The 69737-nt window shown below is 47.3% G+C and overlaps 1 protein-coding gene across 1 annotated transcript; it reads left to right on the plus strand.

The window, feature by feature from the left end:
• Positions 1-892: 892 nt before the first annotated feature.
• LOC137538540 (fatty acyl-CoA hydrolase precursor, medium chain-like) lies at positions 893-60555 on the plus strand. Its single transcript, XM_068260776.1, has 13 exons — positions 893-1085; positions 19098-19302; positions 20197-20335; positions 22592-22725; positions 26405-26558; positions 28290-28403; positions 31482-31577; positions 32867-33007; positions 46732-46809; positions 46887-47034; positions 49763-49912; positions 56124-56196; positions 60287-60555. Exons 1-13 carry the CDS (start codon positions 1022-1024, stop codon positions 60471-60473), a joined length of 1683 nt encoding a protein of 560 aa, XP_068116877.1. The 5' UTR covers positions 893-1021; the 3' UTR covers positions 60474-60555.
• Positions 60556-69737: the final 9182 nt, after the last annotated feature.

Here is a 69737-nt window from a genome sequence, read left to right on the forward strand (position 1 = left end):
GGTAGGATTAGACTGTAAGCGCCTCTGAGGACAGTCAGTGACATGACTATGTACTCTGTAAAGTGCTGCAGAAGATGTCAGTGCTATATAAATACATAATAATAATATGGTAGGACATTAGACTATGACTATGGAAGGATTAGATTGTGAGCTCCTCTGAGGACAGTAAGTGACATGACTATGTACTGTGCTGCAGAAGATGTCAGTGCTATATAAACACATAATAATAATATGGTAGGACATTAGACTATGACTATGGTAGGATTAGATTGTGAGCTCCTCTGAGGACACTCAGTGACATGACTATGTACTCTGTAATGTGCTGCAGAAGATGTCAGTGACATATAAATGCATAATAATAATATGGTAGGACATTAGACTATGACTATGGTAGGGATTAGATTGTGAGCTCCTCTGAGGACAGTCAGTGACATGACTATGTACTCAGGGCTGGTTCAAGTAACAATTGGGCCCTAGAGCAAAATTTGCCTGGGGGCCCCCCAACAGACACCTCCCGACCAAAAAGCGTCATTAGAGGCCCTTTGTTGCAGCCACATTTCCCTCCTGGGCCCCTGACCTGGCTTCTGACCCTCCCCCAATCACCTCCCAAGTCTGCAGAGTCCCTGGGGAGCAACAGTTAAGATGGGGAGGGACACCTTGGCGGCCCCTACAGGCTCTGGGGCCCTGGGGCAATTGCCCATTTTTTCCTATGGTAGCTCCGGCCCTGTATGTACTCTGTAAAGTGCTGCAGAAGATGTCAGTGCTATATAAATACATAATAATAATATGGTAGGGCATTAGACTATGACGATGTACAGGTGACAGGCCAGTAACATTTTAGCCCCCGTGTCAGTCCTCCTTATCACCAGCTCATCATCCAGCACTCCTTTGTAAAGCTGTGGGCAGTGTGATTGCAGCAAAACAGTACAAAGTGCCCGGCTGTCTCCTCTCACCCAGTCCTGCAGGAACAACCTCTGCTGGAGGAACTCATCTGCCACCTCCGTCCTCAGCACTGACGCTCATGGCCTCATTGCTCCACGTTCTCCTCCTGTGGCCCCTCGTCTTGGGCTCCCTGGTGGCAGCAGGTAACTTACCCCTCTTTATATTGAATAGATTGTGTCTGAATGTAACTGGTAGCTAGCTCTGATTTTACAAAAACCAGTTACACCGCTGATCAATTGCAAATGTTGAAAGTTAAATTTTACTACTACAGTATACCTAAAGTCTGCTGAGAATTCAAAGGATGTACAGAGTGCTACATAAACAGTGCAGGTGGTCATCAGATAGTAACGTACATGTGGGCTTTGACCACTGTAATGCGTGAGCAGGGCCTAAGTCCGTACAAACATCAGTGTCCGCCGGTCTCAGGTGTGTATACCAATCACAGGGAGTCCTACTGGTATGGGAGGTCCATCAAACAACTCACATAACAATGTATGGGCTTCATGCACTAAGTTAAATAGCATGCCTTATCAGAGTTAACACACCTTATCAGAGTAAATATGCCTTAACATGCCTTATCAGAGTCACTTGACAGGAAACTTGCCTATTTGGCAGGGATAATGTCCTTAGAAGTGATTGGACCAGCAGAAGCTGAGGGCAGGACGAGTGGAGCTCTTGTCATTGCCAATTAGCAGGCATAAGTTGTAGCACTCGCTATGCTACTCTGATAAGGCACGTTAACTCTGATAAGGCGTGTTAACCCTGACAAGACGTGTTAACTCTGATAAGGCATGCTATTTGTATTACTGAATCGAGTCCTATATGAAGTCAAAGTTTCCCATACAGGACTTGACCCTTCAAGGATAAATATCCAACTTATTTATTGCATTTGTTAGTGTGAGTACAGCATACAAACAGCACAACGCTTCGGGCAAAAGCCCTTTATCAAGTGCTTGAAGCTTCTGGATCAAAAGTGACACACTTAAAGACAATACAAATTACGCCCCACCCAGACTATAGGGGGGGGGGGGGGCAGGTTAATTACATCATTAACCCTTTCTAAGGTAGCGAGCAGCAATAACAAAGTTTCCCCCTGCATACACTTGAAACTGTACTTAGGCGTTGTTCACATCTAAAATCGAAATCACTGACAGCAGCAATTTTTTTATTTTTTTACGTGTTTTTTTCTCTCCTCCCGCTTAGCTGCGCGCTGCAAACAAATCGCGTTGCAAAAGTGCTTTGAAAGGCGCTTTACAAAAAATTGCAGCCCCTAAGGCAACACATTGAAAGACCATAACTTGGACGTTATAGTAGATTCTTTAGCCCGGCGTTTAGTGCGCCGTTTTCGTCACACAGTGATGGAACGAAAACGGCGCATGCATTACATTAAAAAAACATTACTGAGCATGTGCAACACACACAACGCAGCAGATTTATTGCTAAACGCACAGCATGCATCACTTTCTATTCTAATATTTCTACACGTTACACACAACGCAACGTGGGCACTGTGAATGTCGCACTTACTTACGTTGCGTTAGTCTGCGTTAAAACATTTTCTAATGTGAAAGAGGCCTAAAAGAGCAATAGGAACTCCACTAAAAACTGCAAAATGCACACAAATTGACTTTACCTCCAGATACAGGCAGGTCTTAAACTGGTAAATTATGTGCTAACATGCCTCCTAATTTCCTTCAAGAATAGCTATTTTCGGTAAATTAATGCAAATAACCTCAAAAAATGACTCCATAATTTACCACATGAGGTAAAACATGACTAAGGGCTGGTGCACACCGAGCGGCTTTTTGGGCGTTTTCAGATCCGCTTGCGGCTGCGGATCTGCTTGGTCAATGTATCTCAATGGGGTGGTGCACACCAGAGCGGCAGGCGTTTTGCAGAAACGAAAAATGCCTGGGTGAGGCATTTTTTGGATTTCGGATGCGTTTCTGCCTCAATGTTAAGTATAGGAAAAACGCAAACCGCTCTGAAAAACGGCACTTCAGAGCGGTTTTGCAGGCGTTTTTGTTACAGAAGCTGTTCAGTAACAGCTTTACTGTAACAATATATGAAATCTACTATACTGAAAACCGCAGCAGCAATCCGCAAAACGCTAGCAAACCGCCTCATAAAAATAAAAAAAAGCGTTTAAAAATCTGCTAGCGTTTTGCGGATCTGCTAGCGGGTTTTGGTGTGCACCAGCCCTTAGAGCTTGTTCACACTGCAGCCTTTTTTTGCTTTTTTCCGCCCACTTGCGGTTTTTAAAAACGCCCCCCGACCGTGTGGACAATGAATGTCTATGAGAAGGTTCATATCAGCGCGGGTCGTGCGCTGTGCGACTAGCAAAGTGGTGCCTGTACCATTTTTGAGGCGACTGAACGCTGAAACATTTATTTCTAATATCTTATTTGTGCCAACGTTTAATATATATCTTGATGAAGACATTTTAAATAATAAAAATAAATAAATTAATAAATAGAACAAATTTTCAAAACACAAATTCCCTTTAAACATGGAGTAATACAACCAAGACACACAGAGAGGAACAGGAACCAGTAGATTGTTAAAAATTACAGAAGAACAGATTTAAAGAGACACTGAAGCGAAAAAAAATATATGATATAATGAATTGGTTGTGTACTATGAATAATTACTAGAAGATTAGCAGCAAAGAAAATATTCTCATATTTTTATTTTCAGGTATATAGTGTGTTTTCTAACATTACATCATTCTCTAATATGTGCAGATTACACAACACTCAGCATTCAAAATGATTCTTTCAGAGCAGTCTGTGAACTAATGACCTCTCCTCTGGCAGATAAAAAGAAAACTGTTCACTTACAGTTGAGATAATAAAAGTCAGAAGACAGCCCTCTCCACGACTTTGAAAGTCGTAGAGATTAATGGCTTTTGCATAGAGATAACAACTGGAGTTTCTTAACTCTTCCTGTACTGGAAACAATTACACTGATGTATCTGATCTTAATGTGTGTCTTTTTTTCGCTTCAGTGTCTCTTTAAGTCATCTCTGCTGTGCCGTATACTGTCCATTTAGTATTGTTTTTGCAGCATAAGCTGTAGCCAGTATGGGTTGTAATGCTGAATTTCATCATCAATATTATGCCGCCCAGACAGTGAGTTGGTATACAGAAACTTTGTTCAAAAGTGTTCTAAATAATAATTTTGTGTGTGTTGTGCGTTTCAAAGAAGTCTTTGCTATGTGTGTACGAACTTCCAACACAAGCAGGTTTACATTTAATTGCTGGGCTTGTTATTGCAGAAGTTGCTATAGGATCTCTGAAAAGGGAACACAGGTCTCTGTCTTATTTGTTATCAGTGTCTCTTTCAGGAGGTGTGTGTGTGTGTGTGTGTGTGTGTGTGTGTGTGTACAGTGTGTGTGTGTGTGTGTGTGTGTGTGTGTGTGTACACACGTGTGTGTGTGTGCAGTGTGTGTGTGCAGTGTGTGTGTAGAGTGTGTGTGTGTGTGTGTGTGTGTGTGTGTTTTTTGAGCTTCAACATTCAAAGTAAACCTGTGGCAAACAAAAGGACTTATATACTTATCCTGGGCTTCCTCCAGCCCCCTGCTATAGTCTGTACAAACAAAAGACAAACACTTATATAGCGTTTTTCTCCTGGTGGACTCAAAGCGCCAGAGCTGCAGCCACTAGAACTATAGGGGGGGGGGGGGGGCAGGTTAATTACATCATTAACCCTTTCTAAGGTAGCGAGCAGCAATAACATAGTTTCCCCCTGCATACACTTGAAACTGTACTTAGGCGTTGTTCACATCTAAAATCGAAATCACTGACAGCAGCAATTTTTTTATTTTTTTACGTGTTTTTTTCTCTCCTCCCGCTTAGCTGCACGCTGCAAACAAATCGCGCTGCAAAAGTGCTTTGAAAAGGCGCTTTACAAAAAATTGCAGCCCCTAATGCAACGCATTGAAAGACTATAACTTGGACGTTATAGTAGATTCTTTACCCCGGCGTTTAGTGCGCCGTTTTCGTCACACAGTGATGGAACGAAAACGGCGCATGCGTTACATTAAAAAAAACATTACTGAGCATGTGCAACACACACAACACAGCAGATTTATTGCTAAACGCACAGCATGCAGCACTTTCTATTCTAATATTTCTACACGTTACACACAACGCAACGTGGGCACTGTGAATGTCGCACTTACTTACGTTGCATTAGTCTGCGTTAAAACATTTTCTAATGTGAAAGAGGCCTAAAAGAGCAATAGGAACTCCACTAAAAACTGCAAAATGCACACAAATTGACTTTACTGCCATGTACAGGCAAGTCATAACCACTTCAGCCTAACTGGACGAAATTTCTCGTCCAGTTAGGCTGCGCACACTCCCGCGGGTCGCGCGCGCTCCCACGGCCCCCCCCGTGCGCGCTCCCGCTTCCGGCCGTTAGCTCGGCGAACAGTGAAAGGGATTATTGATCCCTTTCACCGATCGCATCCCCCCGGAGAAAAGCCGACAGCGTCTCTCCAGACGCTGCAGCTTTTCTGGTTCCAAAAAGTTACGCGTCTTCTTTCTTCTTCCTGGGAGCGAGCTCGATCGCAGGGATGCTCAAATTCGGCTTCGGGAGATATCCGGATTTTTGCTATCCGGATATCTCCCAGTAATGCTGTGCGGGCTGGGCGGGGGGGGGGGGGGGGTCAAGCTTACCTCTCTGACGTCTTCTTCGGTCGTCACTCAGCGCCTCCCATGATGCGCTCCACGCGCGTCACGTGATTACAAACACTTCCTCCTTCAACCCGGAAGGAGGAAGTGTTTGTAATCAGGTGACCGCCGCTTGGAGCGCATCGTGGGAGGCGCCGAGGGACGACCGAAGAAGACGTCAGAGAGGTAAGCTTGACCCCCCCCCCCCCCCCGCCCAGCCCGCACAGCATTACTGGGAGATATCCGGATAGCAAAAATCCGGATATCTCCCGAAGCCGAATTTGAGCATCCCTGCTCGATCGCTCCCAGGACTATTTGACTGTGGCCATCTTGTGGCCAGATAGTAAAACTACACCCACATGCATTTAACATTACTCAGGCACACTTTTTACATTAAAAATTACTGTTTACTTCCCACACCACTAATTACCCACATACAATTTTTAACAAAAAAAAACAACAACAAAAATTTACAATAAAAAAACAAAACATAAATAGTTACCTAAGGGTCTGAACTTTATAAATATGCATGTCAAAGGAGTGTACTAATATATTTTTTTTTTAATTATGGGCTTGTAAATAGTGATGGACGCAAATTTAAAAATTGCACCTTTACTTCCAAATAAAATATCGGCGCCATACATTGTGATAGGGACATAATTTAAATAGTGTAATAAGCGGGACAAATTGGCAAATAAAGTACATGGGTTTTAATTATGGTAGCATGTATGAATTTCAAACTATATTGGCCAAAATCTGATAAATAATGATTTTTTTTCATTTCTTTCTTAATATTTCTGTTAAAATGGATTTAGAATAAATTAATTCTCAGCAAAATGTATCACCCACAAAAAGCCTAATTGGTAGCGGAAAAAACAAGATATAGATCAATTCATTGTGATGAGTAGTGATAAAGTTATTGGCAAATGAATGGGAGGTTAAAGTTGCTCGGATGCAAAAAAATTTCAACCCTTGGGGCTGAAGTGGTTAAACTGGTAAATTATATGCTAACATGCCCCCTAATTTCCTTCAAGAATAGCTATTTTCGGTAAATTAATGCAAATTATCTCAAAAAATTACTCCATAATTTACCACATGAGGTAAAACATGACTAAGAGCTTGTTCACACTGCAGGCGTTTTTCTGCTTTTTTCCGCCCGCGTGCGGTTTTTAAAAAACGCCCCCCGACCGTGTGGACAATGAATGTCTATGAGAAGGTTCATATCAGCGCGGGCCGTGCGCTGTGCGACTAGCAAAGCGGTGCCTGTACCATTTTTGAGGTGACTCCGCCTCAATGAAAAGTATAGAAGAAACGCGAAACGTTCACAAAATCCCTTTGTGCAGCGATTGTGTTCGCGTTTTAAAGAATACATACATTGTATTTATTCTTTTCCGGGTCAAAGAGTTCACTTACTGACCAACGTCAGGGAGTCAACAACAAAACCGCTCTGGAAAAAACGCTTAGAAAACCGCTAAGCACAAAAACGAATCGCCCACCTAAGCGCCGGGAATCGGATAAAAAAAAGACGCCTCAAAAAAAGCCCAACGCGGACGGACACACGAACAGAACGCAATATGAAAAAGGCCTTAAACCTACCAGAAAAGCTAAATGTCAGTAGCTTATGAGGTAAATTACCGTGCCTGAGGTAATTTGTTTGAAAACCCTCCCAGAATTAAGGCCAATGTTGTGTTTTCCTGGCCTGCAAGGCCCCTTCCACATTCAACAAGTCTGTTGCGGTGCGATTCTTCTGCAACTGCACCGAAATGGTCCCAAAATGTTGCAACGCATGTTACCACTGTTAGGAATCCGGCTCTGTGTGGTTGCACCTGCTGGTGGCACTTGGTTTCGGGACTGTGCTAACATCTATCACCAGCAGGTGGCATTGTGCAGCATGTCATGGACATTTCTTTGCCTGCAGTTTCCTGGTTCACCTGCTGGTGGCTCTCTGCATCTGGACAGTAGTAATTCTATCATTCACCAGCAGGTGGCCCTCATGCTATCTATCCTGGACAATTATGCATCATCTGATGGGATTTGCATTTAAGGACTCCACCCGCCTCAGAACCTTGCCAGAACCTCAGTTCAGCTTGGCTGTCCTGATCGCTGTGTTCTGTGCTCCCGGCTCTGAGAAGCTCTGTTCTGATCTGATCTCCTGGTTTATGTTCTTTGCTTACTCTGACTCTGATTTGCCTTGCCCTTGTCTGCTGTTCCGCCTGGTCTGTAAATATTTCTGTATATTGTTGTATAGTTAGTTAGTTAGGATTGCTGTGTTTATGTGGGTTGCACTGTGGGATTTACCATTTGCTAATTTGTATATAATTGCACTGATTGACAATAAAACTGTTTATTTCACATTCATTGGTTTCCGTCTCAGTTCTGCTGCACATTGTGATCTATCAAGTCTGCTGCTAAGAGCAGCCATAACAGTAGGTTCTGGCCACACACTGATCACAGCAGCAAGCCTGAGTTTTGGAAATGTATCCCAATCAGGTGCAATATTATGCATTGCTAGCAAAGGAAAATGAGTTTTCCTGCAGGAAGTTTTTCTCTGATCATCCCAGAGAATCTTTGCTGGCTTTAGTTGATCTGGTGCATGGCTTTGTAGCCCAAGGAATATTTTGTAGTCAGGAAGTAGAATCTTTAATTAAAATATGGGTAGATTTAGCACTGTCCAATTTGCCTTCAGATGACTTCTCGGCACCCCTACAGCCAGTCCAAATCCAATCATTATTGTATTTATTAGAAGAGGATCCAGTATATTTTGAGGAACAATATTTGGGGAAAGGTAATGAAGCAATGTTGGAGTGTATAGAATCTGCATATTCTCTTGTTTGTCAGGGTTTGTGTATCTATGAAGATGCTCTTACTTTAATCTCTGTCTGGCAAAGACTGCTTTCTGCCTCTTCCACTCCTCAGTCTACTTCCTTACCTTCCTTTTCTGCTGATCAGAGCTTGCAGCACACAGCCTCAGTAGGCCCAGAAAATAATTTGGTCTCTTATACAGCAGGCCCCACAGTTGCTAAAAGAAAGGGGAGATCAAAGCATAAAAGAAAATATGTTCCCACTGCCTCCATTCAGCATGTACTGCCTATTGAACCTGGGTCTGCAACACCTGCAGCACTTGATCTGTCTCCATCCCTGACTATACAATCAGTTGCTCATTTTCCAGTACAGCCTGCAGACTCTTGCCTCCAGATGCCTGCAGACTCTTGCCTCCAGATGCCTGCAGACTCTTGCCTCCAGATGCCTGCAGACTCTTGCCTCCAGATGCCTGCAGACTCTTGCCTCCAGATGCCTGCAGACTCTTGCCTCCAGATGCCTGCAGACGCTTGCCTCCAGATGCCTGCAGACGCTTGCCTCCAGATGCCTGCAGACGCTTGCCTCCAGATGCCTGCAGACTCTTGCCTCCAGATGCCTGCAGACTCTTGCCTCCAGATGCCTGCAGACTCTTGCCTCCAGATGCCTGCAGACTCTTGCCTCCAGATGCCTGCAGACGCTTGCCTCCAGATGCCTGCAGACGCTTGCCTCCAGATGCCTGCAGACGCTTGCCTCCAGATGCCTGCAGACTCTTGCCTCCAGATGCCTGCAGACTCTTGCCTCCAGATGCCTGCAGACTCTTGCCTCCAGATGCCTGCAGACTCTTGCCTCCAGATGCCTGCAGACTCTTGCCTCCAGATGCCTGCAGACTCTTGCCTCCAGATGCCTGCAGACTCTTGCCTCCAGATGCCTGCAGACTCTTGCCTCCAGATGCCTGCAGACTCTTGCCTCCAGATGCCTGCAGACTCTTGCCTCCAGATGCCTGCAGACTCTTGCCTCCAGATGCCTGCAGACTCTTGCCTCCAGATGCCTGCAGACTCTTGCCTCCAGATGCCTGCAGACTCTTGCCTCCAGATGCCTGCAGACTCTTGCCTCCAGATGCCTGCAGACTCTTGCCTCCAGATGCCTGCAGACTCTTGCCTCCAGATGCCTGCAGACTCTTGCTCCCAGCCGCATGCAGAACTTTGCATCCAGCCATCTGCAGACACTTGCATGCAGCCTACAGAGACTTTGTTTCAGCCTGCAGAAAATTGCATCCAGCCCGCAGACGCTTGCATCCAGCCCGCACGGGCTTGCATCCAGCCCGCACGGGCTTGCATCCAGCCCGCACGGGCTTGCATCCAGCCCGCACGGGCTTGCATCCAGCCCGCACGGGCTTGCATCCAGCCCGCACGGGCTTGCATCCAGCCCGCACGGGCTTGCATCCAGCCCGCACGGGCTTGCATCCAGCCCGCACAGGCTTGCATCCAGCCCGCACAGGCTTGCATCCAGCCCGCACAGGCCCTGCTCCAGCCCGCACAGGCCCTGCTCCAGCCCGCACAGGCCCTGCTCCAGCCCGCACAGGCCCTGCTCCAGCCCGCACAGGCCCTGCTCCAGCCCGCACAGGCCCTGCTCCAGCCCGCACAGGCCCTGCTCCAGCCCGCACAGGCCCTGCTCCAGCCCGCACAGGCCCTGCTCCAGCCCGCACAGGCCCTGCTCCAGCCCGCACAGGCCCTGCTCCAGCCGGCCCAGCCAGGTGCTCAGCCAACGGCCCAGCCAGGTGCTCAGCCAACGGCCCAGCCAGGTGCTCAGCCAACGGCCCAGCCAGGTGCTCAGCCAACGGCCCAGCCAGGTGCTCAGCCAACGGCCCAGCCAGGTGCTCAGCCAACGGCCCAGCCAGGTGCTCAGCCAACGGCCCAGCCAGGTGCTCAGCCAACGGCCCAGCCAGGTGCTCAGCCAACGGCCCAGCCAGGTGCTCAGCCAACGGCCCAGCCAGGTGCTCAGCCAACGGCCCAGCCAGGTGCTCAGCCAACGGCCCAGCCAGGTGCTCCGCCAGCTGTCAACCAGTCTAATGCCCTCCCAACTGCCTACCAGTCTGTTGCCATGCCTGTTGCCAACCAGTCTGTTGCCATGCCTGTTGCCAACCAGTCTGTTGCCATGCCTGTTGCCAACCAGTCTGTTGCCATGCCTGTTGCCAACCAGTCTGTTGCCATGCCTGTTGCCAACCAGTCTGTTGCCATGCCTGTTGCCAACCAGTCTGTTGCCATGCCTGTTGCCAACCAGTCTGTTGCTATGCCTGCTGCCAACCGGTCTGTTGCCCTGCCTGCTGCCAACCGGTCTGTTGCCCTGCCACAAGAGACTTCTGCTTCTGCTGCCCAGCCACAAGAGACTTCTGCTGCCCAGCCACAAGAGACTTCTGCTGCCCAGCCACAAGAGACTTCTGCTGCCCAGCCACAAGAGACTTCTGCTGCCCAGCCACAAGAAACTTCTGCTGCCCAGCCACAAGAGACTTCTGCTGCCCAGCCACAAGAGACTTCTGCTGCCCAGCCACAAGAGACTTCTGCTGCCCAGCCACAAGAGACTTCTGCTGCCCAGCCACAAGAGACTTCTGCTGCCCAGCCACAAGAGACTTCTGCTGCCCAGCCACAAGAGACTTCTGCTGCCCAGCCACAAGAGACTTCTGCTGCCCAGCCACAAGAGACTTCTGCTGCCCAGCCACAAGAGACTTCTGCTGCCCAGCCACAAGAGACTTCTGCTGCCCAGCCACAAGAGACTTCTGCTGCCCAGCCACAAGAGACTTCTGCTGCCCAGCCACAAGAGACTTCTGCTGCCCAGCCACAAGAGACTTCTGCTGCCCAGCCACAAGAGACTTCTGCTGCCCAGCCACAAGAGACTTCTGCTGCCCAGCCACAAGAGACTTCTGCTGCCCAGCCACAAGAGACTTCTGCTGCCCAGCCACAAGAGTCTTCTGCTGCCCAGCCACAAGAGACTTCTGTTGCCCAGCCACAAGAGACTTTTGTTTCTGCTGCCCAGCCACTAAGGACTTCTGCTGCTGCTGTCCAGCAATTACAGTCTTCCGCTGCTGTTCCTCTGGGTGGTTCCCAGCCTGCTCCTCCTCCTGAAGGGATCCTGCCTGCCGCCCAGCCTGAGGTGATCCTGCCTGCCGCCCAGCCTGAGGTGATCCTGCCTGCCGCCCAGCCTGAGGTGATCCTGCCTGCCGCCCAGCCTGAGGTGATGCTGCCTGCCGCCCAGCCTGAGGTGATGCTGCCTGCCGCCCAGCCTGAGGTGATGCTGCCTGCCGCCCAGCCTGAGGTGATGCTGCCTGCCGCCCAGCCTGAGGTGATGCTGCCTGCCGCCCAGCCTGAGGTGATGCTGCCTGCCGCCCAGCCTGAGGTGATCCTGCCTGCCGCCCAGCCTGAGGTGATCCTGCCTGCCGCCCAGCCTGAGGTGATCCTGCCTGCCGCCCAGCCTGAGGTGATCCTGCCTGCCGCCCAGCCTGAGGTGATCCTGCCTGCCGCCCAGCCTGAGGCGATCCTGCCTGCCCAGCCTGAGGCAACCCGGCCTGCCGCCCAGCCTGGGGTGATCCGGTCTGCTGCCCAGACTGAGGGGATCCAGTTCACTGTTGCCCAGACTGAGGGGATCCAGTTCACTGCCTGGCCTGATGTTCCACCTGTTAGCCTCTTGTCTGTGGTCCTGCCTGACATTTTCCATCCGTCTTCTATTAAGACTTTTCAGTTTCCTGTCATCCAGTTTTCAAATACTCCTGTCACCCAGCCGGGTCAGGTAATATTTATTTTTGAATTATTTCCCTCCCTGCCCACCCAGTCTTGGCATTTGCTGCTTATTTTATTTCCTGCTGTTTTTTGTCATTCTGGCGGAGGATTTGTAAGAACATTGTGGAGCGTCCTGAGGCCGCTCCTAAAGGGGGGGGTTATGTTAGGAATCCGGCTCTGTGTGGTTGCACCTGCTGGTGGCACTTGGTTTCGGGACTGTGCTAACATCTATCACCAGCAGGTGGCATTGTGCAGCATGTCATGGACATTTCTTTGCCTGCAGTTTCCTGGTTCACCTGCTGGTGGCTCTCTGCATCTGGACAGTAGTAATTCTATCATTCACCAGCAGGTGGCCCTCATGCTATCTATCCTGGACAATTATGCATCATCTGATGGGATTTGCATTTAAGGACTCCACCCGCCTCAGAACCTTGCCAGAACCTCAGTTCAGCTTGGCTGTCCTGATCGCTGTGTTCTGTGCTCCCGGCTCTGAGAAGCTCTGTTCTGATCTGATCTCCTGGTTTATGTTCTTTGCTTACTCTGACTCTGATTTGCCTTGCCCTTGTCTGCTGTTCCGCCTGGTCTGTAAATATTTCTGTATATTGTTGTATAGTTAGTTAGTTAGGATTGCTGTGTTTATGTGGGTTGCACTGTGGGATTTACCATTTGCTAATTTGTATATAATTGCACTGATTGACAATAAAACTGTTTATTTCACATTCATTGGTTTCCGTCTCAGTTCTGCTGCACATTGTGATCTATCAAGTCTGCTGCTAAGAGCAGCCATAACAACCACTGTTTCCAATGAAAGTATGCCTCACTTCCGGGTGAAACGCACAACGCACAGCTACTCATGCATCATCACAGTGGGATGCATCCATAGGACTATCACTACTGCAACGGGAGGCAGAGTTTTTGTGTGATGCTGCGACGGACTGCAAGAAGCGTGAAAGGGCTCTTAACCTTTTTTAGGACCTCTACACGCCAATAGCCGTCGACGTGGCGGTAGCCCAAGGACTGCCTAACGCCGATTGACGTGCAGTCCTGGTGGGCGTGTTTTTCAGGAGATCGCACTGCGCACATTTCTGCTTGAATGACGAAGCTCTGCTCCGCATCAGTCTGCCAGCGACGATCACCGCTAGGAGGCTGTTACACAGTGAAACCGCCATCTATTTACTAGGTACAGCGCTGCGATCTACGGCAGCGCTGTACTGGGGACAGCCATGTGACACAGCTGTCCCCTCTAGAGGCAGGTAAGCAATCTGTTGTCATAGGCTGAAGCCTATGACAGCCGACCGCGCTGATTGGCTAGCGTGGAGAGGGGAGGAGGGAGGGGGGGAAGAAAAAAATATGAATAAAATACACATATTTATTTAAAAAATAATACATAAATATTTGTATAAAAAGAGAAAAATCCTGGGAGCGATCATAGCCCACCAACAGAAAGCTCTGTTGGTGGGCAGAAAAGGGGGGGGGGATCCCTTGTGGGCTGAGTTGTGCGGCCCTGCAGTGAGCTCCTAAAGCTGCAGTGGCCATAATTGTAAAAAATAGCCTGGTTACCATAGGGGTTTAAGACCGTGGTCCTTAAAGGGGCACTACAGCGAAAAACTGTAAAATTTAAAATATGTGCAAACATATACAAATAAGAAGTACATTTTTTCCAGAGTAAAATGAGCCATAAATGACTTTTCTCCTATGTTGCTGTCACTTACAGTAGGTAGTAGAAATCTGACAGAAGTGACAGGTTTTGGACTACTCCATCTCTTCATGGGGGATTATCAGCAAGGCTTTTATTTTTTATAAAGATATTCCTGAAAAAGGATTTAAACAATGATGCTGTCCAGCTTCCCAGCTCCCTACACAGTTTTTGGCAGTTGGACGGAGCAACTGCCATTCACTAAGTGCTTTTGAAAATAAATATATCCCTGAGAATCCCCTATAAAGAGATGGACTAGTCCAAAACCTGTCACTTCTGTCAGATTTCTACTACCTACTGTAAGTGACAGCAACATAGGAGAAAAGTAATTTATAGCTCATTTTACTCAGGAAAAAATGTACTTCTTATTTGTATATTTTTGCACATATTTTAAATTTTACAGTTTTTCACTGTAGGGCCCCTTTAAGTGGTAAAACAAATAGGCAGTGCACACAAGGAAATGCACTTTTTGCGCACTGCCTTTGTTTTGTGTTTGTGGAACTACCCAGTGTGTGGCTCTGTGTTGTGTCATTGTCACCCGCGGAGTCTGCACTGCAGCATATTGGTCATTATGCAACCTGATTGAAAAGTACCTTCCTTGTTTAGCTTCAAAAGGGCATTTCAGAGACCCGAGAAGACCTTCCACTTGCGTCATGTTTTTGCTTTCAGGTACTGCCAGAGTTGCTTTCAATGGTAAATAACTGCGAATTTACTACTTTGGCCTGGTGTCAGGTTTTCTGCTGTGAAATTGCAAAGCATGATAAGAGTAGAATAGTTATAGAGCGGTGGGAGGTAACTTAGGAGCCATGCTCTTTGCTACCACTCAGAGGTCAGTGTAGTGGCCCACACAGTGCTGTGTTCTGTAAATCCCGCCCCATTTGCACCCTGAATCAGATATTGGTTGAACACCTGCTTAATGTTATTTAAAGTATTATTATTTATTGTATTTCTAAAGTGCCGACATATTACGCAGCGCTGGAAAATAAAGAAAAAGACACAGACAAGCTAGGACATAAAAGGAACAAGGTACACGATACTGTACAAGATCATGCTACGTAGTGAAAGGTCTTAAAGGACAACTGAAGTGAGAGTGATTTGGAGGCTGCCATATTTATTTCCTTTTGAACAATACCAGTTGCCCGGCAGCCCTGCTGATCTATTTGGCTGCAGTAAGTCTGTGAATCACACCAGAAACAAGCATGCAGCTAATCTTGTCAGATGTGACAATGATGTCAGAAACACTTGATCTGCTGCAGGCTTATTCCGGGACAGGGGCTATGGCTAAAAGTACGAGAGGCAGAGGATCAGCAAGACAGCCAGGGAATGCAGTGCTGGTCGTAATGGAAAAATCTACGCTTACGGATCATTACGCGTAATTTTACGCTATTACGCATTACGCAATTACGGTTACGGCGTAGGAAATGATCTACGGTACATCACTGTAATTACGCGTAAACTTACGCAGTTACGCGTAAGGATACCGTAATGTAGGCGCTTACACTACGATGTTACGCGTAGTGCCGTAATACCCATTAATGCGTATTTTTGATGCATACAGACGATATGTACGCGATAGCCGTCAATGTGACAGTTATTGCGTACATATCGTCCGTATGCGTCAAAACGTACGCTTATACTGAAGGGCGGGAGAAGATACTATTGGTTGCTTAGGATGTTGACTGATTGGCTACTCTTAGAAAAGGGGAGTTTTTACGTTAGTAATTACGCGTAAAATTACGCGTAAGTGTTCGTAAAATTACGCATACCTAGCAATTACGGTAGACAGTGTAATTACGATACCACTTTACTGCTTACGCATAAATAATTACGCGTAAGACCGTAAATTACGCGTAGCGCTTACGCGTAAATTTACATTGAATTACGATGCGTAATTACGCTCATGCGTAATTTCGGCCCAGCACTGTGGGAATGCGCACTGTTAAAAAGGAAATAAATGTGTCAGCCTTCATATCGCTTTTGCTTCAGTTGCCCTTTAAAGAGACTCTGAAGCCAATAAAAATAGGGCTTTTTATTTAACATTCCTCTTCTGCCATATCAGGTAAGATGAATTGCCGAACTCCCGGGGCAAAAATCCATGTCTTTCAAAGTTGTGGTTTTTGCTGCCTGGGGAGGCAGAGCTTTGGGCTGTAGCTCTGCCTCCAGTACAGTCAATCAGCGCTGATCACCGCCTTTCCCCGCCTCTCTCAGTCTTCTTTCACTGAGAGGGGAGGGGAGAGGCGGCGATCAGTGCTGATTGACTAAACTGGAGTCAGAACTACAGCAAACAGCTCTGCCTCCTCCAGGAAGTAATGGGGGATTTCGGGCGGCTAAAGACCTTGTTATGCCAACGGGAATGCACCGATTCATCTTAGCTGATATGGCAGACGAGGATTGGTAAATAAAAAGCCCTATTTTTATTGGCTTTAGTCTCTCTTTAAATACCAAATAATTCAAGGCCAAGTCAGTTTGTGGGAAGGTGCCTGACGATGAGGGTGCATGATTCAGTTGGATGCACTAGGAGGGGAGGACCCTGTCATAGGCTTACAATGTAAAGGGAGAGTGGTAAGGACACATTAGGTAGAGGCTTCAGAATTTAAAGCAATGATGTGGGGGTTAGGCAATCTTAAAGAGGTGCATTTTGAGGGCTCGTTTGAAGGTTTTGAAATAGGGGGTGGGCCTGAACTGTGGTGGAAGGGAGTTCCAGAGAGTATGGGCAAGTGCATGTCTGTGGAAGAGTTCAGAAAAGTAGGTCGGGCAGGTCTAGTGTACAGACTTGACAGAATTTTGAGGATGTTCCTGGAGCAGTTAGGGAGCCAGTGGAGGGAATAATGGGTGCGGGGGGGGGGGGGGGGGAGGGGGTTACCAGACCAAAACTGATAGAGGTAGTGGATAAGCAAGACAGCCAGGCAACATGCATTAAAACAAGGAACACCAAGAGCCCCAATAGTGTAATATGTACTGGTAAATGGTTACTAGATAGAGTAAATATTAATACTCACAAACCAGGGTTACCATTAGGCAACCACTGTAAAGGCAGGTGGGGAGATTTTCCTGACCCCACTCAGGAATAAGAAGTTGATGAGAAAAAGGGGGTTCAACCCTCCACCCAGGGTGGACTAAATATTATGCAGGAGAACAGAGGCGCCAAGAGGATAAAAGGAAGCTAAATAAGCTTAAAAACCAAATTCTTGGTAAATAGAGGAGGCAGTGGTGGACTTACCTCCTCCAAGTAGACACACAACTGTAGTAAAGACAGTCAATATATTTTATTTATGGACTCCAAATATGCAACGCGTTTCACAGGTTTGATCCCGCTTTATCAGGCAATAACAACGGAGCAATAGCATATGTGGTCAGTTGAAGAGCCAGGCACCTCTGATCAAACCTGTGAAACGTGTTGCATATTTGGAGTTCATAAATAAAATATATTGGACTGTCTTTACTACAGACGTTGTGTGTCTACTTGGAGGAGGTAAGTCCACCACTACCTCCTCTATTTACCAAGAATTTGGTTTTTAAGCTCATTAGGCAACGTGCATTGTTTGAAAGGAAGTACATACTGTATATTAGCCTCCATTTATCTCTTACCTCGGGTTCCCTTTAGGATTTTAGTGTTTATTTGAGAAATTCCTACATTTTTTATATTGACTGGGGCACTTTGTAGGTTAAAGAAAGGTCTCCTTCCTGCTGCAGTGCAAGAAAGCTCAAAAAGCTTCATAAGGAATAATAGGACTTGGTCAGTCAGTCTGGGGACTTTACTTTAGAAGCATCAGGAAAACAACTTCTTCTGTTCAGAACCTTTTACCAGGTGAGAGGTTGAAGGTTGTTCTAAAACGCTGAAACATTTATTTCTAATATCTTATTTGTGCCAACGTTTAATATATATCTTTTTAATGATGAAGACATTTTAAATAATAAAAATAAATAAATTAATAAATAGAACAAATTTTCAAAACACAAATTCCCTTTAAACATGGAGTAATACAACCAAGACACACAGAGAGGAACAGGAACCAGTAGATTATTAAAAATTACAGAAGAACAGATTTAAAGAGACACTGAAGCAAAAAAAATATATGATATAATGAATTGGTTGTGTACTATGAATAATTACTAGAAGATTAGCAGCAAAGAAAATATTCTCATATTTTTATTTTCAGGTATATAGTGTGTTTTCTAACATTACATCATTCTATAATATGTGCAGATTACACAACACTCAGCATTCAAAATGATTCTTTCAGAGCAGTCTGTGAACTAATGACCTCTCCTTTGGCAGATAAAAAGAAAACTGTTCACTTACAGTTGAGATAATAAAAGTCAGAAGACAGCCCTCTCCACGACTTTGAAAGTCGTAGAGATTAATGGCTTTTGCATAGAGATAACAACTGGAGTTTCTTAACTCTTCCTGTACTGGAAACAATTACACTGATGTATCTGATCTTAATGTGTGTCTTTTTTTCGCTTCAGTGTCTCTTTAAGTCATCTCTGCTGTGCCGTATACTGTCCATTTAGTATTGTTTTTGCAGCATAAGCTGTAGCCAGTATGGGTTGTAATGCTGAATTTCATCATCAATATTATGCCTTAAAGTGGGGTTGTCACCATAAAAGTCAAATTTCAACAGCAACTGGTCTGAGAGTATTAAGTGATAAAGATGCTAATCCTGCATTTAAAACTTTTAAAACGTTTTCTGCTGTTATGATTTTGGATTTATCACATACCGGTACCTTAGGAGCACTGGCCCTTTAATTGCCATTGCCATTGGCTGGCAAAACAGTTGCATGCTGAGGGGGACTTTTTATCTTTAATATATTCCTCCTCTTCCCTTTATTTCCCTCTCCTTCTAATGACATAAGACAGTGCACTTCCTAGTATAGACCTCAGTGGGAGTGTCTGAAGACTCTGGGAGGAGGGCGGGTAACAAATACGTAATTAGCAAGAAGAGAAAAGAAGAGTGAGGGAGGAAATGATGTCAGAATTAGCTTCATTCAAATGTAACCAATATGGAAACTGCCTAGAATAGGATTCTCTGCTTTTTCTTTATAACATTCACAGGAATCATAACGTGGACAGTGCAATACATCTGTTATGTAAGTAGAACTAGTATTTATCTACTTATTTATGTGTTTTTCATTTTTAGGTTAGCATGGGTGTCACTTGTTCTTTAAAATGGAGAACACTATTTTTTAAATTTGGCTTATCCTTCTTCTCAGGTGAGCTGGAGGATAAGCCCCTGGTGGACACAAAGTACGGGAAGGTGCGTGGGATAGTCGCAGCTGTGAAAGACACGGAGAGAACCGTGCACGCTTTTTATGGCATCCCCTTCGCCAAACCACCGACTGGACCTTTACGGCTTGCAGCCCCGGAACCGCCGGAGCCCTGGAGCTCAGTGAGGGAGGCCTCTACATACCCGGCCATGTAAGTGGTCCTATCGTTCCTACATACATTACAGATCATGAATGATATTCTTTTAGAAATGATACAGTCAGTGTTTGCCCATTGCAGACTCTTTCCTCTCCCTGATTTACATTCTGACATTTATCACTGGTGGTGACCTCTTTGTCCTGTCAGGTGCAGCTCTGCAGACTGCTTGTTTTGGCCGTGTTTAAATCATAAATCGCAATCACTGACACCAGCGTTTTGCAATTTTGTTTTAGCACCTCCTGGCGCTTACCTGTGCGTTGCGATTTTTTTGTAAATCGCTTTTCTAAGCGCTTTTGCAGAGAGATTCGTTTTTTCACTTCCTGACTCAAGTCAGGAAGTGAACTCTTTGACCCGGAAAAGAATAAATACAATGCATTTATTCTTAAAAGCGCTCGGGAAAGCACTATGCAAAGTGCTTTTTCAAGCGCTTTGCGATTTCCCTATACCTTCCATTGAGGCAAATCGCCCCAAAAATGGTACAGGCAGCGCTTTGGTGAGCGGATCGGAATCGAACCGCTCATATGTGAACTCTCTCATAGGGAATCATTGCACAAGCGCTTTTAAGGCAATTTTGAAATCTTAAAAAAACCCGAAAAACACACTTAGTGTGAACAAGCCCTTACTGAGAGTTCTAATGCCAGTACAAAATATACCTGGTTTACCAGAATACTCAGGGGAGGAGGGGGGAGGGGGGATTCGGATTAGTTAAGCAGTCTAGCATAAGCCTCAGTGGGAGAGAAGAGCTACATACCAATATACAGCTATATAAAGCTATAGTAAGTATTTGTGATGTTGAAACCAGGATACAATAAAAGTGGGTATCCTGAATCATTTACTGCATTCTACTGTATGTCACTACAGGGCCTCTTTAATATTCCTGTCTTTCAGGTGTGTCCAATCCAGAGAGTCAATAGTACGCTTGCTGAAAGAATTTGACAGGGATTTATCGACACCGCCCTTGTCGGAAGACTGCCTCTACCTCAATGTTTTCACACCGGCAAACAGGGAGACGGATGCCAAGTTGCCGGTGAGAAGATCCCAGCGTCCTGCTGCTGAAAGGTTCAGGGGTAGACTAAAAGCCTGAGGGTGCATTCACATGCAATTTTGATTGCCCAATCACTGACCAATTTTACCACCTTCATATAGTGTGAGGGCCAACAGATTTTGAATTCTATGAACAGTTTTGTGTAGGTAAGCTCTTATACTACATGGAAATGGTAAAATGTACCAATCATTGGTAAAAATTGGATGTGTGTACCAGGCTTTAAGCACTCAACAATCAGTGCCGAGTTCCCATGCTTTATCAGTATAAGGTGCCTGATGTATGTCCCAAATCCAGGGAAAGAGACAGAATATAAGCTAAATGGAATAATGGAGTGCTGAACAGACTTGGACAACATAAAGTTAATATCAGTAAAGTCTAGAACACACCTTCAATTATGATTGGCCAATCACTCACCGATTTTACCACCTCTATGTAGTATGAGGAGCAACAGATATTGAATACTATGAGCAGATTGTATACATAAACCCTCATACTACATGGAGGTCTTAAAATTGGTCAGTGATTGGCCAATCATAACTGAAAGTGTGTACCTGGCTTAAGGGTGCATACACACACCCAATTGTGATTTGCCAATGACTGTCCACTTTTACCACCTCTGTGGGTGCCCAATACATTACTCGATTTGCCAGAGCAGTAGCTAGGGTTTTCAGCACCCAGGGACAACGTTTTTGTGCCTCCTCTGGACGAAAAGGGCGTGGCAACACATCAGAACGTGGTTGTGGTCATAGGCATACCTCCCAACTTTTTGAGATGAGAAAAAGGGACACTTAAGCCACGCCCTTGCCACACCCCTTGTCACGCCCCACCATGTCCCTAGTCACGCATACCATAAAGATCTCATAAGAAAAATAATGTTGTTTTATCATTCAAACCACACTGGTCCTTTCTGTCCTGGTTCATTTTCCTTCATAGTGACATTTTAAAATTAGTAATATATCAATTTAAAGGATGTGAATAAAGTTCAGAGTCAATCAAACACATTTTTAGTATAGAAATCTATATATTTATATAGAAAGAGGGACAAAGTCCTGAAAGAGGGACAAATGAGAGGGAAAAAGGGACAGAGGGACAGGGCTTCCAAAAAGGTACTGTCCCTCCGAAAAAAAGGGACAGTTGGGAGCTATGCATAGGTGGTGACTTTTTCTGCTGCTATGAACGCTTCTGCACTCCTCTGCAGAGGGAGGGAGAGAAGCAAGGGCACTTCAGGCAGCCAGCGAGTCGTAGCTTAGGCATGTGGGGGTGCAGTGACTGTGCTGAGCTCCTTCACAGTGCTGCACCCGGGGACACATGTTCCCCCTTGCCCACCCATAGCTACGCCTCTGTATTTTGCATGCAGATCGACCGTCCAATCCAATAATTTTATCTAATCAGAGTAGAATGAGTGCTGTCGGTCAGTCTTTGATTGATTTCTGGACAAAACTGGTCAAAATAATTGATCGTGCATGCTGGAAAATCTTGGTCGCAAGGGCTGATTTGAATGAGTGGCGGTAATGGCGTCTGATTTCCTGACCAGCGGCTGGATAGTGTAAGGGTTAAGGACTCTGACTCTGACACAGGCGACCTGGGTTCAAATCTCAGCTCTTCCTGTTCAGTAAGGAGACATTGGGCAAGACTCCCCAACACTGCTAATGCCTTCTGAGCGCACCCAAGTGGCTGCAGCTCTGGTGGTTTGAGTCTGGATATATCTATAAAGGCAAGTTGGGCACCCTTGAAGGTATCAGTATAAAATATACTAACGTCTGCTTCAACCTATTTGCTTTGCTTGCAGATTGGTTTTATAGATGTTAATACCTAGCGAGGGAAGTAGTATGAATGTATTTCTGGTTGTAGCTGTAGAACAGATATCATTTTGTCATTCAGTTTTCATAGATGATGTACTTCCTGTATGCTTAGTTTACGTCATCATGTGTTGAGATAATATTGTCCAAGTTTACTTCAGAGTCACAGCAATTTCTATATCAGAGCTATCCAACTCCAGTCCTCGAGAGTCATATCCATGCCAGTGTTTAGGATGGGCTGAAAAATGGAGAAATGTCTTCTACTTGATGGACCAAACCTCTCCTGATTCAATCCCATCAATTAATTTGAGGTGTGTCAAAAATGTATGAGGACCTCGACCCTTGAGGACTGGCGTTGGACAGCCCAGTTCTGTATGATAAGAAAACACACCCAGTCTAACCACCTGTATAATCTCTGTTGTCCCTCCCATGTCCCCAGGTCATGGTTTTCATACATGGTGGAGGACTACGGTCAGGAGGAACAATCATGTTTGAGGGCTCTGCACTTAGTGCCTATGAGGATGTCGTAGTGGTCACCATCCAGCACAGGCTGGGATTTTGGGGGTTCTTCAGGTAAGTAGGAAAAATCTTACAATGTAAAAGAGAAAAGCTCCATGACTTGTCATTGGATCATGGACACATGTTATTTACTTATAATGCACTAAAAGTTCAACAATTGGGCTTTCAAATGGAGCCAAAACAGTGTTTTGCTGATCATCCCATTTAGTTCTTGTACAAAACTCTTCAGATTCATACAGATCAAAGATTCACAAACAACTTCACGTGGAGAGTGCCAAATAATTGCCCGACGTGTTTCGCGGTGAACTACCACTTCCTCGGAGGTACACGAAATAACATATGCAGTCAGCTCCTTAAAGCATAAGGGCTTTATCTGTATCTGTGATGCTACCTATACCAGTGCTCTGTGACCGCATCTCACTAGTGAGGAGGGAAGCACTCAGAATGACGGTATTGGCAGCATCACAGGTACAAATGAAGCCTTTATGCTTAAAGGTACTGACTGTATATGTTATTTTGTGTGCCTCTGAGGAAGCGGTGGTTTACCGCGAAACACGTTTCAGGTCATTATTTGGGACTCTGCATGTGAAGTTGCTTGTGAATACTTGATCTATATGAATTTGAAGAATTGTGTACAAAAGTCAAATGTGATGCCTTTTTGATCATCAAAAAAAGTTTTGGCTCAATCTTATACCCCGGCCCATTGGTTGAAGTTTTGGTGCATTATATGTAAATGGGGGGGGGGGGGGGGGGGAATGGGAGGAGGAACACATTTTAATTTGTGTATTATAAATGTAATTTACTACTTTTGAAAATGTTCTGATTTTTGAAAGTTACCAGCTGCAAACATCCATAAAATTCACTGTATCCATCTTGTCAACACTACGACTACTACCCTAGGAAGTAAGCTGATGCAGTCAAATGCATGATAGCTGCAGGGTCAATAGAGTGGGTGGGTTCTGGAAAACATGTCTTTGCAGGCAGGGATGGTCAATCAGATGCAAAAAACTTCTAAACTGATGCACAATTATATGATATGTGTATGCAAATGTGTGCAGCTTGGGCCAATAAAATACAATAACTGCAGAACGTGAGTGCGCTATTTCCAAGCTGCCTGTAATTGACAACCCCGATTGCTGGCACAGCTTTAGAAGGGAGGACATGTCTGTTTCCCCGGCTTATTTAAAGACTGAAAGTAACAGATAGGCATTATTGAGCAAAAACTGGCTGTTTGTGATCTTTGAAAGCATTGAGGTAATTATCAGGGAAGTAGGAAAAAAGGGCGCCGGCGGTTAGGGGATGAAAAGGCCCTGCCATAGACTCTAATGCATTTATGGGAGGGGGGGCTAGGGTTGGGCACCACTGGGAGGGGGTGGATGGGGTCAGGCACCACTAGGGGAGTGGTTAGGTTTAGGCACCACCAGGGGAGGGTTCTGTGTGAGAGTAGGGTTGGGCACCACTGGGAGGGGGTGGATGGGGTTAGGCACCACCAGGGGCTGGTTAGGGTTAGGCACCACTGATGGGGGTGGTTAGGGTTAGGCACCACCAGGGGAGTGGTTAGGTTTAGGCGCCACCAGGGGTGGGTTCTGGGTAAAAGTAGGGTTGGGTTAAGCTGTATTTTTGAATTACGTAACGATTTTTAATGTTAATATCTTTTCGTTATTAACAGTATTTCTTGTTAACCAATTTTGTTAATTATGTTTATCGTTATTGAGATTTCGTTATTTACCAGCGCCACTTTGTTATCCAGCTGATGGATAACAGCTGGATAACCTGGCACCCTTTTTTTCACGCACGCATTATCAGTTGTAGGGCTACCCAGCTAAACTTTTATGGGATCCCCCTACATTTACATTCCTCCTTCCCTTTGTGACTTCCAGAGCTTTGAGGCCCTCTCATGTAACAAGTGTGGCTATATCAATACCTGGTCTGGAGTATGGGCCTTTGTACTGGAGGAATGCTAAGAAGTAGAGGCCCCCCACAGCTCTGGAACTCCCTGCTCCCTATACACTCCTGTTTCAAAGCACAAATAGGATAATGCAATAACTAACACAAAACTCTAGAAACACCGTTTTTTGTTTTTTTACTAGAGGGCTTTAAGGGCCCTTTCACACTATGAAAGCGAGATTGTGATGCAACCCGTCCCCAGCCAGTGGAGGGGCTCCTTAAGGTCATGTGGCTACATTTTGTAGCCACAGGATTTGTATTTGCATAAGGTAACATGTGGGCATTCTGCTTACTAAACTACCAAGTACATTTAGCTCCTCTCGGCGAATCTCTCTGGTGGATAGCTATTACCTAAAGCAGGGGTGTCAAACTCAAGTACAAAGTGGGCCAAAATGATACACTGGGAGCAAGTCACTGGCCACCTTCCTCCCTTATAAAGTTCCCAGGTGTCTAACGCCCCCCCCCCCTTCAGCCCCTATACAGTTCCCGGTTGTCTAGTGGTCCTCCCTCCCCTATACAGTTCCCTGGTGTCTAGAGCCCCACTCCCTCCCCTATACAGCTCCCTAGTATTTAGTTATTTCCCCCATATGCCCCATATGGCTTCCCTGGTGTTTCGGGGCTTCACCTCCAACATAGCTTTCCTGGTGGTCTAGAGTGGGCCAAACATAATGTAAAGTGGGGAAACCACTTGAGGGCCAAATTGAATGGCTCAGAGGGCCAGATTTGGCCCACGGGCCGGAGTTTGACATGTGTGACCTAAAGGATCCAGCTTAAATTCCTCACCCTATCATAAAAAGCTCTATTGAAGTTGCCACCCCCTTACATTTCCTCATAGATCTTTAGATACCACCCCACTCTGAACCTTTGCTCCTCCCAGGGGACCCTCTTGCCCTCTAGCTTGGTCAACTCCTCTTACTATCGCATCCAGGACTTCTCATGAGCATCACTTCTCCTTTGGAACTCTCTCCCACGGCCTTTCCGTCATGCTCTGAGCCTGGAAAACTTCAAATGTCCTCTTAAAAAGCACCTGTTCAGACAAGCCTATCATTTGCTATAGGTAGCATTGGAGGATCACTGCCTCATCTGTTAACCCTTGTGTCTCCTTCTCCAGTGTCTCTCTCCACCCCACTACCACTTCTGCTCTAGATTGTAAGCTTGCAAGGGCAGTGACCTCCTCCTAGTGTTTCTTATTCTGCTGTAAGTTATCATATGAGTTTGTACGTACCATTATAAGTGAGGTCTCACACCACACATCAACTATGTATGTATTCAGAGCAGGGACGGGACAAGGTCCTCCAGCACCCAAGGCTGAGACACCAAAGTGCGCCCCTCCATCCCTCCCACCCCAGCCATCACACACTGATTGCTATTAGACTAAGAGGCGCCACAGGGCCCACAACCTCCCCAACACCTTAATATCTAGTTATCTGGCTTGCAGTCACTGCCATGTATCCCCTTTTCTTATTTCTTTCTGCTTCAAACACAATTAGGAATGACAGCTGAATGAATTGTGCGCCCCCTCCTACACTGCGCCCTGAGGCTGGAGCCTCTCCAGCCTATGCCTCGGCCCGGCCCTGTATGTATTTGTATTGCTTGACGTCCTGATTGTACAGGACCATTGTTTTGAACGTCTCACATATCTATGCTACCCACTATCTGTTTTATACTATGTACAGCACTACGGAGGATGTTGGTGCTATATAAATAAAAAAATGAAAATAATAACATTCAATTTAGATATGAGCCTTGGGTTGAATTTCAATATTATTTTGTTGTCATTCCCCAGCACTGGAGATGAACAGGCCTCTGGAAATTATGGGTTCCTGGACCAGGTGAAGGCTCTGGAGTGGGTGCAGGACAACATTGAGGAGTTCGGAGGGAACCCCGAGTCTGTGACTATATTTGGTGAATCGGCTGGTGCGGTCAGTGTCTCAGCACTGGTAAGTGTTTGGATCATGTTGTGGTTGTGGGTGCTGACGGACTCTATGGAGATAAATCCATCACTTATACTCCATAGATTACTGGGTTGAGATGAATGTAGACTGGTAGTGTATCCTTCAAGCAAACACAAGACGTACTGTATACAAACAAAAAAGATACTGTATTTTTCTCCCCCTAAAATGGGTGAAAAAAGTCACTGCATCTTACAGTCCAAAGGCAGGGAGCTGCCTGCCAATACCGACCTCCAACCCGCCGCAATGTCGGGGACTTCCTGTAATGTGCCCATGCAGAGGAGGACACGGGGACACAAAGGGGCATAGAGGAGGACACAAGGGGGACAGAGGAGGACACAGGGAGGCACAAGATGTACAAGGGGGCATAATCCACAAGATGCCCATGCACCAGGTTTAGTATATATTTTTTTCTTCTAGTTTTTGTCCTCTAAACCTAGGTGCGTTTTATAGTCCAAAAATACTGTAGATACTTACCTATAAAGAGGGAAGCCTCTCGATACTCCAGAGGCTTCCCACTTCCTCCATAAAACCACTGCTGCTGCTCGGAACCCTTTTGTAGATCACGTCTGCGCTCCTATTTGTGCATGAGCGTGGTTGTACTGCACCTGAATAAAGAGGGCCCCACCTGCGCAGTAGCATGGAGCCAGTGGCATAACTATAATTCATGGGGCCCCCTGACAAAATTTGATGGGGCCCCCCAATGTTTATACCCCTCCTCTTACCTACCCTTAGTGCCCTTCATGGCCTGGGGACCCATCTCACAAGGGTCATAAAACAAGTATGGCCATCATGATCTTCACTCCCATAACAAGTGTAGCTACAAAAACGCCTGATCTGAAGGATAGTCCCCTGTATGGGAGGAAGGGATGGCTAGTAGTTAGGGGCCCCCATAGCTCTGGGCCCCCCTGGTCGCAGGGGGCTGCTCCTCTCTTGTTACGCTCCTGCATGGAGCCATTCGTGGAGGAGCGGCTTCTCCTTACTGTGCAGGTGCAGCCATATTTGCTCAGGTGCAGTTGGCCACTCTTGTACAAATCGGGGAAGGTTTGAGTGGTCGGGCGTTGAGTTGACACTGGGAGACCCTGCAGGTTTTATGCTGAAATCTATGAAAAATCTGGTAGTAGTGTATGGAGGGATTCAATCAGATACGTCCGTCTCTGATAAGATAATAATTTTGGCTACACTGACCAATCTATGGCCAGCTTTAGACTTCCATTCAGGCCCAGATTTACACCACAAGAGCCTATAGGCAAAGATGTCCTGGAACCCCAGACGTCACCCTCCATGAACCCACAAACACCTGCTGAGCGACACGGCAAGTGTGCTGCCTGTCCAGCTGTCAGTTCTCCCTTAGTTCCCTTGCCCGTCATAGGTAGCTACAGGTACCCCTTAGTATTAGGTAGCCAGAGCTATCCCTGACTGAAGAGAGATCAGGTCAGTGAAATACTGAGACCCAAGTGAGTAACCTCTCAATTACACTCTGCTCGGGACTCTGCATAGATAAAGCAGGAGGGAGGCACTTAGGGAAGGGGCGTGAGCCGCTTTTCCATCATCAAGCGCCTGTAGGCATGTGCCTATAGTGCCTTATGGTAAATCCAGCTCTGCCTCCATTTCTGTTTTAGTGCGGAGGAATATGTGTAATGCATCATGTACTTGTCTGTTCTGTTCTTGCTTGTCACAGTTTGGCTAAACGGGAGCTATTTGGTCACTCCATGCCAGGTTCTGTCACCTTTAGCCCGAGGCCTGTTCCACAGAGCAATCGCTGAGAGTGGGGTCGTCCTCATGTCATTTCTCATTGAAAATAAGCCGGAAGACGGCAGCTTCATCCGTAACGTGAGTATTTTCCAAGCAAGTCCAGAATTCACCACTAATGTTGGTTGGCAGCCATACCTTCTAAATGGTGGTCCCCAAAATCAGACTCGGTAGAAAGGGTTAATTGTAGGTATATAATTGTATACTCACTCACAAGCAGCTTAGGGGTAATTGTAAGTATATAATTGTATGCTCACAAGCATGGGTTTCAGATATCTGCAACCAAGCTTGTGGGGAATAAACCTTCCCCGTTCAGATCCTGCCGGATGCTGGATGGTCGCTCTCCTACAGAGGCGTCTGTCCCAGACTGAGACCTGCATTTGCCATATACTCCTACCCCATTGCCTGATGAAGCAGGGTCATACCTGCGAAATGCGTTGCAAAGAACCTTGGAGTGTATCAATAAATGTTCTGTGTTTTAGATGTTAATACATTTTTGTGTTTACTTGGAGAAGGTAAGTCCACCACGGCCTCCCTATCTTAAAAGTTTTATCTATTTTTACTCTTTTGGCGCCTCTGTTCACCTTGTACCTCCAAAGGAGGTCTGCCTGGACATTTGTGGGGATGGAGGCTCCCAGAGTATTAAACAATAGTTTTTTATTGGCATAAAAAAATCATAAAAAAGAGAGGTATTCTCTTACATCTCCAGAAGACAGGGCACTAGTTCAACTGGAATTTTTTTTTTAATACAAAACACAGATAGATAATGCGTTTCATGGGAACTAAACCGCATCCTCAGGTCAATACACAGTGCCTTGCAACAGTGTGCATAGAGTATGGGAGCCTCTAAATAGCCTGGGTTAGTACTCATGAAACTAGCTCTAGGTCCAACTCTCACAACAACCATACATTACTCTGGAGAAACCACGGCTTTGAATATATGAACCTTTGTTGACAACGACAAGGTGACATCTATGCATTTTATTATTATTTCAATTTTTTTTTTTATTACTGAAACTAGGTGTCAAATGAGCAAGCTAATCACTTACAATGATAACATACATTAAAGAGGAACTGTAACGACAAAACGTCCCCTGGGGGGTACTCAGCTCAGGTGGGGGAAGCCTCCGGATCCTAATGAGGCTTCCCACGCCGTCCTCCATCCCTCAGGGGTCTCGCTGCAGCCCTCCGTGCAGCGGTGATGTCAATATTTACCTTCCCGGCTCCTGCGCAGGCGCTCTGACGGCTGTCGGCTCTGAAGTAGGCGGAAATACCCGATCGCCGTCGGGTCTGCTCTACTGCGCAGGCGCAAGTTTCCGGCGCCTGCACAGTAGAGCGGACCCGACGGAGATCGGGTATTTCCGTCTATTTCCGAGCCGAAAGCAGCCACAGCGCCCCCGCTGGGGCCAGCAAAGGTAAATATTGAAGCTACAGTCGGGTCTGTCGCCTTAGTGCAGACAATATAAAGACATTATATATGAAATAACAATGCACTCAGAGATAGAAATAGTACATATTTTGAAGATGGGTAAAGATGGAACAGCGTAACCATAGCAGAATAACTCCCTCACACAGACATAGCCATAAGAGGTCTCCCCACCAACCTACTCATATTTTCAACCCTAAGTATATTTTACCACCCAATAACCCCCCCCCCCCCCCCCTCCTTGGACCCTTGGACCCTTCCCAAACAGTACGCACACAGGAGCAACCACCAGCCTTGCAGAAGTCCTCCTAACCTCCAGTATAGCTATAGTAAGGTTGAATAATTACAGCTCATAACTCTATAGTCCACCAAAGTGAAACACTAACTACCACTAGATGGGGCATATATCCCAGAATTAGGGGCATATACTTGCCTTGCAGACCCAATAAAGTTTTTTTTTTTGTCCGGTATCTGAGATTCTGTACATCTCCCAAAGTGTCCAGGATTTGTGATGGCTCAACAGTTTAAAGAGAAACCGTAACCAAGAATTAAACTTCATCCCAACAGTAGCTGATACCCTCTTTCCCATGAGAAATCTTTTCCTTTTCACAAACTGATCATCAGGGGGCGCTGTATGGCTGATATTGTGATGAAAGCCCCCCCCCCCCCCACAGGAAACTGTGAGGACCATGGTCCTGGCAGTTTCCTGTTTGTGAACCTCATTACATTGTGGGAAATAGCTGTTTACAGCTGTTTCCAACTGCCCAAAAAAAGCAAGCAGCATCTCCTTCCACTGACATCACCTGCCAGCAGTAAAAATGTCACCATGTGATAAATGTCAGAATGTAAATCAGGGAGATGAAAAATGTTACAATGGGCAAACACTGACTAAATCATTTATACATAATTATTGTAAAAATGAAGCACTTTTTTATTACACTATTTTCACTGGAGTTCCTCTTTAACATGAGATTTTCAAACAACTGCCACCATACTAAGGTTGTTCTCCTTTTCTACCAATCAGTCGGAGGTGGAAGGGGGATCCTCCCACTTCCAGGTATAGTCAGTTATGCTGCCACCAAAATGTGACTGAGAGGTGATTTTTTTTTTCTGTAGGAAGTAGAAACATAAGGAATAACATGGCCTCCGCGGAGTTAGGAACCTCAAACACTAAGCATTCCTGTGTGATTGCACAAATTGTTTTGCCAAAATAATAACAATTTAGTGCAAGAATACCTAATATGGGTCGAGACATCTATTCTTTTTATTAAATTGTCAAGGTTTGTTATTGTTTTCCTTCCAAGGAGTAAACGTCTTTTAATTCCATGGCTGGATTCTCGGTCTGCAGTGATCTTGGAGCCCAAGGACTTGATGCCATGATCTTAGTTTTTTTTTTTTTTTTAATTAATATTGAGCCTTAGACCAACTTTAGCACTCTCATCTTTCACCCTCATCAAGAGGTTTCTTAATTTTCCTTCACTTTCTGCCATAAGAGTCGGATCAACTCCAGCCCTCAGTGGCCACACCCATGCCAGTGTTAAGGATGGACAGAGAAATGTGTTCTACTTGATGAACATCCCGTTTCCGGATTCAAGTCCCATCCATTTATTTAAACTGTGCCAAAAATGTGAGAGGGCCCCTGACTTTGTGCATTGGAGTTCGAAATCGCTGTTCGAAACCCTCACAATAAGAACGACCAGAATAATAGGTATAACAGCGCTTCTGTCTTGCAGCTTGTTGCCAATGTCTCATCCTGTGATCCAGCCTCACTGGTGGACTGTTTAAGGAAGAAATCGGAAGCGGACATCACCACTATTAATCGGGCTGTGGTATGTAAACTACTGTACATAGAGTGCATCATTCAAAAAGAAAACCTGTAACTTTAAAAAAAATCCTCTGGGGGGTACTTACCTCGGAAGGGGGATGCCTCTGAATCCTAACGAGGCTTTCCCTGTCTCCTCCGTCCCGGCATTCCAACGATGTGACCCCCCCCCCCCGAACAGCGGCAAGGTAAATATTTACCTACCGCGATCCAGTGCAGGCGTAGTAGCAGCTCTTCGTTCGGGTTAAGGCAGAAATAGCAAGTCTTTGGCTCCTGTGCAGTAGAGTGGATCGATCGGGCTCAGCTACTTCTGCCTTAGCCCGAAAGGAGAGCCGCCACTGCGCATGCGCTGGATAGGGGTAGCTAAATATTGCCTGTCACTTGTCAGCTTTGTCGAGAAGGGCCAATACTGGATTCCCCCAAGCTACAGAGTAGGAGGAAGCCTCATCGGGACCCTGAGGCTTGCTCCTCCCCAGGTAAGTATCCCCCAGAGGGTTTTTTTTGTTTTGTTGCAGGGTATCTTTAACATATACAAATACAATGTAAGGCTGGCAGACACTAAGATCCTGCATTTTAAATGGTTTAATTGGCAGTTTATTGCTGTGTTATGCGTTGCTACAGGTTGGGCTTGGACGCAAGGCTTAAAGGGCCACTATCGTGAAAAATGGTAAAAATATGAATACATGTAAACACATACAAATAAGAAGTATGTTTCTTCCAGATTAAAATGAGCCGCAAATTATTTTTCTCCTAGGTTGCTGTCACTTATAGTAGGTAATAGAACCAACAGGTTTTGGACTAGTCCATTTATTCATGGGGGATTCTCAGCACGGCATTTCTAAAGAAACTCCCTGAAAAAGATTTATACAAAGATGCTGGTCAGTCTCCCTGTTTGCTACACACTTTTTTTGCAGTTGGATGGATCAACTGACATTTACTAAGTTCTTTTGAAAATAAAGAAAACCCTGAGAATCCCCCATGAGGGGATGGGCTAGTCCAAAACCGGTTGTTTCTTTTATATTTCTACTACCTACTGTATTTAACAACAACATAGGAGAAAATAAATGTATGGCTCCTTTAACTCTGGAAGAAACATACTTCTTATTTGTAAGTGTTTTTGAAATTTTACGATTTTTCATGATAGTGGTCGTTTAATATTGATTTACATTTGATTTGGCCACACCCCTTTGCACCACCCTTTCCCCTGTTTATGGTCTGTGTAGGAGGAGCACAGCTATTTTGTGTGTTTTCCATTCTAGGTGGAGTGACCCTTTATTGTCTTGTGTCTTCTTGCAGGATAGAATGAGGTTCATTGGACGTGTAGATGGAGAATTCCTCCCCAGATCCCCGGAGGAGATGCTGCTGCAGAAGGACGTCGCCTCCGTCCCCTTCATGATGGGTGTTAATAATCACGAGTGTGGCTGGATGCTGCCCAAGGTGTGGTCCTGTCCATTAGAGTTGGGCCGAACAGTTCGCCTGCGAACGGTTCCATGCGAACTTCAGTGGTTCGCGTTCGCGTCCCGCAGGCGAACGTTTGCGGAAGTTCGGTTCGCCCCATAATGCACATGGATGGTCAACTTTGACCCTCTACATCACAGTCAGCAGGCCCAGTGTAGCCAATTAGGCTACACTAGCCCCTGGAGCCCCACCCCCCCTTATATAAGGCAGGCAGCGGCGGCCATTACGGTGACTCGTGTGCCTGCGTTAGTCAGAGTAGGGCGAGCTGCTGCAGACTGTCTCTCATAGGGAAAGATTAGTTAGGCTTAGCTTGTTCCTGTCTGGCTGCATACCTGTTCTGTGAACCCACCACTGCATACCTGTGCTGTGAACCCACCACTGCATACCTGTGCTGTGAACCCACCACTGCATACCTGTGCTGTGAACCCACCACTGCATACCTGTGCTGTGAACCCACCACTGCATACCTGTTCTGTTCAGTGGACCCGCCACTGCATACCTGTTCTGTTTAGTGAACCGCCACTGTATACCTGTTCTGTTTAGTGAACCCGCCACTGCATACCTGTTCTGTTCAGTGAACCCACCGCATCAGTGCGCATACCTGTGCAGTTAAGTGAACCCGCCACTGCATACCTGTTCTGTTCAGTGGACCCGCCACTGCATACCTGTTCTGTTTAGTGAACCCGCCACTGCATACCTGTTCTGTTCAGTGAACCGCCACTGTATACCTGTTCTGTTTAGTGAACCCGCCACTGCATACCTGTTCTGTTCAGTGGACCCGCCACTGCATACCTGTTCTGTTTAGTGAACCGCCACTGTATACCTGTTCTGGTTAGTGAACCCGCCACTGCATACCTGTTCTGTTCAGTGAACCCACCGCATCAGTGCGCATACCTGTGCAGTTAAGTGAACCCGCCACTGCATACCTGTTCTGTTCAGTGGACCCGCCACTGCATACCTCTTCTGTTTAGTGAACCGCCACTGTATACCTCTTCTGTTTAGTGAACCCGCCACTGCATACCTGTTCTGTTCAGTGGACCCACCGCATCAGTGCGCATACCTGTGCAGTTAAGTGAACCCGCCACTGCATACCTGTTCTGTTTAGTGAACCCGCCACTGTATACCTGTTCTGTTTAGTGAACCCGCCACTGCATACCTGTTCTGTTCAGTGGACCCGCCACTGCATACCTGTTCTGTTCAGTGGACCCGCCACTGCATACCTGTTCTGTTTAGTGAACCCGCCACTGTATACCTGTTCTGTTTAGTGAACCCGCCACTGCATACCTGTTCTGTTCAGTGGACCCGCCACTGCATACCTGTTCTGTTTAGTGAACCCGCCACTGCATACCTGTTCTGTTCAGTGGACCCGCCACTGCATACCTGTTCTGTTTAGTGAACCGCCACTGTATACCTGTTCTGTTTAGTGAACCCGCCACTGCATACCTGTTCTGTTCAGTGAACCCACCGCATCAGTGCGCATACCTGTGCAGTTAAGTGAACCCGCCACTGCATACCTGTTCTGTTCAGTGGACCCGCCACTGCATACCTGTTCTGTTTAGTGAACCGCCACTGTATACCTGTTCTGTTTAGTGAACCCGCCACTGCATACCTGTTCTGTTCAGTGGACCCGCCACCGCATACCTGTTCTGTTTAGTGAACCCGCCACTGCATACCTGTTCTGTTCAGTGGACCCGCCACTGCATACCTGTTCTGTTTAGTGAACCGCCACTGTATACCTGTTCTGTTTAGTGAACCCGCCACTGCATACCTGTTCTGTTCAGTGGACCCGCCACTGCATACCTGTTCTGTGAACCCGCCACTGTATACCTGTTCTGTTCAGTGAACCCACCGCATCAGTGCGCATACCTGTGCAGTTAAGTGAACCCGCCACTGCATACCTGTTCTGTTCAGTGAACCCGCCACTGCATACCTGTTCTGTTTAGTGAACCCGCCACTGCATACCTGTTCTGTTCAGTGGACCCGCCACTGCATACCTGTTCTGTTTAGTGAACCGCCACTGCATACCTGTTCTGTTCAGTGAACCCACCGCATCAGTGCGCATACCTGTGCAGTTAAGTGAACCCGCCACTGCATACCTGTTCTGTTCAGTGGACCCGCCACTGCATACCTGTTCTGTTTAGTGAACCGCCACTGTATACCTGTTCTGTTTAGTGAACCCGCCACTGCATACCTGTTCTGTTCAGTGAACCCACCGCATCAGTGCGCATACCTGTGCAGTTAAGTGAACCCGCCACTGCATACCTGTTCTGTTCAGTGGACCCGCCACTGTATACCTGTTCTGTTTAGTGAACCGCCACTGTATACCTGTTCTGTTTAGTGAACCCGCCACTGCATACCTGTTCTGTTCAGTGGACCCGCCACTGCATACCTGTTCTGTTTAGTGAACCCGCCACTGCATACCTGTTCTGTTCAGTGGACCCGCCACTGCATACCTGTTCTGTTTAGTGAACCGCCACTGTATACCTGTTCTGTTTAGTGAACCCGCCACTGCATACCTGTTCTGTTCAGTGGACCCGCCACTGCATACCTGTTCTGTGAACCCGCCACTGTATACCTGTTCTGTTCAGTGAACCCACCGCATCAGTGCGCATACCTGTGCAGTTAAGTGAACCCGCCACTGCATACCTGTTCTGTTCAGTGGACCCGCCACTGCATACCTGTTCTGTTTAGTGAACCCGCCACTGCATACCTGTTCTGTTCAGTGAACCCACCGCATCAGTGCGCATACCTGTGCAGTTAAGTGAACCCGCCACTGCATACCTGTTCTGTTCAGTGGACCCGCCACTGCATACCTGTTCTGTTTAGTGAACCGCCACTGTATACCTGTTCTGTTCAGTGAACCCGCCACTGCATACCTGTTCTGTTCAGTGAACCCGCCACTGCATACCTGTTCTGTTCAGTGAACCCACCGCATCAGTGCGCATATCTGTGCAGTTAAGTGAACCCGCCACTGCATACCTGTTCTGTTCAGTGGACCCGCCACTGCATACCTGTTCTGTTTAGTGAACCGCCACTGTATACCTGTTCTGTTTAGTGAACCCGCCACTGCATACCTGTTCTGTTCATTGAACCCACCACTGCATACCTGTGCTGTGAACCCACCACTGCATACCTGTGCTGTGAACCCACCACTGCATACCTGTGCTGTGAACCCACCACTGCATACCTGTGCTGTGAACCCACCACTGCATACCTGTGCTGTGAACCCACCACTGCATACCTGTTCTGTTCAGTGGACCCGCCACTGCATACCTGTTCTGTTTAGTGAACCGCCACTGTATACCTGTTCTGTTTAGTGAACCCGCCACTGCATACCTGTTCTGTTCAGTGGACCCACCGCATCAGTACGCATACCTGTGCAGTTAAGTGAACCCGCCACTGCATACCTGTTCTGTTCAGTGGACCCGCCACTGCATACCTGTTCTGTTTAGTGAACCTGCCACTGCATACCTGTTCTGTTCAGTGAACCGCCACTGTATACCTGTTCTGTTTAGTGAACCCGCCACTGCATACCTGTTCTGTTCAGTGGACCCGCCACTGCATACCTGTTCTGTTTAGTGAACCGCCACTGTATACCTGTTCTGTTTAGTGAACCCGCCACTGCATACCTGTTCTGTTCAGTGAACCCACCGCATCAGTGCGCATACCTGTGCAGTTAAGTGAACCCGCCACTGCATACCTGTTCTGTTCAGTGGACCCGCCACTGCATACCTGTTCTGTTTAGTGAACCGCCACTGTATACCTGTTCTGTTTAGTGAATCCGCCACTGCATACCTGTTCTGTTCAGTGGACCCACCGCATCAGTGCGCATACCTGTGCAGTTAAGTGAACCCGCCACTGCATACCTGTTCTGTTCAGTGGACCCGCCACTGCATACCTGTTCTGTTTAGTGAACCCGCCACTGTATACCTGTTCTGTTTAGTGAACCCGCCACTGCATACCTGTTCTGTTCAGTGGACCCGCCACTGCATACCTGTTCTGTTTAGTGAACCCGCCACTGCATACCTGTTCTGTTCAGTGGACCCGCCACTGCATACCTGTTCTGTTTAGTGAACCGCCACTGCATACCTGTTCTGTTCAGTGAACCCACCGCATCAGTGCGCATACCTGTGCAGTTAAGTGAACCCGCCACTGCATACCTGTTCTGTTCAGTGGACCCGCCACTGCATACCTGTTCTGTTTAGTGAACCGCCACTGTATACCTGTTCTGTTTAGTGAACCCGCCACTGCATACCTGTTCTGTTCAGTGAACCCACCGCATCAGTGCGCATACCTGTGCAGTTAAGTGATCCCGCCACTGCATACCTGTTCTGTTCAGTGGACCCGCCACTGCATACCTGTTCTGTTTAGTGAACCGCCACTGTATACCTGTTCTGTTTAGTGAACCCGCCACTGCATACCTGTTCTGTTCAGTGGACCCGCCACTGCATACCTGTTCTGTTTAGTGAACCCGCCACTGCATACCTGTTCTGTTCAGTGGACCCGCCACTGCATACCTGTTCTGTTTAGTGAACCGCCACTGTATACCTGTTCTGTTTAGTGAACCCGCCACTGCATACCTGTTCTGTTCAGTGGACCCGCCACTGCATACCTGTTCTGTGAACCCGCCACTGTATACCTGTTCTGTTCAGTGAACCCACCGCATCAGTGCGCATACCTGTGCAGTTAAGTGAACCCGCCACTGCATACCTGTTCTGTTCAGTGGACCCGCCACTGCATACCTGTTCTGTTTAGTGAACCCGCCACTGCATACCTGTTCTGTTCAGTGAACCCACCGCATCAGTGCGCATACCTGTGCAGTTAAGTGAACCCGCCACTGCATACCTGTTCTGTTCAGTGGACCCGCCACTGCATACCTGTTCTGTTTAGTGAACCGCCACTGTATACCTGTTCTGTTTAGTGAACCCGCCACTGCATACCTGTTCTGTTCAGTGAACCCACCGCATCAGTGCGCATACCTGTGCAGTTAAGTGAACCCGCCACTGCATACCTGTTCTGTTCAGTGGACCCGCCACTGCATACCTGTTCTGTTTAGTGAACCGCCACTGTATACCTGTTCTGTTTAGTGAACCCGCCACTGCATACCTGTTCTGTTCAGTGGACCCGCCACTGCATACCTGTTCTGTTTAGTGAACCCGCCACTGCATACCTGTTCTGTTCAGTGGACCCGCCACTGCATACCTGTTCTGTTTAGTGAACCGCCACTGTATACCTGTTCTGTTTAGTGAACCCGCCACTGCATACCTGTTCTGTTCAGTGGACCCGCCACTGCATACCTGTTCTGTTTAGTGAACCCGCCACTGCATACCTGTTCTGTTCAGTGGACCCGCCACTGCATACCTGTTCTGTTTAGTGAACCGCCACTGTATACCTGTTCTGTTTAGTGAACCCGCCACTGCATACCTGTTCTGTTCAGTGGACCCGCCACTGCATACCTGTTCTGTTTAGTGAACCGCCACTGTATACCTGTTCTGTTTAGTGAACCCGCCACTGCATACCTGTTCTGTTCAGTGGACCCACCACTGCATACCTGTTCTGTGAACCCGCCACTGTATACCTGTTCTGTTCAGTGAACCCACCGCATCAGTGTGCATACCTGTGCAGTTAAGTGAACCCATCTACCTACGTGAGTGCACGCAGTGTGATATACCACTCCGTGCATACCCGATATGGACAAAACAGGTAGAGGAAGAGGTAGTGGCAGAGCCAGAGGAAGGCCACCCGGCAGGTCTGCGCGAGGTCGTGTAAATGTAATTTCGTGTGGACCTGGCCCACAGTACAGTGCTCGGAAGAAGGCACGTCCCATCACCTCCCAAGATTGTCAGGACGTGGTTGAGTATTTAGCGACACAGAACACCTCATCTTGCTCAGCCACCAGTGCTACTACTAGCACCACTTCCGCTGCATTTGACACTTCGCAAGAATTATTTAGTGGTGAAATCACTGATGCACAGCCATTGTTGTTACAGCCAGATGAATTTTCACCAGCTCATATGTCTGAGTTACGCGGCAACATTATGGATGTAACGTGTAAGGAGGATGAAGGACCTACTGATGTTGGTGCATGTTTGGATTTGTCTGAGGCAAGCGAAGCTGGGCAGGATGATTACGATGATGACGATGATAGGGATCCTCTGTATGTACCCAATAGAGGAGATGAAGAGGGGGACAGTTCAGAGGGGGAGTCAGAGAGTAGGAGGAGGAGAGAAGTTGCTGAAAGAAGCTGGGGCAGCTCTTCGTCAGAAACAGCTGGTGGCAGTGTCCGGCACCATGTATCGCCACCTATGTACAGCCAGCCAACTTGCCCTTCAGCATCAGCTGCTGAGGTCCCCATAGTGCCCACATCCCAGGGTGGCTCAGCGGTGTGGAAATTTTTTAATGTGTGTGCCTCAGATCGGACCAAAGCCATCTGTTCGCTCTGCCAACAAAAATTGAGCCGTGGAAAGGCCAACACTCACGTAGGGACAAGTGCCTTACGAAGGCACCTGGAGAAAAGGCACAAACAGCAATGGGATGGCCACCTGAGCAAAAGCAGCAGCAGCACACAAAAGCAAAGCCACCTTCCTTCTCCTCTTCCTCCTCCATCAGGTGCATTATCTGCTTCTGCCGCTTTCTCCCTTCCACCTTCACAGGCACCCTCCTCCACTCCGCCTCTGCCCTTGAGCGGTTCCTGCTCCTCTGCCCACAGCAGCAGTCAGGTGTCCGTGAAGGAAATGTTTGAGCGGAAGAAGCCAATTTCGGCCAGTCACCCCCTTGCCCGGCGTCTGACAGCTGGCGTGGCGGAACTGTTAGCTCGGCAGCTGTTACCATACCGGCTGGTGGACTCTGAGGCCTTCCGTAAATTTGTGGCCATCGGAACACCGCAGTGGAAGATGCCAGGCCGCACTTATTTTTCGAGAAAGGCCATACCCCAACTGCACCGTGAAGTTGAGAGGCAAGTGGTGTCATCTCTTGCGAAGAGCGTTGGGTCAAGGGTACACCTGACCACGGATGCCTGGTCTGCCAAGCACGGGCAGGGCCGCTACATTACCTACACAGCCCATTGGGTGAACCTGGTGGTGAACGATGGCAAGCAGGGCGCAGCGGACCAAATTGTGACACCTCCACGGCTTGCAGGCAGGCCTCCTGCCACCTCCTCTCCTCCTGCTACATGCTCTTCGCTGTCCTCCTCCTCCTTGGCTGAGTGGCAGTTCTCATCTCCAGCTACACAGCCCCAGCTCCGCAGGGCCTATGCTGCATGCCAGATACGACGGTGTCACGCCATCTTAGACATGGCTTGTCTCAAAGCGGAGAGTCACACTGGAGCAGCTCTCCTGGCTGCTCTTAAGAAACAGGTGGATGAGTGGCTGACCCCGCACCACCTGGAGATAGGCAACGTGGTGTGCGACAACGGCAGCAATCTGCTTGCCGCTTTGCATATGGGGAAGCTGACACACATACCCTGCATGGCACATGTCATGAATCTAGTGGTTCAAAGATTTGTGGCAAAGTACCCTGGCTTAGCGAATGTCCTGAAGCAGGCCAGGAAGTTCTGTGGGCATTTGAGGCGGTCTTACACAGCCATGGCACGCTTTGCGGAAATTCAGCGCAAAAACAACATGCCGGTGAGACGCCTCATTTGCGATAGCCCGACTCGCTGGAACTCGACCCTGCTCATGTTCTCCCGCCTGCTAGAACAGAAGAAAGCCGTGACCCACTACCTCTACAACTACAGTAGAATGAAACAGTCTGGGAAGATGGGGATGTTCTGGCCCGACAACTGGACACTGATGGAGAATGCATGCAGGCTCATGCGGCCGTTTGAGGAGGTGACCAACCTGGTGAGCCGCAGTGAGGGCACCATCAGCGACTTCATTCCCTACGCTTACTTCTTGGAGCGTGCTGTGCGTAGAGTGGCGGATGAAGCTGTGAATGAGCGTGACCAGGAACCGTTACGGCAGGAACAGGCATGGGACCAATTTTCATCAGACCCAGCTGTTTCCTCAACACCTGCGGCAGCACAGAGGGGGGAGGAGGAGGAAGAAGAGAAGTCGTGTGCAGAAGACGAATCAGACTCAGAGGATGATGAGCAAGGTGTTTCTTTGGGGGAGGAGGAGGAGGAGGAGGAGGAGGGGACAGCGGCAGGAGAACAACCTCAGCAGGCATCGCAAGGGGCTTGTGCTGCTCAACCTTCCCGTGGTATTGTTCGCGGCTGGGGGGAGGAGGTTGACTTACCTGACGTCACTGAGGAAGAGCAAGAGGAGATGGAGGGTACTGGATCCGACTTTGTGCAGATGTCGTCTTTTATGCTGTCCTGCCTGTTGAGGGACCCCCGTATAAAAAACCTCAAGGGGAATGAGCTGTACTGGGTGGCCACACTACTAGACCCTCGGTACAGGCACAAAGTGGCGGACCTGTTACCAACTCACCGGAAGGTGGAAAGGATGCAGCACATGCAGAACCAGCTGTCAACTATGCTTTACAATGCCTTTAAGGGTGATGTGACGGCACAACGCCAGCAAGGTACCACTGCCACTAATCCTCCTCCCGTGTCCACGCAGTCAAAGACAGGACGCTCCAGCGATCTCATGGTGATGTCGGACATGCGGACGTTCTTTAGTCCAACGCCTCGCCGTAGCCCTTCCGGATCCACCCTCCACCAACGCCTGGAACGGCAGGTAGCCGACTACCTGGCCTTAAGTGTGGATGTAGACACTGCTGTGAACAGCGATGAGGAACCCTTGAACTACTGGGTGCGCAGGCTTGACCTGTGGCCAGAGCTATCCCAATTTGCCATCCAACTTCTCTCCTGCCCTGCCGCAAGCGTCCTCTCAGAAAGGACCTTCAGCGCAGCTGGAGGCATTGTCACAGAGAAGAGAAGTCGCCTAAGTCACAAAAGTGTTAAGTACCTCACCTTTATCAAAATGAATGAGGCATGGATCCCGGAGGGCTGCTGCCCGCCCCAAGACTAAGTCAGTCCCCGGCTCCCGCACATACAGCATCTCTGCCTGCACGCCGTGTGACTGGCTGCCTGGCCTGCCCCAAGAAGACTAAGTCGCTCCCAGTCCCTCCACACAGCATGTCTGCCTGCAGGCCGCTTCACTACCTTCTCCGCCACCACCAACAGGGTCCGGGACTCCAGGCGGATTGCTGAATTTTTTAGGCCGCTGCTAGCAGCGGCCGCTGTAATAATTTTTCGGGTGCGTGTACATGACTGCCTAATTTTTCTGGCTGCACTGCGGGCAGCTGCAACAACAAAAGAAAAGGCATGTACATGCGCCCATTCCCCTTCGTGATCATTACCTTGCCGTGGTGAAGGGGCTTGCGTATCACAATGGAGCAATGACCGGCGCCTAGATGAGTGTCTCGGGGGGCACACCCACGATAATAAGGTCGTTGCCTCATTGTGGTCAGACCAAATTTGATCAGCTGGACAGTCACTGTTCTGTCATTCAGCTACATCAGCCAGGCGACCATATGGGCTGTAAAGCCACCAAAACCTGCACTCTCGCCATGGTGCGCACCAGTCCAGCACGGCCGTCACTACACAAACAGCTGTTTGCGGTGCGTTACACAGTGAGTTTGGTGTGTCAGTGTGAAGCAGTACCTTAATTACACTACCTGATTGATGTATACACATGCAAGATGTTTGAAAGCACGTTAGGCCTGTCATTTAGCATTCAATGTGATTTCTGCCCTTAAAACGCTGCTTTGCGTCAAATCCAGATTTTTCCCGGGGACTTTTGGCGTGTATCCCACTCCGCCATGCCCCCTCCAGGTGTTAGACCCCTTGAAACATCTTTTCCATCACTTTTGTGGCCAGCATAATTATTTTTTTTTTTCAAAGTTCGCATCCCCATTGAAGTCTATTGCGGTTCGCGAACTTTAACGCGAACCGAACCTTTCGCGAAAGTTCGCGAACCCGGTTCGCGAACCGAAAATCGGAGGTTCGGCCCAACTCTACTGTCCATACCTAATCCATATGGATGTCTTTATGCCTATTATTACGACAAATTATAGGGAATCTGAAGAGAAAGTAAACTTATGATATAATGATTTTTATGTGTAGTACAGCTAAGAAATAGAACATTAGCAGCACTGATATGAGTCTCATATTGTTTCTAGTACAGGAAGAGTTAAGAAACTCCAGTTGTTATCTATGCAAAACAGCTTCACTGATCTCTCTGACTCTCAAAGTTGCAGAGAGCTCTGTGTTCTGAAATTTATTATCTCAACTGTCTGTCGCTACATTTTGTTTTTTTCTGCAGAGGAAAGTTCAAACAGTCATTAGCCTGCTCTGTGAAATCATTTAGAATGTTGAGTGTAGTGTGTAAACTGCAAATATTAGACAATGAAGCAATGTTATAAAAAAAAATATATATAACTGAAAATAAAAATATGAGAGTATTTTCTTTGCTACTAATGTTCTAGTAATTATCCGTACTACACAACCAATTCATTATATCATCATTTTTTTTCCCGCTTCAGTGTCACATTAAAACACACCTGAAGTGAGACGGATATAAAGGCTGACATATTTATTTCCTTTGGAAGCAAAACTGTTAGCTCCACAGGTCATAACATGAGCAGTTTTTGCGCCTCCCCCCCTGGACAAAAATGGGCGTGGTCACGCTTTAGAATGTTTTTCTGGTCATGGATGGAGTCAAATGTACAAATGCCCCCTTCCCCCATTCAGATAGCCTGAGGTGCCCCCCTTTAAATAGCCAAATGTGCCAACCTTTAGATAGCCAGGTGTGCCCCCCCCCATAGATAGCCAGATAGATCCCCTTTTACCCCATTAGATAGCCAGGTGTGCCCCCCCCCCCCATAGATAGCCAGATAGGTCCCCTTTTACCCCATTTAGCTAGCCAGATGTGCCCGATTTTTCTGTTGCTTCTGCCCTCCTCTGCAGAGGGAGGGAGAGAAGCAGGGGCAGTTGAGGCAGCCAGCGAGCCGCCTCTCATGCAGGTGGAGGTGCAGCGCCTGTGCTGAGCGACCTCAGAGTGCTGCGCCCGGGGACATGTGTCCCCCTTTGCCCACCCGTAGCTACGCCTCTGAACATGAGATACTTACCTTGGTAGAGAGAAGCCTCTGGATCAGAGATGGATTCAAATGCAATGGGGGCCCTAGGCACATTAATAGATTTGGGGCCCTCTGGTGGTTCTTTTGGTAAGCTGAAGTGGAAATAGGTTAAAGAAGGTGGACCCCAAGCACCTGCTTGGTTGGCTGGTGGATGATCCTGCTCTGCTCTGGATCCTACAGAGGCTTCCCACGTGCTCCTCCAGACCACTGATCCAGCATTGAGACCCTCAGAAGTCCCATATGGGAAGGAGCGTGGCCACATGGCGCTGGCCAGCTCCTGCCTGCATTGTAGCAAAGAGAGCGGCTCGAAGGAAAAAAACAATCAAACAGGCAGTTAGGAGAAGCCACTGTCTTCTTGACACATTAAAAGAGCATAATTACTTACCCCTGTGTGGTGCCGATCCATCCTTGAAGATGAACAAGTGTGCGCCTCTTGGGACACAGGGACTGGCATCGTGGCACAACATCGCTTACCTCCAGTGGTACTCCTCCTGACTGCCTGTTTGGCTTTTTCCATCAAGACACTCTCTATGCTCTATACTACTACTGTAGAGGGAACCCTTTGATAATCTAGGTTTCCACTGCCCCACTTTACCTCCCTGTCCAGCGTTGGGACCCCCAGAAGGTAATTAGCAAGAGCTTGTTGATGGAGCTCTGTAGGGATGCTCATTCGGATTCGAAATTCCGATCGGAAATTGCATTTCCGCATCGGAATGCGGAAATCGGTAATGCAAGTGCGGTAGTCGGATTTTCGCCGGAAATTGCGGAAACTCCACCCGACTTTAACATTGATTTTCTCAAAAACTATAAGGTCTTTTTGAAAACTGTTTTTTGAACCTTGTTCACGAGATTCAGTTTAATAAACCCTGAAAATTTGCTGTTTCTAGGACATACGGGGGCTTTGCTATTAATTGCTAAACTCGGCCCATTTTTACTGTAATGTAAAATGCAGAAAATCTGCATCTGCCTATTTTCTGCATTTTACATTACAGTAAAAATCTGCTGACTTTAGCGGTTAATAGCAAAGCCCCCGTAAGTCCTAGAAATACCATACCATTTTCAGGGTTTATTAAACAGAACCTTCTGAACAAGATGCAAAAAAAGTTTTCAAAAAGACCTTATAGTTTTTGAGAAAATCAATGCTAAAGTCGGGCGGAATTTCCGCATTGGAATGCGGAAATTAGTAGCGGAAAGCGGAATCGGTAATTGGCAATGGCGGAATGCGGATTTACCGCGAAATCGGAAATGAACATTTCCGACCATCCCTAGAGCTCTGCCGCAATGTGCTGGTGGCTTGCACCTGCGCAGTGGCATGGAGCCGAACTGTCTTGGCGTTTTCCATCGTTTCAACCTCAAGGAAGGATCGGCACCACACAGGGGGGGTAAGTAATTATGCTCTTTTATTGCATCAAGAAGACAGCAATTGCAGTGATGACACTCGCCGACGGCTTATGCAATTTGAAACAGGGCACTGCTGCCCGAAACAGCTTCTGTCATTGCGATTGCTGTCTGTCTGCACAGCACTGTGCCCTGCTGTGTGAATGTTTCACGTTCCCCTTTATTTCCAATGCCGGCTGCCTGTCCTCATTATTATCTGTATCCAACCTGCTCCTGATTGATCCGGTTGTCGATTGGGAGCAGATCGGACATTTAGAAAATAATTGTCAGATAATAATAATAATACAAACATTTGTATAGCGCTTTTCTCCTGTCGGATTCAAAGCGATCAAGAACTGCAGCCACTGGGACGCGCTCAGGAGGCCACCCTGCAGTGTTAGGGAGTATTGCCTTGAACTCCTTACTGAATAGGTACTTGACCTAGCCAGGATTCCAACCCTCGTCTCCCATGTCAAAGTCGGTGCCTTTGTCAGACGAGAAATTGCATTGAGTGTACCCAGCATGATGTCCTACCATATTATTATAGTGTATTGTGCATGGCTGAAGGTGGCCATACATGGTACAATTTTTCAATTAGATAATTTAGTTCGATTATTGCATTAGATCAAATATAAAGATTTTTCCAGCATGTCCGATCATTTTTCCAGAAAAAACGGGATAATCGTTCGAATTTCTTGATCGAAAAAAAAAATATTTTCAACTTTCATTCAATTCGATCATTTAGATCGAATAAACAGAAAAATCGAACGTTTTTATTGTACCGTGTATGGCCACCATTAGAGAGACCTTTCAGGAATCCCCCCCCCCCCCCCCTTAAAAATCCTGAGTTTGCCCCTGTTAGTATAGGTTTTTGGTAACTTTATTAGAAATGTGTTGCAATTCATTAGGGCCCGTTTCCACTCTCGCGGAAACGGCCGCGAATCCGCAGAGTTTCCCCGCAGGCAAATCGCGCGGGGAAACTCTGCCATAGGGGATAACGGCGCCGCCGGCCGAATCGCTTGCAGTAGCGATTCGGCCGGAAACCCCCACAGAATTCGCGGCGGAGGCTGCGATTCCCATAGCCGTGCATGGCACGGCTGATGGGAATCGCCTGCGATCCCGCCCACCCGCTCAGTGCCGGCGTGCGTCTACGAGACGCACGCCGCACTAGTGGAAACGAGCCCTTAGGGACTTTTCATGGTACATAAAGATTACTGTTTTTTGTTGTGCTTTCTTATTATCAGGCGTTGAATTTTAGCGGCCTCATAGACGGGATGGAGAAGGGGTATGTCCGCTGGCTGCTGGTAAATAGTCCTATACTGGTAAGATCCGTTGCCCTTCTTCGGTGTTCTGTTACATTACTAGTGTCTCCAGTGGTTACATGCTGTGTGTTTTATAGCAAGTACAGCCGGATGCCGTCCCTCTGGTTATGGAAGAGTATTTCCATGGGGTGGAGGACCCCCTGAAAATCAGAGATATCTTACTGGATCTATGCGGAGACCTGATATTTGTTGTGCCAACGTTGCGTGTCGCCAACCATCACCGAGGTACGCACAGAGCAGGATCATACACAAGGCAACCTAGGATGGTGCCTGGGGCCTAGTTTGTGTCAGGGGGGCCAAATGCCACTTTCTCTGACCTATCTTATATTACCAAAAAGACTGAGGGGGGGGGAGGGCGTGGGGCGGAGGATGATCTGCCAATGCTACTACCTTATCAAGGGCCCTATTTCAGCTTAATCCATCCTTGAGAAAGCAAGTTCTTTAATCAAAGGGACACGAGCAGTGCATTTTTAAAACACTTTAAACAAACCTGCCCCTAAGGCACATGTGTCGAACTCCAGGCCCGGAGGGCCAGATCCATGCCAGTGTTTAGGATGCACTGAGAATGAGAGGAATGTGTTCTACCTGATGGTCCTCACCTTTCCTGATTCAGACCCATTGAACTGTGTCAAATATGTGTGAGGACCTCGGCCCTCATAGGACCGGTTTGACATCCCTGCCCTAAGGAAAGTTAATTAACCACTTCCCTACCCTGGTCATTTTTCCCCATTCAGCTCAGCTCTGATCACTTTCGCAATAACTTTATCAATAATTGTCACAACTAAATAATCTATATAAAGTTTTTTTTCAGGACAAATTAGCCTTTTTGTGTCTGGTATTTGTTATTAGTAAGTACCTTATTTTCTATGCATTTTAAAAGTAAAATAATAAAAAAAAAGTGGAAAAATACACTATGTATCCACTTTCATTCATTATAGCTTTAATGTAAACAGTTCTATTGTACATTAAACCCACACATTCTATTTGTCTATCCCTCTGGTTTATTTAAACAGTTCATTTGTTTTGATAATGTATTAGATGTAACAATTAAGTAATGTATACAATCTGCTACTGTCTGCTCCTGGAATGTGTATTTTACACTTGTTTACTAATTAACGCTGACATTTAATTCCCTGGTAGTAGGAGAGGGGTTTGCTGTAATTCCTTTTCAACTTTGTAGTAATGTTATCAGGTCAGAGATAAATAAACAGTTTTATCTAAGATTTCGTAGGAAGGAGAGTGCAGAGACTTATTTTCTTGTTATAGGTGGTTAATTGTGTAGTTCCCACAGGTTTTTTGTATGTCCCCAGCCGCGTGATGCATGCCGGTAGATGTAGTTCCCATTGATGTGTTTACATGATGTAACCTCAACAAAGGGGAACTACTTATCCAGCATGCATTACATGGCCAGGGACATATGAAAAAATTGTGGGAACCTGTAATTCTGCATCAAAGGTGATAAAAGATGGAGGCTTCCATATGGATGGATAAGTCACTAAGGGCCCATTCACACTTACAAACGCAAAACGCTAGCGATTAGTGCTAGTGTTTTGTGCCAGGTATTTTTATGCTATTAACACGTAAAAATCACTGCACATTATCAAGTTTTTTGAGCGATCTTGATTGAAATACATTGCAATCGCTCAAAAAAACACTGAAAAATGCTGCATGTAGCTCGTTTTGCGTGTAGCGCTAATCGCAGATCACGGTAGTGAGACCACTGCCAAATAGTTAACATTGCACTAGCTCTTTAAAAAGCGCTAGCGATCGCTGGCGATTCGCTGAATAGCGGTAAAATGCCCGCTAATCACCCAAGTGTGAATGGACCCTAAGAAAGCTTCCTTGCACGACTGTTGTGGTGCAAGTGTCCAGTATATTATACTTTGCATGCAAACTATAGTGGAAGCCAAAGTTCCTCCATAGCATAATAAATGTAGCATTTGTTTTGGATGCAGGGCATGCATTTTCAGCCTAATAGAGGTGGGTGGTGCATGCCTGAGCGATTAACCAGTCAATTGCAGCATGTTTCTAGGGTTGCGCAACCCCCCCCCTTTTCATATTCTTTCACGACTATCAGCTGTTGCTGTGATGGACGGTAGTGATTATCACAAACTGTGCATATGCATCAACATTCCAATTAATAGCAACACCATGTTACTTATTATTTATTTAAATAGCGCCAACATATTCTGCAGCGCTTTACAAAGCACAGTAAGACAACACGGGGAACGTAGGTACAACCAAAAAATGTACAGCAGAGTCTCAAGCAGCACAACTATTGCAACAAAGACAGTAAACATTAGGAGGATGACCCTGCCCTTGCGAGCTTACAATCTAAAGGGTAGTGCGAGGACACACCTTAGTAGGGAGACGTGTGTGTGTGTGTGTGGGGGGGGGGGGGTGAGGCAGTGAGCCTTTGCCTCTAATTACATTCTGAACAGATAAGTAAACAGGGGCTAAAAATGTTATAAGCTGTCTGAAAAGGTGTGTTTTAAAGGAGAACTGTAGTGAGAGGTATAAGGAGGCTGCCGTATTTATTTCCTTTTAAGCAATACCAGTTGCCTGGCTATTCAGCTAATCCTCTGCCTCTAATACTTTCAGCCATAGGCCCTGAACAAGCATGAAGCAGATCAGGTGTTTCTGACAATTTAGACAGATATGACAAGATTAGCTGCATGCTTGTTTCTGGTGTGATTCAGACACTTCTTCAGCCAAAAAGACCAGCAGGGCTGCCAGGCAACTGGTATTGCTTAAAAGGAAATAAATATGACAGCCTCCATATACCTCTCACTACAGTTCTCCTTTAATGGTCCGTTTGAAAATGTCCAGGTTTGGAGCATGGCGTACAGGCTGTGGAAGAGAGTTCCAGACGAGGGGTGATGCTCGTGTAAAGTCTTGTTTGTTCTTACAATATCTCATTATTAGACCATTACCATGCTCTCTTCCTGCACAGATTCCACATACCCCGTCTACATGTATGAATTCCAGCACCGACCCTCCCACTTCAAGGAGTTTAAGCCGGACTTTGTGAAGGCGGACCACGCCGATGAGGTGTTCTTTGTGACGGGGGGACCTTTTCTACAAGACAGCGTCCTGTTTTCAGGTAATGGTTAAACAATAAGTTCAGCATAGCTGAACTTGTAGCCAGTAGGATACCTATAGCTACATTGTCATGTTCTTTATTAATAATATACATTATATACATTTTATACAAGGCAGCTTATAACATAAAGGAAGCTTATTGATAGTAAATAGTAATGTAATTTGGATCTCTGAGGACCCTTATACGTAATACAGATTTTTAGGGATCTAAAACCCTTTAAAGGAAAGGTTCACGCAGGAGCTGTAAAAAATAGAAATCCAAATCCACTTACCTGGGGCTTCCTCCAGCCCGTGGCAGGCAGGAGGTGCCCTCGGCGCCGCTCCGCAGGCTCCCGGTGGTCTCCGGTGGCGATCCCGACCTGGCCAGGCCGGCTGCCAGGTCGGGCTGCTTCTGCGCTCCAAGTTGCGTGTCACTTGTGCGCGCTGACGTCATCGGACGTCCTCCGGGCTGTACTGCGCAGGCCAGGTCGGGATCGCCACCGGAGACCACCGGGAGCCTGCGGAGCGGCGCCGAGGGCACCTCCTGCCTGCCACGGGCTGGAGGAAGCCCCAGGTAAGTGGATTTGGATTTCTATTTTTTACAGCTCCTGCGTGAACCTTCCCTTTAATAAACACTAACACGTCTGTCTTCATTGTTCTTTTCAAAGCCATCCACAGAGTACTATACTGATCTCCCAGTGCCTACACATTTCTGCGTGCGGGGACACAGTTTAAGAGACCTTCTTGTGACTGTATTAATGGGTGGCTTTAAATCGCATAAAGAAAGGCTAACAAAAGAGACAAAGTTTATACAGTACATTGGTTCAAAACTGTAGCAGTCGCTAACTAAACTACTCAGGAATTATTATTATTTATTTATTATTTATTTGTTGTATTTATAAAGCGCCAACATATTACGCAGCGCTGGACAATAAATAGGGATACATACAATATTTAGGGGTGACATACAGCAAAATGACAATACCTGAATACAAGAAAGATCAGATCATGCAGCACAGTATGAGTACAAGGTAATGCTTAGTCACTGGATGGAGCATGGAGATCACGCAGCACAGTATGAGTACAAGGTAATGCTTAGTCACTGGAGGGGAGCATGGAGATCACGCAGCACAGTATGAGTACAAGGTAATGCTTAGTCACTGGAGGGGAGCATGGAGATCACACAGCACAGTATGAGTACAAGGTAATGCTTAGTCAGTCACTGGATGGAGCATGGAGATTAGGCAAGTTAGGTTCACTCAGATGCCTAGCATGGGTTCACAGTAATGGAGGTGCATGATCAGGTTGGACACAAAAGGAGGAGGACCCTGCCCAAAGGCTTACAATCTAAAGGGAGAGGTAGGGACACGAGAGGTAGGAGACCAGAGTTCAGCTGTGGGTTTAGAGCACTTGTGAGGGGTAGTAAGCCAGAGTGAAAAGGTGAGTTTTGAGGGCTTTCTTGAAGATGTTGAAGGAGGGGGCTGCCCTAATGGGTGGAGGTAGGGAGTTCCATAGTGTTGGAGCAGCTCTTGAGAAGTCCTGGAGGCGTGCATGGGACTGGGTGATGCGGGGGCGGTTAGGCGAAGTTCATTGGAAGAGCGGAGCTAGGTGTGCACCTCTGAGTAAGATTGGAAATGTAGGTTGGACACGTTTTGTGGACAGATTTGTAGGTCAGACACAGTATCTTGAATCTGGACTGGATAGGAAGCCAGTGGAGGGATTCAAGGAGGGGATCCGCCATGGTGGAGTGATGGGAGCAGTGGATAATTCTGGCTGATGCATTCATGATGGATTGCAGTGGGGCTGTTTGGGTCATAGGGAGACCAGACAGCAGGGCATTGCAGTAGTCAAGGCGGGAAATTATGAGAGCATGGATGAGGAGTTTGGTGGTGGCAGAGGTCAGGAAAGGGCGAATCTTACAGATGTTACGAAGGTGGAAGTTGCAGGACTTTGTGAGGTTTTGGATGTGGGGAGTGAAGGAGAGTGCGGAGTCCAGGGTGACACCCAGACAGCGGGCTTGAGAGGTAGGGTGAATGGTAGTGTGGTTAACAGTGACATGCACATCTGGGAGGTTTATGGATGTCCGGGGTGGGAAGATCATAAATTCCGTTTTGTCTAGGTTTAGTTTCAGGAACCTAGCGGACATCCAGGAGGAGATGGCTGATAGGCAGGAGGAGACCTTGTCCATGGTAGTGGTGGATATGTCAGGGGTGTGGAGGTAGATCTGGGTGTCATCTGCATACAGATGATAGTTAAAACCCATGGAGGAGATAACCTTGCCAATGGAGGATGTGTATAGGGTGAACAGTAGGGGGCCAAGGACCGAACCTTGTGGGACTCCCACCGAGAGGTGGTTGGGGGTGGATGAGGACTCATTGAAGGCGGTCGTGAAGGAGCGGTTGGAGAGGTAGGATGAAAGCCAGGACAGGGCAAGATCGTGAATGCCCATGGACTGGAGGGACTGGAGGAGTAGGGGATGATCTACTGTGTCAAAAGCTGCTGAAAGGTCAAGAAGGAGGAGAATGGAGTATTTACCTTCAGCTTTAGCTAAGGCAAGGTCATTGACCACTTTGGTGAGAGCAGTTTCGGTTGAGTGGGCAGGCCGAAATCCAGATTGCAGTGGGTCTAGCAGTGAGTTGGCATTGAGGAACTGGGTCAGGCGTTTGTGAACCAGACGCTCAAGGAGTTTTGAGGCAAAGGGGAGGAGGGAGATAGAACGGTAGTTGGAGGGTAGCGAGGGGTCGAGGGAGGGTTTCTTGAGCAGGGGTAGTACAGTGGCCTGCTTGAAGTCTGAGGGGAAGGTGCCTGTGGATAGGGAGAGGTTGAACAGGGTAGTGAGGACAGGGGCCAATTCCGTGAAGTGAGGCTGGAGTAAATCAGAAAGGATGGGATCAAGGGGGGGAAGTAGTGGTATGGGAAGTCTGCAGTAGGTGGATGACTTCCTCAGTGGTAGTAGGAGTGAAGGATGTGAGGGGAGGATAGGGTGGAGGAGGAGCTGGTTGGGAGGGGGTGGGAGGTGAAGATTTGAGATTGGATATTTCCTGGCGGATAGAGACAATTTTGTTGGTGAAGTGGGTGGCTAAATCTGTGGCAGAGAGGGAGGAAACGGAGGGTGGGGGGGTGGGTTTAAGCAGGGAGTTGAAAGTGGCAAAGAGACGCCGGGGGTTGGAAGCTTGTGCTCCGATGAGCTTGGTAAAGTATTCCTGCTTCGCATGAGCAAGGGCAGTGTGGAACTGCAGCAGGTTGGTCTTGTACTGTAGGAAATCCTGGTTAAGTCTAGATTTCCTCCATTTCCGTTCAGTGGCGCGTGTTTCCCTCTGGAGGTTGCGAGTATGGGTAGTGCGCCAGGGCTGGGGGTTAGGGGGTCGGTTGCGGCAAAATATTGGTGGAGCAGCTTTCTCTAGGGCTGATGAGAGAGTTTGGCGATACTGAGCTGCAGCAAGATTAGGACAGGTTAGGGTGGGGAGAGTGGAGGAGAGGGCATGGAGCGGGTCAGCAAGGACGCTAGGGTTGAGCTTGCGTAGGTCTTGCTGCCATCGACCAGGTGGGCGGGCGGGTAGTTTGGAGGTGCCTTCCGTGAGGAGGTTGAAGGTGAGAAGGTGATGGTCTGAGGGTGGAAAGGGTGCGATGTCAAGGTCTGCAATAGCGGTGGATTTAGTGAATATAAGGTCGAGAGTGTGACCTGCAGTGTGAGTGGGGGCGTTGGTGTGTTGTACTAGTCCAAGTGAGTTGGCAATGGTGAGTAGCCGGGTCACAGCGGAGTTCTGGGCTTCATCGATGGGAATATTGAAATCCCCAAGGATGATGGTGGGGAGGTCAGAGGAGAGGATGTGAGGGAGCCAGGAAGCAAGGTCATCAAGAAATTGTGGGGTGGAGCCCGGAGGACGGTATAAGACCGCAACAATGGCAGGGAGGGGGTGGTAGAGGCGGATGGTGTGGGCCTCGAATGATGTGAATTGTAGGGAGGTAGGTGGGGTGAGGATACGGAAGGTGCTGGATGGGGAGAGGAGCAGACCCACCCCTCCCCCGGTCCTGTTGTCTGGTCTGGGGGTGTGACTGAGGTGAAGCCCACCGTAGGAGAGGGCAGCCTCTGCAGCAGAGTCAGAGGGGGTGACCAGTGGCGTAGCTATGAATCTCGGGGCCCCGGTGCGAGTTTTACATTGGGGCCCCCAAAGAACTCTATACGTAACAATTGATACGGCGCAACAAAACCTGCCAAGGTCATCTACAATGTCAGAGGTGCCAGAAGGGGATGGGGAACAGCTTGTTAATGATTACTACCATTCAAAGCATCTATAGAAGTGATCATTACCAACACAGGACCAATAAACAGCTTATACTTTGGTTTAGGAAGGGCCCCATGGGGCCCCTCTGGCCCAACGGCCCCGATGCGGTCGCTACCTCTGCAACCCCTATTGCTACGCCCCTGGGGGTGAGCCATGTCTCAGTGAGTGCGAGGATGGTGAGGTATTTGGAGAGGAAGAGGTCGTGGACTGCTGTAAGTTTATTGCGGACGGATCTGGCATTCCAGAGACCGCAGGGTAGGGGGAGCATGTGTTTGTGGGTGGGATGGATGGAAATAAGGTTGGAGTGAGGATGGGTGTTGAGGTTATTTGTGGGCAGAGGGCTGTGAAGTGTATGAAGCAGGTCAGCAGGGGATGCTTGTCTGGCAGCAGGCTGTGGTCCAGGATTGGGTGATATATCACCAGCTGCAAGTAAGAGTAGGAGGGAGAGAGTAAGCAAATGTGAATGGGATTTAAATGTTTGTGAGGTTTTTGAGCTGCTGGAGGGAGAGAGAGATTTCAGGAGAGCTAACAGTTCATGAGAAGCTGAGTAAGGTGAGAAAAGCAGAGCAGATGAAATGAATATGGAGTGAGGTACACTGGGAGGATGCATATTGCAATGCAACTTGTAGATATTTGCAGACAGGCAGAACATGAGAAAAAGTGCAGTAAACATGGTAATGGTCTCTGATTATAACCAGGAATTTTCCAACCACTAAACAGTTTATATGAGTATGCAGGTAGTGCAAGCAAACCTGTGTAAATGAAGAAGCAGAGTCTACTTGGCTGTGCAACATATGTCCAGCAGTGGCATTTTTAGCAACAGCATTGGAGGCAGATGTGGATGCAGAGTAGTTGTTTCCAGCTGAGTCCTGTGGCTGTTGAATCCTGTTTGAATTCCTGGGTGAATTCTTGGTAAGTTGTGAAGCACTTTGTAATAAATGGCACTTCGGAATTAAATGGCACAAGTGACCTAGGCCACGAGTGACCAAGCTCCAGCACTTAAATAGGTATGATAGCTGCCATGGTGGAATTGGAAGTGATTCTCAATTAGAAATTGGGAAGAACAGTTCAGCTGAGGATGGGTGTGGCTACCAAAAACAGCCCTGCCATAAATAATTGGTGGTCACTGGGCTGGAACACAAAGGATTCACAAATGTAATATGTGAATTTACAAACACTGCTGAACTACTCAAATTTATATTAAACAGTCTTAGTAGCAATGTATGGAGCAATCATACCATAGACGTGCAGATGATTGCAGTCACAGATTGTAAAGTAGACTTTTGCAAGGAATATAAGTAAGCATAAAATAAATAGGGGTAGTCAGTGAGATGCTAATAATCCCAAGTTGATGCAAACTTTATGCAAATTTTAAGAAAATGTATTCTATTTGGAACCAGAGCAGGCCATTTCCATACCACCGCTAATCAGGGATGGTTTTAGTCATGGTGCCGCCCACGAGTAAAATTAACCTAAGGGTCTCCCTGACAGACCCTTTCATGGCCACCAAGATGGCTGTCATCTCCCCAGGTCTCCCCCCAGATTGACTGTGGTCCCCGGAGCCCCTGCAGAGTTTTCGGCAGTGTAGCAACTCGCCTGTCCTAGCTGGTGCGCTCCTCCATTAGTCCCGCCCCTTGCTGGGGCGCCTCTGCTTTGTGATCAGGCGCATTTTTTATGTAATTGTAATATGTCACCGGGTCACTGAGATGATGCGTCTAGTGGGGATGAAGATGGGAGCACATGGAGCGACGGAGCAATGGAGGAGCGCACTGGCCAAGACAGGCGAGTCACTACACTGCTGAAAACTTTACAAAAAGTTTGGGGGAGCTCCTGCGGGGCCCAGCAGCTGATTTGGGGCACTGGGGCAAAAACATTTACACAGGAACCCCAGAGACTGCCATGACTAAAACCTATGCACAGTCTAAGGATCTTATTTTTCTCTCACAGGTCCACACACTGAGGAGGAGAAATCACTCAGCAAAACCGTCATGAAATACTGGGCAAATTTTGCTCGAAACGGGTGAGTAAATCCAAATGATCCAAAGAAAACTCTCCTAGCATAGAAATCTCCACTGACCCAGGAAGCGGAAGCTGTGCAGGCAAGTGAAAGCCACTAGGTGCTGTTCACTTAGGATAATAAATCGGAGGCGGCGGCGGCGGCCTTCATGTTCTGGCATGGCTTCCACTTCTTGCATTTGGGGAGATTTGCGTATTTAGAGAATTTTCTGCTTATACTAGTTACTGAAGAGGACTTTTGCCCTGTTACCCCCCCGCTGTCCTATGTAAGGGCTGTTTTCCACTCAGTGCGTTTTGTGATCTGATCGATTTACGATCAGAGAAAATGGTAGGTACTCACTTTTCTAATGGAAACTTCATGGGGATCTTTCCATTAGTGCTCTGCATTTGCAGCATGATTTTTCCTGATCACATCCATCATGTTTGCTGCATTTTTCATGCAACCTCTCTGGCTACCTACATGGGGGCTCACACGGGAGAGGGGGGGCGGTGTGTTTCTGGCTAGCTGAATGGATTGAGGTGGGGGGGGGGGGGGGAGGGCTCTCTGGCTACCTGCATGGGGGAGGGGGGTATCTCTGGTTACCTACGTGGGGGGTGGGGCTCTCTGGCTGCCTATACTGGGGGGGCATTTTATACTGGAGAGCTGCATCTGGCTACTTAATACTCAGGTCTCTTGTATTGTATGTACCTATGCTGGGGCGTAATTTATACACTCTCACCCTGTGAGCTTTATATGGTAAGATAAGGTGAACTTCACTAAAATTGTTGGCATTGCTCAAGGTCATGAGTATTTATTGGGGGATGATGATGCAGGCTGGGGTTGTGGGACTCCCCACCACTAGTGTCCATCTCCTCATGGTCATGTGCTTCAGTATTACCGGCTGTAGCCCACTGGCTGTGTCAGGGAACAGATCTCTGACGGACCGTGTGAGCTGACGTGCCACCTACAGAGTAGTCATGAACGCCTTGGAGACACGCCTATCAGAGCACTCTTATGCTGGGAATACACGGTTCGTTTTTGCCTTCGTTTAAACCTTCGATTCGTTCGGTAAACGAATTGAGTGTTGAAAACGTATGTGAAAATAGTCATAATCTCATTATAGTTTCGAATAATAGACCCCAAAAACGAACGACTAGTGATCGAACATGTTTGATATTATCTCTCTTTATCCATCTAATCGAGCCATTGGTAGGCTTGATGGCTGTTCAGATCAATTATATATTCGTTTATGCTAGTCCGTCCCTGTAAAAAGGGATTTTCGTTTCGTTTCTTTGCAGCCTTCGATCATTGGAAAAACGAAACCATCAGAATCGGAAAAAAAAACGAAACCGTGGGTGGTGATATTAACCGTATGACTGATTATTTCGGGATCGAAAAGGACAAAAGGCACAATCGAAACGAAGGTTTAAACGAAGGCAAAAACGAACCGTGTATTCCCAGCATAACAGGTCCCTCTGAGGAAGCGTCGCATGTTTGTGCAATGCGTAATGTGTATATGTACTTCTCACTTCCCCTTCCTCTCTTCTGTCTTTTGTCTCTCTCCTTGCTGCCCCCTTCGCTCTCCCTTACTCACTACCAGTGGTGCTCGGATACCCCCAATCATTCGAGTGATCACGAATTCGACTCCGCCCACTTACAAATTGACTCGTGACCACGAGTAGAAAGGGATATCCGGTTTGAGTTCTGTTCTGAGTCGAATAACCGCATGTGGTCACAAATCACGAGTGGCATTTGTGATTAAAAACCCGTCAACTTTAATGGTTAATAGCAATGCCCCCTGACATGCTAGAAACACCAAATTTGCTCGATATGTTAAAAAGAACAGGTGGAACAAGAGGAAAAAAATTTTTTAAAACGATCTTATGGTTTTTGAGAAAATCGATTTTAAAAATTCAAAGGAAAAAATTATACATTTAAATGCGGTAAATATATTAACTGTCATTTACAGCATTTAAATGTATAGTTTTTTCCTTTGAAACGTTAAAATCGATTTTCTCAAAAACTATAAGGTCTTTTTGAAAAAAAATGTTTTCCTCTTGATCCCACTGTTCTACTTAAAGAAGAACTCCAGTGAACATTTTACTGTTGGCAGGTGATGTAGCTGCTGCATGGTTTTTGGCAGTTGGAAACAGCTATTTCCCACAAAAGTTCGAACTTTTCTTGTGGGAGGGGTTACTTGTGGGGAGGGGTTTCACCACAATATCAGTCATACAGCGCCCCTTGATGGTCTGTTTGTGAAAAGGAATATATTTCTCATGTAAAAGGGGGTATCAGCTACTTTTGGTCGGAGTTTCTCTTTAACATATCGGGCAAATTTGGTGTTTCTAGCTTGTCAGGGAGCTTTGCTATTAACCGCTAAAATCCGCGGGTTTTTAATCAGGAATAACGACTAGTGATCACCAGTAACTCGTGATCACGACCTCGTGATGAGCATCCCTGCTCACTACCTACAGCTAAAGGTGGCCACACACAATACAATAACAAAAATCCATATTTATGGCGATTCAATCAAAAGGATCGGTTGTACCAAAAAAAAATTGGTGGCTGTTTTTCTTATCAATTTTTATGCAAATTAAATGGTGTAAATAGATTGCCAATTTCTTGATCTATAGACCCCAGCAATTTTTTTTTCAAAATTGAACACAGATGTGTGGCATATAGGTCAGATTTTTCAAGTGTTGCAGTCAACCAGAAACATTGATTTTAAATCTTGAATTGAAAATAAATTTTTTCAAAATTGGATTGTGTGTGGCTACGATATGTCTTCATTTCTTCTTCTCCTGCCCGCTTCCATAGTCATCCCCTTCACTTTTATTTTTCTTCTACTCTTTTGTTCTTATACCCACTTAATAATTTTCGGGGACGATTTTGCACGGCGGGCAATTTTTTTTTGCGGTATTACATAGGCTGACCAGATGTCTTTTTTTCCCCGGACAGGTCCTCCCAGGTTTTTGAAATGTCTCAGGTTGAAGAGAGCCGAACACAGAGCGAGTCAGAAGAGCCGATTGAAGAGACAGAGAGCCGAACAGCCAAGACTCAGTCCAGTGTTTTCCCCAGAGCCTATCAGCTGGGCAGTAGTGTTGTCCGGATCATGAACGATTCGGATCTTTGATCTTTTTTGTGAGTCGAATCATCCGGATCATTACAATGTACGCAGTGAACGAATGATCCGGATGATTCGACTCACAAAAAAGACCTGGACAACACTACTGCCCAGCTGATAGGCTCTGGGGAAAACACCGGACTGAGTCTTGGCTGTTCGGCTCTCTGTCGCTTCAATCGGCTCTTCTGACTCGCTCTGTGTTTGGCTCTCTTCACCTGAGACATTTCAAAAACCTGGGAGGACCTGTCCGGGGAAAAGAGGACATCTGGTCAGCCTAGTATTACATAACATCATTGAACAAAAATTTGTCAAAATATTTAATAACGCTCCCTACCCACGGTGATTCTTCATTGTTGGATGACCAACATACCCAATTAAGTTGTTGTTGAGGATCACAGTTGTGTAAACGATCATTTTGCGATCTTTTGTTTCCAATGCCACAAACAACGCTTACTGATTCAGCTAGGTGGATCGGGGAAACGATTATTCCTCGGTGGAGATGCCCGATCCATCTGGCTGCATCTGCTGGTGGGTACGTAGCTTAAAGTGGGATAGAGCCGCGACATAACATTCCCAAAATTGTGTTTTCCTACGTTTTATTATTCATACACTTATCCTATTTGCTTATTGTCTGTTTATAAATTACAAGTAGTTGATCTGCTCTGAAAGCTGCCATTGCATTTTATTGCATATCTGCTGTATTTATACATTAAAAGCTCTCTAGTGATCACTTCTCAGCTCTCTTTGCTTCTAGTATGTGTGCAGCTTAGTTTCAGCTGCTTATGTTTACTAATTGTAGCTGACAAAGGAATGCAAACAAAAGATAATATTATCACCACTTCAGATGCAGCAGGAAGCTTTCCACTGAAGAAAATGCTGTGTTAACTGTTTGAATGCTGTTCTGCTACCAGTGTATTTTCTGGTGGTACCTTTTTTGCTGTAAAAGTTTGATACCACTTTAACACAGTCTCTTTTCATCCTCCCCCATAGTGACCCCAATGGTCCCGGCCTGGTCTCCTGGCCACAATACCAGCAGGATGAAGATTACCTGGAGATCAGTCTACAGCAGCAGGCAGCTAAAAAGCTCCGTGCTGACAAGTTCCACTTCTGGACACAAACTCTTCCCAGGAAACTGAAGATTCTGTCGGAGGAGAACTCAAGCAGGGAGGAGCTGTGAGAGAATTCTGTCCAATCATTTTCAGAGACGCTTACACAATAAATAAGTGTGTGTTTTACACAAATAAAAAGAAAAAAACTGATGTAGATTCTACAGTGGATGTTTTCTTGTAGTAGACTGTACACACATGCAGACATACACCGTGCACACACAGACCAACATACCATATGCAGACACTCACGGAGATACTCAAACACACATATGCATCTGCACAAACACATTCTGAGGGGGAGGCACTAGACACCAGGGAAATGTATGGGGGGGGGGGTCACTTGACACTAGGAGAATGTATAGGTGAGCAAGGGGCACCAAAATGCACTTGGAAATTGTATAGGAGAGGGAGGGGGCAACTAGACATTAGGGATATATATAGGGGAGGGAGAAGGTCCACAAGACTCTAGGGAACTATATAGGGAATGTGGGGTGTCCACTAAATAGCAAGGAACTGTATGGGAAAGGGGGAGCCATTAGACACTGGGAAACACTGGGGGGGGGGGGGGGGGGGGGCACGAGTCACCTCACAATTGCTCCATTTTTCATTACTTGAAGGCCTCAAGATTGCTGGATTTGACATTATTTGGAAGCCCCAGGATCACTGGCATTTGACATTGTTTGGAGGCCTCTCGATCAGGGCCGCCTTTACAGCATCAGAGGAAACAGAAGTGTATGAGTCCTGAGGGATTCTTGGCAGGGCCGGTTCAAGTAACAGTTGGGCCCTAGGGCAAAATTAGCCTGGGGGCCTCCCAATGGACACCCCCGATCAAAAAGCATCATTAGAGGCCCTTTGTTGCAGCCAAATTTCCCTCCTGGGTCCCTGAGCTGGCTGCTGACCCTCCCCCTCCCAACTTAACAGACTGCAGAGTCCCTGGAGAGCAACAGTTAAGATCGGGAGGGACACTTTGGGGGCCCCTACAGGCTCTGGGGCCCTGGGGCAATTGCCCATTTTTTCCTATGGTAGCTCTGGCCCTGATTCTTGGGCCCGGCCAGGGGGGCCCTACCATGAAGTAAAGCACATAAAGGCTCTAATCAGACACTTGACCAGAGCTGCAAGTTCTGAGGGGGATGCTTGCAGGTATAATATCAATTCTGAATATCATTTAACAGTAGCACCAGCAAAGCACACAGAGATTTTCCTGCTTTCTCTCTCACAGACCTCCTGACCCCCCTGTTGTGAGTGCATCTAATCATTATTCATTCCAGTCTCCTCCTCTCCCCACATGCAGTACTGAGACTGTTGGCAGATCTCCACTTTCCTGTGCTCCTGCTTTTTCTTCACATCTGTACATGTGATTCCCCTAATGGTTAAATATTGACACTTAGGTCATGGGCTAGGGGAGAGCAGAGAAAGGTCAATATACTATAGCCTGATCTGCCCCTACTGCTGTCTGTTTACAGCTCTGAAGAACAGAGTTCAGAGATGAAAGGGAATTGGGCATGACAGGGAGACCTAACAATCAATGAGAGATACTGGCTAGGTGTGATGCATGCATATGTATGGAGTATGTGTGTTTGCATTCTGTGTGCTCTATACAGTATGTGCAGATGGCTGAGCTGATTTGGGATCTGAGGGCTCATGCACACTTATAATGCGCATGTCACTGGCAAACGCAGGGGGATTACAGCTGCCCAGAACCCCCCTTCAGAACAGGGCTGGTGCAGTGTCTGGGGACAGGTACAAGTTGAGACACCAGAATATCTGCAGGCATCCTGCAGCTCACAACACTGCCCCTTTCTTTCTCTGCTACAGTTGACTTTGGATGGAGCAGCAGCGTGTGTACAGAGCATGGAGCAGCAGCGTGTGTACAGAGCATGGAGCAGCAGCGTGTGTACAGAGCATGGAGCAGCAGAGTGTGTACAGAGCATGGAGCAGCAGCGTGTGTACAGAGCACGGAGCAGCAGCGCGTGTACAGAGCACGGAGCAGCACCGCGTGTACAGAGCACGGAGCAGCAGCGTGTGTACAGAGCATGGAGCAGCAGCGTGTGTACAGAGCATGGAGCAGCAGAGTGTGTACAGAGCATGGAGCAGCAGCGTGTGTACAGAGCATGGAGCAGCAGCATGTGTACAGAGCAAGGAGCAGCAGTGTGTGTACAGAGCATGGAGCAGCAGTGTGTATACAGAGCATGGAGCAGCAGCATGTGTACAGAGCATGGAGCAGCAATGTGTGTACAGAGCATGGAGCAGCAGTGTGTGTACAGAGCATGGAGCAGCAGTGTGTATACAGAGCATGGAGCAGCAGCGTGTGTACAGAGCATGGAGCAGCAGTGTATATACAGAGCATGGAGCAACAGTGTGTGTACAGAGCATGGAGCAGCAATGTGTGTACAGAGCATGGAGCAGCAGTGTGTGTACAGAGCACGGAGCAGCGGTGTGTATACAGAGCATGGAGCAGCAGCGTGTGTACAGAGCATGGAGCAGCAGTGTATATACAGAGCATGGAGCAGCAGCGTCTGTACAGAGCATGGAGCGGCAGTGTGTGCACAGAGCATGGAGCAGTGTGTGTACAGAGCATGGAGCAGCAGCGTGTGTACAGAGCATGGAGCAGCAGTGTGTGTACAGAGCATGGAGCAGCAGCGTGTGTACAGAGCATGGAGCAGCAGCATGCCTACAGAGCATGGAGCAGCAGCGTGTGTACAGAGCATGGAACAGCAGTGTGTGTACAGAGCATGGAGCAGCAGCGTGTGTACAGAGCATGGAGCAGCAGCGTGTGTACAGAGCATGGAGCAGCAGCGTGTGTACAGAGCATGGAGCACTGCAGCAGCGTGTGTACAGAGCATGGAGCACTGCAGCAGCGTGTGTACAGAGCATGGAGCAGCAGTGTGTGTACAGAGCACAGAGCAGCAGTGTATGTACAGAGTGTGTACAGAGCATGGAGCAGCAGCGTGTGTACAGAGCATGGAGCAGCAGTGTGTGTACAGAGCACAGAGCAGCAGTGTATGTACAGAGTGTGTACAGAGCATGGAGCATCAGTGTGTGTACAGAGCATAGCGCAGCAGCGTGTGTACAGAGCATGGAACATCAGTGTGTGTACAGAGCATGGAGCAGCAGTGTGTATACAGAGAATGGAGCAGCAATGTGTGTACAGACCATGGAGCAGCAGTGTGTGTACAGATCATGGAGCAGCAGTGTGTATACAGAGCATGGAGCAGCAGTGTGTGTACAGAGCATGGAGCAGCAGTGTGTATACAGAGCATGGAGCAGCAGCATGTGTACAGAGCATGGAGCAGCAGTGTGTATACAGAGCATGGAGCAGCAGCATGTGTACAGAGCATGGAGCAGCAGCATGTGTACAGAGCATGGAGCAGCAATGTGTGTACAGAGCATGGAGCAGCAGTGTGTGTACAGAGCATGGAGCAGCAGTGTGTATACAGAGCATGGAGTAGCAGTGTGTATACAGAGCATGGAGCAGCAGCGTGTGTACAGAGCATGGAGCAGCAGTGGATATACAGAGCATGGAGCAACAGTGTGTGTACAGAGCATGGAGCAGCAGTGTGTGTACAGAGCATAGAGCAGCAGCGTGTGTACAGAGCATGGAGCAGCAGCGTGTATGCAGAGCATGGAGCAGCAGTGTGTGTGCAGAGCATGGAGCAGCAGCGTGGGTGCAGAGCATGGAGCAGCAGTGTGTGTACAGAGCATGGAGCAGCAGCGTGTGTACAGAGCATGGAGCAGCAGCGTGTGTACAGAGCATTGAGCAGCAGCGTGTGTACAGAGCATGGAGCAGCAGCGTGTGTACAGAGCATGGAGCAGCAGCGTGTGTACAGAGCATGGAGCAGCAGCGTGTGTACAGAGCATGGAGCAGCAGCGTGTGTACAGAGCATGGAGCAGCAGCGTGTGTACAGAGCATGGAGCAGCAGCGTGTGTACAGAGCATGGAGCAGCAGCGTGTGTACAGAGCATGGAGCAGCAGCGTGTGTACAGAGCATGGAGCAGCAGAGTGTGTACAGAGCATGGAGCGGCAGCGTGTGTACAGAGCATGGAGCGGCAGCGTGTGTACAGAGCACGGAGCGGCAGCGTGTGTACAGAGCATGGAGCAGCAGCATGTGTACAGAGCATGGAGCAGCAGAGTGTGTACAGAGCATGGAGCAGAAGCGTGTGTACAGAGCATGGAGCAGCAGCCTGTGTACAGAGCATGGAGCAGCAGCGTGTGTACAGAGCATGGAGCAGCAGCGTGTGTACAGAGCATGGAGCAGCAGCGTGTGTACAGAGCATGGAGCAGCAGCGTGTGTACAGAGCACGGAGCGGCAGCGTGTGTACAGAGCATGGAGCAGCAGCCTGTGTACAGAGCATGGAGCAGCAGCGTGTGTACAGAGCATGGAGCAGCAGCATGTGTACAGAGCATGGAGCGGCAGCGTGTGTACAGAGCATGGAGCGGCAGCGTGTGTACAGAGCATGGAGCAGCAGCGTGTGTACAGAGCACGGAGCGGCAGCGTGTGTACAGAGCATGGAGCAGCAGCATGTGTACAGAGCATGGAGCAGCAGAGTGTGTACAGAGCATGGAGCAGAAGCGTGTGTACAGAGCATGGAGCAGCAGCCTGTGTACAGAGCATGGAGCAGCTCTAGGGAACTTAACAGAGTCAGGTATGAGCACAGCCCTGTGCCATGCTTTGTGAATGCTTCACTTTCCCCTTCATTACCAATGTCGGCTGTCCTCATTATTATCTGTATCCAAACTGCTCCTGATCGATCCCGTTGTCGGTCGGACGGGAAATTGCATTATGTGTACCCAGCATGATGTCCTATCATATTATTATAATGTATTGTGCGTGGCTGAGGGAGACCCTTCAGGAATCCCCCCTTTGAAAATCCGTGGTTTGGCCCTGCATGGGAATGCATTGTCCCTCAGGCATTTTGTGACTCTCCCTGCTTATTTGTATTCTTGCAAATGAACTCATTTTCAGTTGCAAACAGTCCAGAAACACAAGAGATGAGTAATGAGTATGCCATCTGTACAAATGTATCCTGCCACGTGGTAATGCAGAGGGTAGAAATACATGTTAATATGAAAACTTCATATGGCCATGCACATCACAGAGCATGTGAAGTGTACCAAATCTGACTGTGGACCAGGGGCTAGGATCCCAGACAGAAAATGGGTGTGGCCATGCACCAGAATGTGGGTGTGGTCATGGGTGGAGCCAAATTTACATGAACAGTCTAAGTAGCCCTGCCTAGAAAATGTTGGATGAAGCCCCCTCTTCATTAACACAAAATACTCAAAAATGCAGTAGATCACATAAATAGGCAGCGTCACTGAAACATAACTAGGCAGAGTTACCTGGCTTCTGTGCTGGCTGGTCTGGCTTTCTGTAGGGCTACCAGAAGTTAGGTTGTCTGGCACCTCCTTCATAGCATTCCCTGACATTCTAGTGGACCCTCTCTCGTGCTCCCACGGGCCTCCCATTAAGGCACCCAACGTGTGGTCCTATTGTGAGCCAAACATAATGCAAAGTGAGGATGAGGAAAGCACTTAATGGAAAAATCTGATGGCTCACTGGGCCAGATTTGGCCCACGAGCCGGAGTTTGACATGTATGCAATAGAAGAACCACAGCTCTCTGCATGCCCCCATAAAGGCATCACAGCTCCCAAAATGGCACCAGAGCACATGCCCTTTTTTTTCAGCACATGGTGATTTGGGATGAGGGGGACCCAGTAGGTTTGCCCAGAGTGGGGCCCAGAATTTTTTGTTGTCGTGGTCCTACTCACGATTGCTGTAATTTCTCAAGATCCGCACCATCAAGAAGTCCATCTTTATTCAAGTATCAAAATCATAAAAACATAATAAAACAGCGTGGGAAAATGGCAGATGACGCACATGCGTTTCGGACCTTCACAGTCCTTTCTCAAATCTTCATAGACCCACACTGATCCTTGGATCCTTGCACATCATATTGTAACCATTGGTGCTGTAACAATTCTGACCTAACTACTCACAATTGCTGACATTTGACATGTCTTGGAACTGTTGCAACAGACAGTACAAACAGAAAGCTATGGATCTTCTGTCGGCAGCAGGGGTGTAACACATAACTATAGGGGAGCAGCAAGGCCGATTCTAGCTACAATGGTGGTGCAAAAGTAACTTGGGGAGGTGTCTGACGCCCCCTTCCAACCAAATCACCCCCAGGACCACTGAGCCAGCTGCCAGTCAAAATATTCACCTCCTCTTTTTCCTGTACAGTGGAGGCAGTGGCGTCGGATCAGTGAATAATGGCACACAGCGCCTATGCATAAAAATGGTGCTGTGGATCAGCTGCAACAGCACATAGCTCCAAACTTTCTTTTTGTTTTTTGTTGTTTTTGTCATTTTAGTTTATGTTAGTTCAGTTTAGTTTGCCACACTCTGTTTTAGTTTATGCAGGAGAACAGAGGCACCAAAAGGATAAAAGGAAGCTAAATGAGCTTAAAAACCAAATTCTTGGTAAATAGAGGAGGTAGTGGTGGACTTACCTCCTCCAAGTAGACACACAACGACTGTAGTAAAGACAGTCAATATATTTTATTTATGAACTCCAAGTATGCAACGCGTTTCGCAGGTTTGATCCCGCTTCATCAGGCAATAACAACGGAGCAATAGCATATATGGTCAGTAGAAGAGCCAGGCACCTCTCAAGAGGTGGCTGGCTCTTCTACTGACCACATATGCTATTGCTCCGTTGTTATTGCCTGATGAAGCGGGATCAAACCTGCGAAACGCGTTGCATATTTGGAGTTCATAAATAAAATATATTGACTGTCTTTACTACAGTCGTTGTGTGTCTACTTGGAGGAGGTAAGTCCACCACTACCTCCTCTATTTACCAAGAATTTGGTTTTTAAGCTCATTTAGCTTCCTTTTTGTAACGATCGGTGTAACACAGAGAGGATCTGATTACCGGTGATCTGCAGTATCACAGAGAATGCAGATATATACCAGATTATGGATGATCTGCAGTATCACCGATAATCAGATATATCTCTAACCTCTGGACACCTGAGAGATAAGAGTGTTTTGGTGCAACAGTAATACTTTGAGGACCGCACCTGGAAGACAGGTGCAAGAGCAGATAGGTATACTGCTCGGCAACTGGTTCCTTCCGTAGTCTGGACTCTCCAAGGGTAGGAGTCAGACAGAGAATGGGAAGGACAGAACGTGAGTGACACCAATGGAGAAGTGTCACTGACAGATCTGTGAACTATCTCCTAACAGGAGAGATAGTTCCCGAGGTCGGACAAGCCAGGTCGTTAACACACGGACAGATAAAGTACAGAGACAGGAGGCAGATGCAGAATCCAGAGACTAGCCGAGTTTTGGCAACAGAGTATCAGAATGACAAAGGTACAAAATCAGAGATCAGAAGAATAGTCAGGAAAGCAGAAGGTCATAACAAATAATCAACAATGCCTAAGCTAAGGTGTGAGATCCTTGGCCGTCAACACCTTGGAAACTGATCTAGAGTATAATACAGATAATAACAGACTTCCTAGACTAAGGTGTGAGATCCTTGGCCATCAACACCTTGGAAACTGGTCTAATAAACACAGATACTGACAAGGTCTGAGTGCTACCACGTAGTGATCGCAACGCCAGACACCTAGGGACGGATCTAGGGGGGGGGGGGGCAAGCGGGTCTCTTGCCCCAGGCGCAGTTTGTTGAATTATTAAAAAGGCGGCAAAATGAATGGCAGTTTAGGCGCCAAAACCTGACCTTAAGGCGCCAAAATCTGACCTTGCCCCAGGCGAAACTTGGTCTAGATCCGTCCCTGCAGACACCAGAGGAATGACCAGCACCCAGTATATATACACCAGCGCTTCCCAGCGCCTCCCCTAAGTAGTAGGGAAAGTTCATGTAAGCTCAGGACCCCCAAGCATCATACCAGTCGGTGCAGGATCAGGCAAGCCAAGCCATAGCGAAATAGATATGTACAAAAAGGATCCGCAATCCAGACCAGGTTGAAGTAAAAGGCTGATATCTTTATTCAAAAAATCCACAGACTTGCAATAAAATCACAGGATCAACTCACGCGTATCGGGCCTACCATCTGCCCTTAATCGTAGTTAAAAGTGAACCTGTCCAAGGAGAAATTTATGTGAAACCAGGGAGGAGTGAACTCCACCCCCGGAGACACACAAGCTGCTCCTTAAAGAGACAAACATCCTCAAAAGATACAATACAAAAATACAATAATATCATTGAAAAATAGCATATAAAAAGATGTTAAAAGTTTCGTTACCACCGAAATGTACAATATCCTATGTAACAAAGGAAAAAGACGAACATCAATAACAATCCACATAATGTAATAAATAGGTATAACACATATTGCAATAATAAGCGGAACAGGTACTCAGTATGTATAAACTAAACTTATATCCCACTTCTTATTTAAAGAGAAGAAAATGATGTGCAATCTTGCGCTAATCTCACCAGGCGTACCGGGTATACAATGCAACCACTAGCAGCTCTTTAGTCCTGGCTGAAGGAATGACTGGGAACATGAAAAAGAGCAAAAAAGGAGCGCTCCGTAGTGCATTAAAGTTATTTTATTCCTCAGACACGCAATTGTAAAAACACACTTACTAGAAAACGATGATAAAAGACATGTAATGGGCGAAGCCCAGCCAGACGACCAAAGGTGGCAACCTATTCCTCCTCTGTGGCCTGCAGTGGATGGATGTCCCAGCTGGTGATGGACAAAGGGCGCCTTCCTCTAGGTGTCCGTGTGCAGTGACTACACGACGCGTTTCGGCGTATCCACGCCTTCGTCAAGTGTGTCACTGCTCTGCACTCAAATGGTTTTTATAGCATACTAAAAGGGAATGACCCGGAAATGAATATGTGACCATGTTGCCATGGTAACTAAACTGAAATGACTTGTCAATTATTGGTAAAAGATGTTTAAAATATATAAAAATTATATAAAAATTAAATGAGTTAGACTCACATATCTGGGATCCTCCCTTAGGTGCGCGGGAGTCCTGACTTGTCATCAGCAGTGGGCATAATTGGATTGTGTGTTAACAATCTCCGTGGTGGGACGCTGCAGGACCTGCCTGCAACGTCTAGTGGGCGTGGTTGTAGGTTTAAGGTTTGTGTATGGGCGCATCTTGCGCTGTAATAGATCCAACCCTTGTAGATGGCTTGTTATATGCCATCACAGGGTTCCCCTTGTTCATCTTACTGTTCCCCTGTTTCAGTACAATGATAATTGTACTTTTACTTGGGCCGTGCGCTACAGGACTTGCCTTTATCTGGTGGTGGGCGCGGCTTGCGGTCCCCTAAGGCGA

This window comes from Hyperolius riggenbachi, chromosome 11 (genome assembly GCF_040937935.1).
Source record: "Hyperolius riggenbachi isolate aHypRig1 chromosome 11, aHypRig1.pri, whole genome shotgun sequence".
Classification (NCBI taxonomy): domain Eukaryota; kingdom Metazoa; phylum Chordata; class Amphibia; order Anura; family Hyperoliidae; genus Hyperolius; species Hyperolius riggenbachi.

Bases quoted from the DNA above. Each gene is read 5' to 3' on its own strand.
- LOC137538540 (XM_068260776.1), top strand. From the start codon at position 1,022: ATGGCCTCATTGCTCCACGTTCTCCTCCTGTGGCCCCTCGTCTTGGGC. The intron at 19,303-20,196 runs GTAAGTGGTCCT...CCTGTCTTTCAG, and splicing joins GCCTCTACATACCCGGCCAT to GTGTGTCCAATCCAGAGAGT. The intron at 46,810-46,886 runs GTAAGATCCGTT...TGTGTTTTATAG, and splicing joins TGGTAAATAGTCCTATACTG to CAAGTACAGCCGGATGCCGT.